Here is a 72,089-nt window from a genome sequence, read left to right on the forward strand (position 1 = left end):
GTTACTTAAATTCACTTGTGTCCTGAAACTTCCTGACAGATTAAAACCGTGTGCCAGACAGGGACTCGCGCCTAGAACCTTTGCATTTCGCGTACGATTGCTTTACCTACTGAGCCACGCAAGCATGACTCACTGCTAGTTCTCCCTTCCTACAGTACCTCATCTCCTACCTTGAAACTCAATTTGAGGGAAAAGCATTCCTGGAATTGTAAGAAAATGAAATACCTACAGCCGTCCTTACGATCTTATATATTTTGTAGTTTACAGATTCGGCGCTGATTGGTTGATGGTTGGAGTGGTGACATCACAATCACAGATAGTCTGCTTGACCACAGATGCAGCGTGTGTATGGATCGTGATAACACCTTCATCATCAACTGAGACCTGAAACTGGCGCACTGAAGCGCCGAAACTCTTAGCTACACAATAAATAAGATCATAAGGACGGCTGTAGGCGTTTTATTTTCTTACAGTAGTGAACTGCCAGGATCCCCGAGACCTCCAATCAAAAGGATGGACATCAGAAAAACTCCTGGAAGGTCGGACATGGACTTCTGGTAGGACAACAGCTGCGTGCGCAGGTAGCTCAGGTGGCAGAGCACGTGTCCGCAAAAGACGAAGGCCCCGGCTTCGAGTCCCGGTCCACTACACAGTTTTAATCTGCAAGGAAGTTCCACATCAGCGTACACTCTGCTGCAGAGTAAAAATTGATACTGGATACATGTGTCGTAGACATCACACATTTCGCCATAGTGTCCTGTTAGAACGATATTGCACACTTCCACGATTTTCTCATCCGTAATTACTGTCTTAGGACACAGTTCCGTGCCAGGAATTTCCAGGAGTAGTACTGCCACAATTGAGTTTAATCTCCTTTTCTGAACGATTTACATTTGCTACGGTGCAACAAGTACCAAAATAACGAAGTTTCATTTATCTCGACTACCCGGTATAGCTTGAGACCTTTTAAAGTATCTCTCAAATAAGGAAAATTGCATTTTAGTATGACTTACACTGAGGTGACCCAAGTCATGGCATACCTCCTAATGTTGTGTCGGACCTCCTTTTGCCTGGCGTAGTGCATCAACTCGACATGGCATGGACTCAACAAGTCATTGGAACTACCCTGGTGAAATACTGTGCCATGATACTTCTAGAGCCGTCCATAATTGCGAAACCGTTGCCGATGCAAGATTTGCTCTCGAACTGATCTCTCAATTATGTCCCATAAAAAATCGATGGGAAGCATGTCGGGCGATCTGGGTAGCCAAATCATTCGCTTGAATTGTCCAGAATGATTTTGAAATCAACTGCGAACAATTGTGACCCGGTGACAAGGTGCATTGTCATCCATAAAAATTGTTTAGTTGTTTAAGAACAAGCCCATGAATGACCGCAAATGGTCACCAAGTAGCCGAACATAATCATTTCCAGTCAATAATCTGTTCAGTTGGACCAGAGCAGCCAGTGCATTCCATGTAAACACAGCCCAGACCGTTATGAAGCCAACACCAGCTTGCACAGTGCCTCGTTGACAACTTGGGTCTATAACCTCGTAGACTTTGATTCACACTCGAATCCTATCCTCAGCTCTTAGCAACTGAAACTGGGACTAATCTGACCAGGCCACGGCTTTTCAACAGTCTTGAGTCCAACCGATGTGTCACGAGCCCAGCAGGCCATGTCGTGCTGTTAGCAAAGGCACACCTGTCGGTCATCTTCTGTCATACCCCATTAACGCCACATTTCACAGCACTGCCCTAACGGACACTTTCGTCATACGTACCACCTTAATTTCTGCGTTTTTTTTACACAACGTTGCTTGTCTGTTAGCACTGGCAACTCTACACAAACGCCGCTGCTCTCGGTCGTTATGTGAAAGCCGTCGGCACTGCATTGTCTGTCGTGAGAGGTAACACCTGAAATTTGGTGTTATCGATACAATCGTGATACTGTGGATCTCGGAATACTGAATTAACTAACGATTTCCAAAGTAGGATGTCCCATGCGTCTAGCTCCAACTACGATTCTGCGTTCGAAGTCTTTTAATTCCAATCGTCTTTCCATAATCACTTCGGAAACCTTTTCACGTGAATTACCTGTGTACGAGTGACAGCATCTCCTATGCTTGTCCTTTTATACCTTGTGTACTCGATTATACCGCCATCTGCATACGTGCACATTGCTACCTCATGACGTTTGTCACCTAAGTGTAATTTGGACTGTGTATTAAAACTGTAAAGTATGTCCCTGTGACCTGGTCTTCACAGTTAGTATTCATTTGAGAGCGTGAACTGTTTCGCGCATGCCGCAGTCAGCGAAGAGGAAGTGAACACCCTGACCGCCAGAGTAATTACACCGCTGCTGACACGTGCCGACAGCGGTTTGCACTATGCCCACCAAGACTGCTGTATGTCGAGTCCAGACATATAGTTCAAAAAATGGTTCAAATGGCTCTGAGCACTATGGGACTTAATATCTGTGGTCATCAGTCCCTTAGAACTTGAAACTACTTAAACCTAACTAACCTAAGGACATCACTCAAATCCATGCCCGAGGCAGGATTCGAACCTGCGACCGTAGCGGTCACGCGGTTCCAGACTGAAGCGCCTAGAACCGCACGGCCACACCGGCCGGCAGATATATCTCTGCGTATAGGTATCTCGCTTTTTCAGCACGGCGCTAGCTACGGTCAACCAAGCCAATCCGCTGTAATCTATTAAGCTGTTCACGTCTCTGAGTTTACTGCATGCTGTATTGACTTTGCTACTGTATTTCGAGTTCTCCTTCGATTGTTGTTTTCTACTGTTCTCGCAAGATCATGAAATCTTGACTGTTCTCAAACTTCTTTGAAATACATGAGTCATATATAGATATGTTTCTTCAAACTTCTTGCGGTGGCTACTTGGTGCAACTTCGGTGCGCTCTAACTCCGTTTGTATCTGTAGAGATGCGACTGTTAGCGACGAGAAAATACGCATGTGCAGTAGTGAACAATCAATTTTTAGCATTGTGGAGGCAGCAAATTCAGCTGGAACAAAAATAACAGCAGCAGCTTAAGCAGAAGTTTCTGTAACAGCAGGAACACTAACAGAAGCAGCAGTAGCAGCAAGTGGAACAACAAATGGTGGTATTGAAACAGCCAGTGCTACGAAATGTTACAACATATTCTCCTACACCGATGCCGTTCCACAATTCTCACGAGTCTAACGAGACTCTGGAAACGTATTTACACCGCATCAGACTCTACTGTGAGATTACTCAAGTAGTTAGTGCCGCCTCTAAGAGAGAATTGCAGTTTTCTTGTACTGAGTTGCACGACGTGGTGCAGAGACTATGGACGCTCTCTGGCCATAATAGTAATAACGTAAATGATATTTTTGATATGTTGAGTCACCATTTTGATCGGAAAACTCACCTTTTGGTAGCTCATTTGCATTTTAATCAGTGTAATGTGAAACATATCCATCATGGATTACGCACCTCTCTAATCTTGCACGGAAATGCAGTTTTGTGGGCACTGAATATAAAGTGATGTTATTATTCTTACTTTCAACCAAGAAGTTTAGTCTAAGAGTCGTCAAATATCATAACTTATACTCCACGATGTTGCAAATACACTGATGAGCCAAAACATAATGACTACTGTCCACCGAGGGATTTATAAGCCAGCCGCGGTGGCCGAGCGGTTTAGGCGCTTCATTCGAGACTGCTAAGGTCGCAGGTTCGAATCCTGCCTCCGGCATGGATGTGTGTGACGTCCTTAGGTTAGTTAGGTTTAAGTAGTTCTAAGTTCTAGGGGCTGATGACCTCCGATGTTAAGTCCCATAGTGCTCAGAGCCATTTGAACCATTTTTAGACTTAACACTGCCTGCTGTTGTTGCTGGCACGTGACGTGAGCTGAGGTGAATGAGGAAGCATTCTAACGATGATGCGGGCAGCAGGATAGACGGCGATCAGTGGCAGATCTCACGACAGAGAGGAATTCTTTACTAGACAGAAGGGTCTTGGACAACACTGTTCAGCGCACATCCTGAACATGTGGCTCCGCAGCGGGCGACTCCTACGAGCTGACCCATCGACAGTTACGATTGCAGTGGGCTTGAAATTACCGAGACTGGACCTTAGGTCAATAGAAACGACTCAGATAGTCGGATGAATAATGTTTTTGTGGAATTAGATTTTCACTCTGCAGCGGAGTGTGCGCTTATATAAAACTTCCTGGCAGATTAAAACTATGTGCCAGACCGAGACTCGAACTCGGGACCTTTGCCTTTCGCGGGCAACTGCTCTACCAGCTGAGCTACCCAAGCACGACTCACGCCCCCTCCTCACAGCTTTACTTCTGCCAGTATCTCGTCTCCTACCTTCCAAACTTTACAGAAGTTCTCCTGTGAACCTTGCAGAACTAGTACTCCTGAAAGAAAGGATATTGCGGAGACATGGCTTAGCCACAGGCTGGATGTCCCTAGTTCGTGTCTCGGTCCGGCACACAGTTTTAATCTGCCAGGAAGTTTCAAGGTTTTTGTTTCAACTGGTCATGTCGAGACACAGTCATCCAGGCGAACGTCAGCTCGAAACATGCAATGCTCCACTGAAGCATGCTCGTGGAGGCAGCATCAAGCTAAGAGCGTCAGTCGCACTGACTTACATGCGCTTCTGGTAGTAATCGAAGGCACAATGGCAGCTGTTCATTACGTGGTCATTATTACGGACGATCTGCATCCCTTCATGCCTGACGACTTTCCTGACGGCCATGGCGTCTACCAGCTGGATAATTGTCCGAGTTACATCAGAATAATGCTGCAATGGTTTGGGGAGCGTAATATGAACTCATGCTGATGTTTTAGCCACCAAATTCTCCTGACCTGAACCCGATGGAACACGTCTGGGACTCTTATCAACTGCCAACTCTGCACCCAAAAACGTCCATTCCGCAATTGACGGCAATAGTGTTACTTGCATGTATGCATCTGTCGCCACGTGTCTCCTGAAACCGACAAAGGACTTTCAGAATCAATGCCATGCAGAACCACTACTGTATTGCATTCTAAAACAGGACCTATATGCTACTAAGCAGGTGGTAATAATGTTTTGGCTTATCAGTGTATAACTCGTCTAGCAGAACATGTAAACTTACGTCCACCCACAAGAGTTGTCAGCGGCGCAGAGTTCGTGAACACCTAAGTTTGGCAAGGTTGAGAACCGAGCCAACCAGGTGGCCTTGATCGCCAGCACAGACAGCAGATTGTGTTTGGCTACCTCAGAGGACTCACTATGTATGAACAATGTTACTCAACACAGTATAAATTAATATCTCAGAAAAGCGTGAAGCGATTTTTACAAGCAAGACGTTGGACGACAGCTAAAATTTCAAGCTATTGTATGTTTGAACTTCTATATTTAGTGTATGTACTAAATTATACTATGTTTTAATTATTGTTAATAATGAAAAGGTGTCAGGGACTACGCTACACACACACTAAAGGTGAAGAATGTTATACCGTGAATCGTTGCCTATTTATCCGCTTGATGTATGAATAGTCTATAGAGTGATTTGTTGATTGAAATTTAGCGTGTGGCATATTTGCCCGGAAGTTCCCTTCTGATAGTTCAGGCGCCTGGTGAAAATCTTGTCAGGCTGACGGGGAAAAAAAATCGGAACGCCAAAAAATAATTAATATAGAACATGAAATTTCGCTACTTCATTTGTCCTGGCAGCATATTTAGGCGATTAACATTGCAATATCTCATATTAATGTAAGCGCATGATAAGCCATTGCAAATGTGCTACATTAATAACCGATGTAACCACCAGAATGTTGAATGCAAACGTGCATATTTTGTCTTACCCAGGTGCCGGAAGTGAGTTTGTGGGATGGAGTCCCATGCCTGTCGCACGTCTGCCAATACAGGGACGGTTAATGCTGGTTGTGAATAACGCTCGAGTGTCGTCCGATGAAGTCCCATACGTGCTCGATTGGAGACAGTGATCGAGAAGGTCAAGGCAACGTGTCCACACTTGTTGAATTACAACTATGGTATGTGGGAAAACTTTATCCTGTTGGAAAGCAGTCTCTCGTATGCTGTTCGTGAACGGGAGCACAACAGGTCGAATCACCAGAGTGACGTGTAATTTTGCAGTCAAGGTGCATGAGATAACCACGAGAGTGCTCCTGTTGTCATACGAAATTGTACCCGAGACGATAACTCCAGGTGTAGGTCCAGTGTGTCTAGCACGCAGACAGGATGAGTGCAGTTCTTCAACTGGCCTTTTAACCAGCACAGAGCCATCACTGGCACCGAGGCTGAAGCAGCTTTCATCAGAAAACATCCCCCAAAGAACCTTTGTCGTCTTAAAGTTCAAATGGTCCAAATGGCTCTAAGCACTATGGGAGTTAACATCTGAGGTCATCAGTCCCCTAGACTTAGAATACTTAAACCTGAGTAACCTAAGGACATCACACACATCCATGCCCGAGGCAGGATTCGAACCTGCGACCGCAGCAGCAGCGCGGTTCCGGACTGAAGTGCCTAGAGCCGCTCGGCTACATCGGCCGGCAGCCTTAAAGTCATTATTTACTAAAATCATCTCACCAAGTCCAGTGTCCAAAGTGACTAATACTCAAAACTGTTACAGGGTGTACGTCAAACAAACCTAATCTGCATTCTCGTATAGGCGCTACTAAAGGTATCATGTTTCAGATGTAGAAACACGCCTACCAGCTCTTGTTTACATCGCAAAACTCCTTCGTGTTGTTGCGATTTTTTTTCTGCCAGAGTATTTGACCCCACTTCGACGACTTGCGCGTCAGTGTGGATGAGGAAAACACACACACACACACACACACACACACACACACACACACACTCACACATAGTCCTGAGCCGAAAAAATCGCCGAACCGGCCAGGAATCGAACCCGGGGCACCGAGATCGAGAGTGATCAACATTAATCACAAGGCCACCAACTGCTGACGAATTCTTCATTAATTGCTAAAGACACAAGTAATATGAAAGTGGTACTTCGTATGTTAATTATGACACCACCATTGAATAGAATGGAAAGAGGCGCTTCTGTTGTTAACTGTTTATTTGTGACGTTTCTTTATTATTAGTGCGGAATATGAGTGTGGAAAATTCGTGTTTAAATGTTTTACTACTAAAGTATTAGAACTAGAATGATGTGTGTGATATGAGAAGAAATTGGAGAGAGGGGCACTCTTTTTAGCTGTATATTGTTTTTGTGAATTTTTTAATATTTGAAATGGTTCTTCATTTTGTTCCATAACTGTATTTGGTACGTTAATAAGGGCATGCAAGGGAGTGGAAACTTGCAAACAGTATTCCTGCTCATCCAGTTCCGAGCCTTGGAAGAGGTAATATCTATGTCGGGGGTCTGTCGGGTGGATTAGAACTTACAAAGTGGTAAGTTTTGGGCGGCAAGTGGCCATCGATACTTTAACATTCACTCGATCATTACAGTCAGGAATCTGGTAGGGACTGTAACTTTCTGTAAGTGTCTAGCGATGTGCAGCTCTGGACTTTGAACTATTTCAGCTGCATATACTGACTGCTACGGGTTAACCTGATAGTTTACCATATACGATTTTTTGGGGGTTTGAAACATGCTAATGGCAAAATTGAACTTTGAATATTTGTGAGTTGGCGATTGACTTATGATCATTTAAGTGTCGTGGGAGACTATATTTCACTCACTACAGGAGCTCTTAGCTGCATACCGAGCGAGGTGGCGCAGTGGTTAGCACGCTGGACTCGCATTCGGGAGGACGACGGTTCAATCCCGCGTCCGGCCATCCTGATTTACGTTTTCCGTGATTTCCCTAGATCACTTCAGCCAAATGCCGGGATGGTTCCTTCGAAAGGGCACGGCCGATTTCCTTCCCCACCCTTCCCTAATCCGAGCTTGTGCTCCGTCTCTAATGACCTCGTTGTCGACGGGACGTTAAACACTAATCTCTTCCTCCTCCTCTTATCTGCATTTGTTTATTATTGCTCATTTATTTTCTGTTTTATATGCATACTTTGTAGGACCATCATTTTGATTTATTGCATGATGTATCAGATGAATAAATCATCAGTTCGTTGAAAATCAATACCTTTTGTGAAGTCTACAATTATTTATCTAAAATTATATAGTAATTTATCATATATATTTCATTTATGAATTACCCGGCTTTCATTTTAATTGATTCCCAAAACTTGCTGCTGAGCGTAAAGCAGTCGGTGTACAACTCGACCTTGCGACAATAGCGAACAACTATTTAAAACTGAGTCACACACTTATTCAATAGCGAGGGCCAAATGGTTTGCTTCATCTAGCATAGACGGCTGCATATAAAACCATGAAAACTCAGAACATATGAAACCCACAACTACATTTGAAAATTTAGGCATTTATCAACTTTTTTGAGAGTCTTGTCAATGTCTATTTATAGGATATATTTGCAGCAACTGTAACTATATTCTCAAAACCTAAGATATCTAACTAAGAAAGCTTAGATTCCACGCTTAATGACCACTACCTAACAAAAATATAAACGCATAATTTAAATCACGAAATAAAAGCTCTTGGGTTTTCAGCTGTGGTAAATGTTGAAAAATAAAGGAGCTTTCGGCCAAGTACTCCTTTACCATAGTCAAGTGTTATGCGGTCTGTGGGCTGCTGGTACACCCCTATATATATGAGCTGCCAGTTGTGACGTCACTAGGGCTCGCGGCATCACCATATACGAGCACACGTTGACTCGGCGTCCATGTGCTCACTTCAACCTCGCGATTGCTGGACCCTACGCCACGTGGACTGCAGGCCTCCGTCTCTATTGTGGGTATTGTCAGTGATTTTTATTTAAATGGCTTCTTTGATTAGACAGTCCCAAAAGCCGTTAGTACGAGCCACGAGAGAAGTTTCATTAAATTTGTTCTAGTGAACGTTTTCTAAAGCATATTCGGCTAAATCAAATTTCTCGGGATAGCGTACGCTATAAAGCCTTTCATGCTCCTTCTCGCGTTGTTCTATTGCGTGCACTGTTTGTCCTACGTGATACTGGCCACACCCGCAAGGTATCTTGTATATTCCATGCATTCAGAGACCTTCTTCATCCTTAGCTGGCCTCATTAATCGCCTGATTATTGTCGGAGGTCTGAAGATCAACTTCATCTTTCAGCAGGTGACTTATCTGCCTAACACAGAGCCACAGAACAGCTAGAACGCAAGTTTCTTTTCCTGCTCCTCATCGGTTGCCCTGTAGTGATTCTTGCTTGAAACCACGTCATTTATTTGGTGATTGTTGTAGTCATTGTTCTTGAAGTCATTGCGTAGGTGGCTCATCTTATTGGGCAGGTTGTTGGCGTCTGATATCATTCTTGCATGATGCACCATGTTTGCTCTTCCGTGCCAGGTTACGATAGTAATAGGGTAAAGAGGGTATGAGCACACTATTGACATCAAATTTATATCAAATTAATTATGCAGATTAATTAATTGATCAGTTAATTATCTACAATTCCAATCACATCACAGTTTTCCCAGCTGGCACTTATCAGCTCGGTAAAATCAAATGCTAATTACATTGCAAAGGACATAATAATAATAATATGTTCTGTATTTATAGAAATTCAGTTTGCGTATCATCTTTGGAATACTAATGCAGTCTACTTATGACATCACAATACAAGATGGCTGACCCAGAATACTGGTGCAGTCTAATACCCCTCTTCATATTGTTGGGACATATCTAATCATATCGATTGCAGTGATTGGAATACTGTTCAAACAATTTCCTGGATGCTGTTTCTTTGTTTACTTGTTTATTTAAAATTTGCAGAAACCAAGACAGTGTGGAATAAACAGTTTGAGTTAAGCAGGGATAATTGCCATTGACTGAGCTCTATACAGTAGCTCCAGCCAGTGTAGAGAGGACATTTTTGTTATTAGTCTAGACTGAAGAGTATCTCCAGCCAGTCTAGCCAGTACCCCTATGTGATGAGGATAGAAAGCTTTCACTGAGATAAAGGAGGGATCCTGGTAGAAAAATAGTACTGGATCATAATATTAGAACAGCAACTCCGTGCCCCAGAGCAGATATAAATCGCTCACACTATATACAGCACATATGTAGCAACATCATTGGGGAATGAAACATACTTTTACCTATTTAAGAGTCGCAAATCGCATACTGGCTAAAAAGATGTGGGAAATACATCACACATTAATTTTTGCAAATGTGGTGCTCATTATCTTACTTGAACACAGCATATCAAGACGAAAAAAGTAACCAGTCACCTCCAGTCTACTTTTGCGCCATCCACTAAGTGTATTGGGTACCTGAAGAACTACTACTCGCGACAGCCATAAGCCCGTACTTCCGTTCGCTGACCCCTCACGACCACATCTGTCTCTAGTCGTGGCACAACGTGAGACAAGCAGCAGCGACTTGGACTAAATGTAGTTCAACTCCTGAAACAGGCTCCTCAGTTTAAAAAAACAACTTTACCTAATCTGGATCAGTTTTTGTCCATAAACCTTGAATTTCTCAAGTGAAACATATTCTTGCCTTTTATATGAGTTATTTTCAAAGACAGAAGAAATTGGACCATACACGCGTTTTCACATCACTAAAGTATCGTTACTTGTTGTGGAAATCCTGTACAACACTATGGAATAGGCAATATTTCCTCTAAGTATTCTCTCATCAGGCAGGAAACTCTGTTATTATCAGCTTAATATCTGCCATGCCCTGCGTCACAGGACTAGAATATTATGCTCTTTTTTGGCTCATAATGGAGTGTTAAGAGCTTGCTCTACTTCTGTGGCAGGATGCTTCCTCATTTCTGAACTCTCTTAAAGTAATCAAATGCCTCGTTACCTACAAAGTCCCACAAGGTAGCAGCACAGAGGAGCTGTAAGTTTCTTTTATACTACGCATCACTTTATAAATTCGAAAATATAGTTGATTTTATTATGACGATCGTCTTTCCCTGTGTAGGTATAAGACTGAAATTCCATTATAAGATCTCATGACAACAAAAAAAACGCCTGTTCACCGCTCCAACTCTCGGATCATACCTATGGTACTCTCGCCCTCAGTTCCACCCATTCACCGGCAAGTCATTGATATGAGACTGATTGACTAAGTAATTAAATTGATCATGAGAGTCCCTTTGCATGGTAATTTTTTCCTGCAGTCGGATTACACTCGCCAGATAAACCATTACAGACGCTTCTGTGACATCTCTGGAGCCTTTACAGGCAAGGTAGTCACTTCCTCCGATACCAAAATTGGAGTAACCGCTTTCAAATGGCGGAACACATCCAACGCTAACTGTGTTCTGTATCTCGGTTACCTTGTCATGCTGGTAGAAGTAAGTCACTCAGAATTATGGTATACTGCTCCCGAACAAATCCTGCTGAGACCTGTCGGTGCATGGGGGCAGTAGGATGTTTCAGTCTCTTCTCCAGCCCTGCAACATCTTCGCCACCAGGTGGCAAGTGAACAGCTGCCACCGCCGCCACTAGATCACGAATTTGTGCCCATGCATCAGGGCTGGACCGTTCGCGGCTGACAAACAACCACTCGCCGTACTGGGCAGCTGTTTCCTTATTCACAAAAGCTGTCCTGTCCTTCTCAGAAAGACTGAGCGCTTAAGTGTCGCTGGTGTAAATGCCAGGATGTTGAGCAATGTACTTCCTCTCATCCCTTCTGCAAACTGAAACGTTCTGAGTTGTGTTTACGAAACATTCCGGAAAGGCTGATACAGAGAGAAATAAGAAAATACCTGCCTAATGGCCATCACATGGCAAACGTGTATGAGTCTCTAGACCTAGGTTTCCCTCAGAATACAGCCCTATTCAAGCGTTCCCATTGATTCCCTCAAAATTAGTGGGTGGATGCTTCGAGAACTCAAACGGGAATCTTTCGAGAGACTACGATATTCTTTTCAAGGATCACTATTGAGAACCAACAATTGAGCCTCACTGCAGAAGGATTCTGCTCCTAAAAACATATATTTTGCGTATTGATCGCAAAGCTAATATACGAGAAACTGGCGCGCTACAGAGACATACAAAGTCTTTTTCCCCCACACTCTATTTCTGAGTGGAATACGAAAGGAAATGACTAGTAGTGGTACAGGGTACCCTCCGCCACGTACCACATGATGACTTGAGAGGCATACTCATTGATATAAATTTCGCGTATGTATTAAGCTGTCACTCCATCCATTGATAGGCACACAAAATTCACGGAAGAATGTTGTCTCTTACTTATCGAGAAAACAAAAGACGGAACTTTTGCTAGTGATTGTCTCTGTAGAAACCTTCGTATTAGCCCCTAATGTTCTCATTGTAGTCACTCCACGAGATGTATGTCAGACACTCTAATGTGTTTGCCCACAATAATTAGAAGAAACGGTATAGAGCTCATATCTCAAGACCCCTTTCGTTAGAGTATTGTTTACCTGTTGTATTCTCATGAATCCTCGAGCCTTTGATATATAGCATTTGAATCTACCTGATTTTGATGAATAAGATATATCCGCCGCAAATTTACAGATACCTGTTAATTATATCGAAATTCAATACATTCCGACTGCGCTTGAGTACTGCACTAGAAATACGACAGTGTAATGGGTCTGAATGTTCATTGACTACATAGTCTCTCTCTCTCTCTCTCTGTATCTCTCTCTCTCTCTCTCGCTCTCGCTCTCGCTCTCTCTCTCTCTTCCCTCATTTTTGTGACATCCAACAGAGTAAAACTACACACCATAAAAACGTGGCCAACGTCACATGGTAGAGCATTCAATAAGATTTTGGCGTGTCACTGCCTTCCGATATATCGGGAAACGAATACTGCCTGCATGTTGACGTTAACTATATGGGTATACCATTAAATATACGTGAACTGGTCCTCTGGAGCTGGCGACCATTGATTGAAGTTGCTTCCATGGACCTGCGTAAAGTTTTGCTGCCTATACTGGAGAAAGACCAAATCGACTAACAGTCATAAGGAAAGGGGACCTGTGTTGTAGTTTCAGAAGCAGTTTGATACATTGTTTTCTGCTATACCACATCAAAGCGGTGTATGACTACAGCTGTGTACACAGGCCAGCCGGTGTGGCCGAGCTGTGCTAGACGCTTCAGTCTGGAACCGTGTGACCACTACGGTCGCAGGTTCGAATCCTGCCTCGGGCATGGATGTGTGTCATGTCCTTAGGTTAGTTAGGTTTAAGTAGTTCTAAGTCCTAATGGAGTGATGACCTCAGATGTTAAGTCCCATAGTGCTGAGAGCCATGTGTACAAAGCAATACATTTTGTTTTTCTACCTCGACTCTGAAGTGTGTGTCAGGTGCTAAACCAACATTAACACGTTTAGATCTATTGAATCTCACAGAAAACTGGACATAGCATGGTGTACTCCATGGTGCTCCCACAACACACAGAATGCTTGAAATAAAAGACAGAGACAGTGCTTCTCACTGGCAAAAATGTGGAAGACATCACAACATGTGGAAACTGGCAGAGTTTACGACATTGTGGACCATTTCTTGTCCAAAGATGATGACCACTATGTTAAGTCTCTTCTTCTACTGTGATAGGGTGGCAGATGCCTGGGTGTGGCGTTTAAAAGAGACCAAGAGAATTGATTCGTCATATTGCAACCATGTACATGATCATTGTTTCGGTGCTGGCCATCCCCAGAAGGTGTTGCTTCACCAAGGCTCTCTCCATTTGAAGCAACTGGTTGTCAGTCAATCATTATGTAGTAATCAACAGCATACCGATGGATGGATGGGTTGCAAAAGTCACCACTGATGTAGGGTGATGAACTGTAATAAGCACCACAGTTGGTAGTGTGATCAGTTTTAGCGATTTTACCAACGTCAGCCAATGACATGGAAGCATGCTTCTCAATTTCTGTATCATCGCTAAACCACCCTTCCACTACTTTGCGAGTACCATATACTACGGAGCGAGGTTGCGCAGTGGTTAGCACACTGGACCCGCATTCGGGAGGACGGCGGTTCAATCCCGTCTCCGGCCATCCTAATTTAGGTTTTCCGTGATGTCCCTAAATCGTTTCAGGCAAATGCCGGGATGGTTCCTTTGCAAGGGCACGGCCGATTTCCTTCCCTAACCCGAGCTTGCGCTCCGTCTCAAATGATCTCGTTGTCGACGGGACGTTAAACACTAACCACCACCACCATATACTAGATTGTGTATGTAGACAGATGACTATGCTGTACATTTACTCATGGTTAATTCTCCAACATATAGACCATAATATACCTGACAGGGTCGTACAGCGATGTAGTTAGGTTATCTACATATTTCTAGCACTTCGATTATAGTACAGAATTTACGATTATTACTGGACATCTTTCCTTTTTGGATGGGATTCACAGAGTATCCTCGCGTTCATAGGGTAAAGTTAGAGCTTGGAAGATCTCCTGCACTGTCTTTGACCAACCCTCACTGCAACACTGTCGTCGATTTAATTTGCAACTGACGAGAAGTACGATGGTACTATACTAGCTGTATTCCATATCTCATGAAGGAACAGAGTGAGCTGAATTCCAGGTATCAATAAACTTTCATATTTTGCTTTCGCGAAGAGTATAACACTATTGTTCAGTAAAGTGTATTCTGCACCAGTCTTACTCACGGCACCCATCCAAGTGCACAAGATCTCTACAGGGGTGCTTGTCGAGGAGGTTACCATAGTGTTGTGATAATTTAACAGACACTTAAGAAGGAATGAGTTATTTGTGCATGATGGAGCTCCAGACGGAACATTATATGTAAATCAACTAAGCTATCAGTTCTGGAGTATTGTTCTAGTGCCTAGAGTCAGTACCAAAAAGTTATTGGCAAGAGAAAATGATCACAGAACGTAAGCACATGCATACATAAAGCTACGCAATTCTGCACTTAAACACGCTACAATGTTGAAGCCACGTTTTTTTCTGAAATACTAGTCATTCAGAATGCAAAGTTCTTAATGCTCTTATGCAAGACATACATATCCAACATCTGACATACATCCACCCGTCAAATTTTCTGTCCCAGACACTACAGTGACGAACGTTTAGGTGATAAAACTACTTACTTCTACACCAAAGAAAAACATGGGTTCTTTGTGGTACATACACAATACAGCTTTAACCATTCACATCTGATTATGGTCCAGAAATTATGCTATGCTTGCATCAGTGATATCAAATGACGGCCAGCAGCGGCAAATGCATGTTATGAGGAAATAGAGAAGTGCATCGGAGGGGTATTTGACATTTTAAGTAACACACCATGATGCACTAACTCCTTGAACAGGAAAACTGTCGTGCAAATGCACACTCAGGGTTTGCAGTAACTCATAAATGTATGTCATTCACTTAGAATGAAGTAGTTAGGAAACTGACTACTCGATTCATGACCAAAGTGTGAGTAGCAAATGCTGTACTTTATATGCATCTTCCTTCGTCTACAGGAGGGGGCCTAAACTGGTTTTCCGTCGGTTTGATGGACAAGAGCAGGCACACATTTGTTGGAAGTCCTCTGTTGGCTGTGATATCGAGAGATGTGCTGTTAAGGATTGCAGGTAGATAGCAATATAACTCACACCCAAAACAACTTTCTAGGAAATCCAGTTCAGCAGTCAACTTGTACGTATTCCTACCACCTCATATAGGTAAGAACTGATGGTTGCCTTTCCTTCAGTTACCTAGTTCTGGCTGCTTTTCAAGGTCATCCAACCCCCCACTTCCTTCTGCTTTGCAAGGACACCTTGCCCTGTCAAAAGTCTATAAATAGTCTTCTATCTGATAAACCACATTGGCCTTTCACATGGTTCTAGTCCAAAGCAGCAGAGAGTAGGTGGCTGGGTGACTTTGGAAAGTAGCTGAAACTATGTAGCCGAAGTCAAGGCCACCCTCGTCTCCTACCAATATGAGACAGAGAGATGGAGGGAGAGAAAGGGAGAGAGAGAGAGACAGGAGGTGAGTCTGGCATCAAGTTTTAAAGGGATGCCACAACTTGATGCTTTGTTTTTGGAGCATTAGCGCCGTTCTTCAGCTGCAGACGTGCCTCTGTGGTGTGTGTGTTGCAGTGCGACTGGCCCAGCAATCAGCGACATGATCAGGAGTGTTTCCCGCCAGATATGTTTAACTCCATCTGTGATCGTGTAATCACACGTGGTGAGTGTTTCATGACGGTATTCCATGCACAACTGTAAAAAAGTGATGTGTTTAATTATTTCTTTTCGATGTATTTTACAAGACAGGTATCTTCCAAAACAGCAGAGAATGATGAGATTTTCCTGACAAATAAAAGAGAGATCCAACCCCTGCAAATTTAATTTTATAAGTAAATAATATATCCTCTGCTATGTAATTGACACTGGTTTCAATTTTGTATAATGAGGTCCTTCCTCTCCAGCACAGAGTCTTTTTCCCACCAATTTCCAGATAGGGGAGAGGAGGGGGAGTGAGGGAGAGGAAAGAAAGGCTGGGACATTTCCTAGGAGGGGGAGGGGGTAATTAGTTGCTCAATTTAATTAATTATACAATTAATTTGATGTCAAACGTATGTTTATATGAGTGAGAGGCATTTTATTGGTGTCGGGGAGGAGGAGGGGGAGGGTATGGTGTGGGGGTGGTTTCTCAGAAGGATGGATTATCCCTAGGGGGTCATAGATCAACCCCCAGGGGTTATACAACAATTGGCATAACAACAGGTTTGGCTCTGAATGTATACCTGCCTCTGAATGTATGTAACCCACGCAAACAAATGGTGCTCGTTCCTGATTAACCTTGCTACTGATTATGGCTGATGACACGCAAGTACAGATCGGTATGAGCAGGTTTTCTGTATGCTTTGTGTCCAAGGAATCCATTTAGGATATGGTGGACAAGAACGGCGATGGAGGGCAGTGCATTGCCTTTTGCTACCTATATGGTGAACTGGATGTTGCTGTTAATGCTGCTGAAATGTTCCAAGATATCATCGAGTTCCTCACCCAGCAGAGAAGCACACTGTACTATAAACATTGATGATATCAGACGCAAATAACCTGCCCCATGGGGTGAACCATCTGTGCAACGTTTCCAGGAACAACGGCTACAACGGTCACCAAATAAATGAAGTGAATTCAAACAAGATAGCTGTAACACAACTAAAGAGGGGCAGGAAAATTAAATTATTTTCCAGCCGTTCTGTGGCTTCTCTTCGGGCAAGATAAGCCGTCTGCTGAAAAGGCATAAGATCAAATTGATCCTCACTACTGACAGCAGTTAAAGATGCAACAGTTTCCAGAACACATGGGATTAGTCTTAAATCGGAGAGATAGTACGCACCGTAGAACAATGCAGGAAGGAGCCTACGTCACCCCAAGAAATACGGTTTGGCTGAGCATGTTTCATAAAACAGTCACCAGATCAAATATGACGAAACTTCTCTCGTGTCTCGCATTAACACTTTCTGGAACTGTGTAATTAAAGAAGCCATTGAAATAAAAATCACCAATAACACTCTTAATAGAGACGACGGCCTGCAGTTCAGCGCGGCATAGAATCATGCAATCACGAGGTTGAAGCGGACACATCGGACACCGAGTTAACGTATGCTCATGTATGGTGAAGTCACGAGCACCAGTGACGTTACAGTCGGTATCTGATGAATATAAGGGCGTACCAGCAGCCGATTGGCAGTTACACAACTTGACAATGGCCAAGGAGTGCTTGGCCGAAAGCTAGTGAAGTTTTAACCACTAAGTGCCTCTGGAAACCCAAGAACTTTTATCCGGTGTCACCACCGCGAGACTCTGAATTATCACATTTTAAATTATGTCATGACGGCTTTCTGCTGTGGTCAGGATGTTAATAGACATTTGAAAATACTTAAATCCAGCCACATCTTATATCAAGGGCTTACCATAGAGAAAACTGCTACATACAAAGGCAATAGATGAAGTAAAGTGTATTCTACGTGTCCGAGGGAACAATGTTTCGCACATTAAATAGGCTGTACAGAAGGTGCAACACAAGCAGTTAGTAAAGACGCAATGAATGCTCACACTCACGGACACACACACACACACACACACACGCACGCACGCACACACACGCACACACACACACACACACACACACACACACACACACACACACACACACAATGGTGGATCTACGTTTCGTATAGTCATGTACAGTATGCTTATACAAATTTGCATTTCTCCTCTAGCTACTTTGCACTTCCTATCAAGCTACTTGATGTACTGCATTTTTGTCTTTTCTCCTTTCACCAGTGAAATTCAGTACTTTTAATGCATACACATCAAAAAAGTTTTGCATCACCTCGGTTCCGAGAATTCCTGAACCTGTACAGAAAATTGGAATAGGGATCAACATAAACACCATTTTCGCCCTTTTCATTGCTCATGAAAACCACACATTGCATGTTGCACCACCATACAGCGAAACCTTCAGAGGTGGTGGTCCAGATTGCTGTACACACCGGTACCTTTAATACCCAGTAGCACGCCCTCTTGCATTGATGCATTCGTCGTGGCATACTACCCACAAGTACATCAAGGCACTGTGGGTCTAGATTGTCCCACTCCTCTGCGGCGATTCAGCGTAGATCCCTGAGTGGTTGTTGGGTCACGTCGTCCATAAACAGCCCTTTTCAAAGTATACCAGACATGTTCGATAGGGTTCATGTCCAGAGAACATGCTGACCACTCTAGTCGAGCGACGTCGTTGTCCTGAAGGAAGTCAGTCACAAGATGTGCACGATGGAGGCGCGATCTGTCGTCCATGAAGACGAATGCCTCGCCAATATGTTGCCGAAATTGTTGCGCTATCGGTCGGAGGATGGCATTCACGTATCGTACAGCCGTTACGGCGCCTTTGATGACCACCAGCGGCGTACGTCGGCCCCACATGATGCCACCCCAAAACAGCAGGGAACCTCCACCTTGCTGCACTCGCTGGACAGTGTGTCTAAGGCGTTCAGCCTGATCGGGTCGCCTCCAAACACGTCTCCGACAATTGTCTGGTTGAAGGCATATGTGACACTCTTCGGTGAAGAGAACATGATGCCAATTCTGAGCTGTCCATACGGCTTGTTGTTGGGCCCATCTGTACCACGCTGCATGGTGTCGTGGTTGCAAAACTGAATCTCGCCATGAACGCGGGAGTGAAGTTGCGTATCATGCAGCCTATTGCGCACAGTTTGAGTCGTAACACGACTTCCTACGTCACTACTAAAAGCATTATTCAACATGGTGGCGTTGCTGTCAGGGGAGCGTTAATGCGTAGGCAGCGGTCACCCACTGCAGTAGTAGCCCTTGGCCGGTCTGAGCGTGGCATCTCATAGACAGTTCCTGTCTCTCTGTATCTCCTCCACGTCCGAACAACATCGCTTTCTTTCACTCCGAGACGCCTGGACACTTCCCTTGTTGAGAGCCCTTCCTGGCACAAATAACAATGCGGACGCGATCGAACTGCGGTATTTACCGTCTAGGCATGGTTGAACTACAGACAACATGAGCCGTGTACCTCCTTGCTGGTGGAATGACTGGAACTGATCGGCTGTGGGACCCCCTCCGTCTAATAGGTGGTGCTAATTCATGGTAGTTTACATCTTTGGGCGGGTTTAGTGACATCTCTGATGAGTCAAATTGACTGTCTCTGTGATACAATATCAACAATCAACGTCTGTTTTCAAGAGTTCTGGGAACTGGGCTGATGCAAAACTTTTTTTGATGTGTATGTTTTATATGTCACGTTCCGTAGGACAAATTGAGGAGCAAGCTTCCCTGGCCGCGAAACGAATGGGTATATGAAATTGTAACAGAAGAATGATAAAAGATAAAATGAAACGTATATGAATCCTATGCAGACGATGTGCCATGAGTTTAAATAATCAACAACCTAACAAAGGAATCCGCTTAAATTTTTAAATTTTGCGGGAGTTCCTCGACAGAATAGAAGAAGTAAGCCATTAGGAAACTCTTCAGTTTGGACTTGAAAATTCGTGGATTAGTGCAAAGGTTTTTGAATTCTTTTGGCAGCTTTCTGAAAATGGGTGCATCAGATTACTGCACACTTTTCTGCACAAGAGTGAACGAAATGTGTTCCACATGAGGATTGGATTTCTGCCTGTTGTTAACTGAGTGAAAGCTGAAAACTCTTGTGAATAGGTTGATACTGTTAACAACAAACGACATTAAAGAAAATATGTATTGAGAGGCCAGTGTCACAATTCCCAGACTACAGAACAGAGGTCGACAAGAGGCTCACGAACTTGCACCACGTATTACTCGCTCCACCCGCTTCTGCGCCAAAAATACTCTTTTTGAATCATATGAGTTACTCTCAAAATTAATACCATACGTCATAAGTGAATAAAATAACCAAAGCAGACTACTTTCCGTGCTGAACTATCACTTATTTCAGATACTGTTCTATTGGTAAACAAAAGAGCATTTAATTTTTCAACAAGATAATGAACATGGGCTTTCCACAATAGCCTGCTATTTGTCTAAACGCCTAGTAATTTGAACTGTTCAATCTCGGATCTATGTAATCTATGTAATCAAAATGTCAGTTTTTGTCTAATCGAATGATAGAAATTGAGTCATACGTGATTGAGCGACAATTTATTTTCTAAGGCCATGAACGTATGTCTTGAACTGCATTATTTGGTACTGTGTCATGTTGCACTACCAAGCTAGTGTCATCAGCAAACATAAATATTCTAGAATCAGCTGTCATACTAGAAGGATTATCACTGATATAGACAAGAAACAATTCCTGCCCCAGCACTGACTCCTGCGGCAACCTCACTTAATTGTGCCCCCTAGGGCATGACTCCATGTCATAGCCATTCCCAATACTGCAGATAGTGACCTTCTGCTGTCTGTTCTTAAAGTAAGAGGTGAACCAATTGTGGGCTACTCCCCTTATTTACTTCTGCAAAAATGTTTTGTGATCACCAGAGTCAGACACCTTTGTTAACTCCAAGAAGACTACTACCGTTCGCAACCTTTTATTTAATCTGCCCAGAGCCTCACAACGAAAAGAGATTATAGCATTTTCAGTTGTTAAACCACTTCTAGGACCAACTGACAGCGAATTATTCGAATGGAAATAATCAAGTACCGTTGTATACAAAACTTTTTCAATAACTTTAGCAAATACCAGTGGCATAGAAAAGGGTCTAAAATTGTCTGTGTTATCAATTGCTCATTTTTTATAAAGCGGCTTAACAACTGACTACTTTAAAGGAAAAGTTACAGGTATGGCTATGTACTGGGTTAAAATATGCAGAACAGTACTTTAGTATTCTGCTAGGTACTCCATCATACCCATAAGTGTCCTAAATCTTTAGTGATTTAATTACTGATTCAATCTCTCCTTTGTCAGTATCATGGAGGAGAATTTCAGATAACAGTCTCGGAAAGCTGTTGTCTAAAATGAGAATTAGCTATTCTATTTGCGTGCCACATACTGCTTGCCTTCCTAATAACATTTTAAACACCTTACATTACTGTTTGCAGTGGTCTGCTGCAGCTCCATTGTGACTACTTGTAACATTTTGATATGATTCCCACTTTGTTCTACATGACATTCTCCTCACCCTGGTCAGCCGTGTCAATAAATTACTCATCCTCGTGTTTAGTGAGGCGTTCATGTTACCTAATTCATCTGAATTCTCATTCCGTTCAGGTGCTATTTGTGAACAGTCGTTTTATAGTGAGCAAATTGTATTCGTCTGCTGGCCTGTAAATGAACTTCCTTTCGTCGGTAGGTATGCTTTTTTTATGAAAACATGTACAAACGAAGGCTATAAATTCGTGGGAAAAATGTAGGCGCTTCGTGCTACGTTTCGCATACTGTTCGGAGACAATGAAACACATGGAATTGGATTCGCAGCCGAATATTTCTTATCCTCAGCTGTCAGGAAACGAAAAATCTTAGGTGAAGGCGTGAGGGTGGTGTGCCGCATTCTTAAACGTGCCTTGAATATGTTAGCGAGGCAGAGCCATTTCTAGCCTCGTGAGCAGCGAGCGAGTGAAGTGCCCCCAGCTGTCAGCACTTCTCATCTCATCTCTCCCACACTGGACAGTAAGAGCCTTTCCGAGACAGGCTGCAGAGACCGCAGGCATACGAAGCACAGTCTTATATTGTCAAGAAGCAACTCAGCTTTAATTTACAATTTAGGTTGCGCTCCTGACTGCTTTATAGATTGCTCGCATATTTCATAAAATGTTACAGTAAAAGCAATTTCAGATGTAGCATCGACTAGTGATAAAATTTCGTTTTAAAATGGCACACCCTCCAGAATGGTACACTACTTGAAACTGAGTGGTGTGTACCTTGCTATAACTGGACATCTGAACTGAGGACTCGGGAAACACAGCCAATGTCCCTCGTTTTAACCTTCTGCCTTCTTGAAAAGAATCTGGACCCAAACTCAAGATGCTACAGAAACCAAAGTAGTGCAAAACTCGAAAATAAGTTGTAATAATTTTGGCAGCCTTAGTACGGTCGGTAACATTTTTTATTGAGTCACTGTCTTACGTATCTTTGCCAAGGTGATTAGCGTTTCACGATTTTCAGAAATCAAATATATAAGTAGTGTCGCTTACTCGAATGAAATACAATTGAAGACGGAATCAAAGTTGTAGAACGGTAAGTTAACACATTGTTTTGGTTACGTATCGTCTGGTGGTTCTGGTTGGAGAACTGCCTTACGTACAAAAGAGGGAAAACATTTGTTGACGTTATATCTGAGGGAAAAAGTATATTTCTTGAGAGTATTTTTGCCCTGTCGTTGCAACTACAAAAATGCCTGATTTTGGTTTCAGCACAGACGTTTCGCTTTATTGAGGTAAAGTATCATCAGTATTCTGTAATTAAGTTATTTACATTTTGATTTGCTTTTATTTCGAGAAACAATTCGTTAAGAACAGCCTGATTTCTACTTACGATGATTTGTCGGCTGATTTCTCGCTTATGTCGGGAAATGCGTCTGCTAGCACATCATGGTTGTATACATGGAAGAACCCTGGAGATACTAAAAGGTATCAGGTAGATTATATAATGGTAAGACAAAGATTTAGGAACCAGGTTTTAAATTGTAAGACATTCCCAGGGGCAGATGTGGACTCTGATCACAATCTATTGGTTATGACTTGTAGATTAAAACTGAAGAAACTGCAAAAAGGTGGAAATTTAAGGAGATGGCACCTGGATAAACTGAAAGAACCAGAGGTTGTACAGAGTTTCAGGGAGAGCATAAGGGAAAAATTGACAGGAATGGGGGAGAGAAATACAGTAGAAGAAGAATGGATAGCTTTGAGAGATGAAGTAGTGAAGGCAGCAGAGGATAAAGTAGGTAAAAAGACGAGGACTAGTAGAAATCCTTGGGTAACAGAAGAAATATTGAATTTAATTGATGAAAGGAGAAAGTATAAAAATGCAGTAAATGAAGCAGCCAAAAAGGAATACAAACGTCTCAAAAATGAGATCGACAGGAAGTGCAAAATGGCTAAGCAGGGATGGCTAGAGGACAAATGTAAGGATGTAGAGGCTTATCTCACTAGGGGTAAGATAGATACTGCCTACAGGAAAATTAAAGAGACCTTTGGAGATAAGAGAAACAATTGTATGAACATCAAGAGCTCAGATGGAAACCCAATTATATGCAAAGAGGGGAAAGCAGAAAGGTGGAAGGAGTATATAGAGGGTCTACACAAGGGCGATGTACTTGAGGACAATATAATGGAAATGGAAGAGGATGTAGATGAAGATGAAATGGGAGATACGATACTGCGTGAAGAGTTTGACAGAGCACTGAAAGACCTGAGTCGAAACAAGGCCCCCGGAGTAGACAACATACCATTGGAACTACTGACGGCCTTGGGAGAGCCAGTCCTGACAAAACTCTACCATCTGGTGAACAAGATGTATGAAGCAGGCGAAATACCCGCAGACTTCAAGAAGAATATAATAATTCCAATTCCAAAGAAAGCAGGTGTTGACAGATGTGAAAATTACCGAACAATCAATTTAATAAGCCACAGCTGCAAAATACTAACACGAATTCCATACAGACGAATGGAAAAACTAGTAGAAGCCGACCTCGGGGAATATCAGTTTGGATTCCGTAGAAACACTGGAACACGTGAGGCAACACTGACCTTACGACTTATCTTAGAAGAAAGATTAAGGAAAGGCAAACCTACATTTCTAGCATTCGTAGACTTAGAGAAAGCTTTTGACAATGTTGACTGGAATACTCTCTTTCAAATTCTAAAGGTGGCAGGGGTGCAATACAGGGAGCGAAAGGCTATTTACAATTTGTACAGAAACCAGGTGGCAGTTATAAGAGTCGAGGGACATGAAAGGGAAGCAGTGGCGGGGAAGGGAGTGAGACAGGGTTGTAGCCTATCCCCGATGTTATTCAATCTGTATATTGAGCAAGCAGTAAAGGAAACAAAAGAAAAATTCGGAGTAGGTATTAAAATCCATGGAGAAGAAATAAAAACTTTGAGCTTCGCCGATGACATCGTAATTCTGTCAGAGACAGCAAAGGACTTGGAAGAGCAGTTGAACGGAATGGATAGTGTCTTGAAAGGAGGATATAAGATGACCATCAACAAAAGCAAAACGAGAATAAATCGAATGTAGTGGAATGAAATCTGGTGACGCTGCGGGAATTAGATTAGAAAGTGAGACACTTAAAGTAGTAAAGAAGTTTTGCTATTTGGGGAGCAAAATAACTGATGATGGTCGAAGTAGAGAGGATATAAAATGTAGACTGGCAAGAAAAGCGTTTCTGAAGAAGAGAAGTTTGTTAACATCGAGTATAGATTTAAGTGTCAGGAAGTCATTTCTGAAAGTATTTGTATGGAGTGTGGCCATGTATGGAAGTGAATCATGGACGATAAATAGTTTGGACAAGAAGAGAATAGAAGCTTTCGAAATGTGGTGCTACAGAAGAATCCTGAAGATTAGATGGGTAGATCACATAACTAATGAGGAAGTATTGAATCGGATTGGGGAGAAGAGAAGTTTGTGGCACAACTTGACCAGAAGAAGGGATCGGTTGGTAGGACATGTTCTGAGGCATCAAGGGATCACCAATTTAGTATTGGAGGGCAGCGTGGAGGGTAAAAATCGTAGAGGGAGGCCAAGAGATGAATGACTACACTAAGCAGATTCAGAAGGACGTAGGTTGCAGTAGGTACTGGGAGATGAAGAAGCTTGCACAGGATAGGGTAGCATGGAGAGCTGCATCAAACCAGTCTCAGGACTGAAGACCACAACAACAACAACAACAACAACAACAACAGCACATCATGGTTTTCCTAATTTTTAGATGTTCTGCAGCACTATACACTTCTTATGTTTTTCACAACACACTTCTATGCACACAACTGTATTCTGTTTTTTTTTTTTTTTTTGTACTTCAAGTATGAGTTGTTGTTTGGATTTTGTAGTGTTGCCAACATAACCTTTCCACTACTTTTTATTTGACCTATAACATTTTCTAATTAGATTATTGTATGTGTGTAGTTCTATTTAATTGTGTATTTATGTTCTGTGGAAGAGTAGAGAAGAAACAGCAATGACGATGTTTATTTTCTTTTGGGAGGGAAAAAGGATGAAAGTGGACATAAGTATATAGCAGTGTGATGGAGTGTGAGGTAGAGGAGAAGGTGAGGAGTGAGAAGTGAAATGAAACTGTGAGTGGGGGGAGGGTGGGGGAGGTTGTGGGAGAGTGGGAGGGGGGTGAAGGATGGAAAATGCTCTTTTCTTTTTCATGTAATTTCATCAATTATTTTATATAGGGTCTGGTTTCCAATATTTATCTGGCCATTGAGCAACTGTTTATTTTGTATTAATGCTTTTGTATTTGGAAATTTCCTTCGAAAGGGAGGAGGTGTCTGTCTTGACTGATTTTTGTGATATTCATATCGTTTCCGATATTGCTTGGTCTGTTTCCCTTCTCGCTCCTCACCTTCTCCTCTAACTCACACTCCATCACATTGCTATATACTTATGTCCACACATCATGGTTTCCCCCGCCCCTCAGAAAAAAATCTCCATCGCTGTTCTTTCTATACTTTTCCACAATACATAAATACACTGAAACAAAATTAAATAGAAGTACACATATACAGTAATCTAATTTTTTTTAAATGTTGTAAGTTATTCAAAAAGTAGTGGAAAGCTTATGTTGGCAACATTACAAAAAACAATCAACAACACAAACCTGAAGTATAATAACAAACACAATACAGTAGCGTGCATAAATGTGTGTGTTTTGAAAAACATAAGAAATGCATAGTGCTTCAGGACATCTAAAAATTCGACCAACATTATCAGTGTCTAACACAGAAAAACAACAATGTTCTAGCAGACGGCATTTCCCGATGTAAGCGAGAAATCAGCCGAAAAATCACCGTGAGTACGAATCAACCTATTCTTGACGAACTGTTTTTCGGTTTAAAAGCAAATCAAAATGTAAATAAATTACAGACCACCGATGATGCTTCACCTCAATGCAGCGAAACGCTTCTGGTGAAAAAAAAAATCATGCAATTTTGCAGTTGCAACGACAGAACAAAGATACTCCAATAATTATAAAGCAACTACGGAAACTATGGCCACACAAATGAAGAAAAAGTATATTTATTTATTATAAAACACGCAATAAAGTTAAACGTTGTATTAAGAAGAGTACGAATACTTATATGTGTGAATGTATCTGCAATATTGTTTCACTCTGCAATGCTTTCCTTGTGTGTACACCTCGTAGTAAGAAGTGAGAAGAGAAGTAGATATTTTGCTTAACTAGAAGATGTAATAGTTTCATACTGTAGCAGATGACTGTACACAATAATGACAACGACCAAATTCTTTTCTTTTCTTAAATACAGGCTGAAGTACTAAACAAAAAGTAGCGCAAAGAAAAATTTGCGGTGGTGGGAGAAACGTAACTCACTGACTTGCAAGTCAATTTCTACGTTGTTTTCTTTTTCTAAATTTGACAGACAAATTCGTTAATGACTTTTTACGTATACTGCAACGATACGAGAAATATAGCAAATAACGGTCGTGTAATTAGAATGAATAACCAAAACTGAATAAACTATTTTTTGATTAATAAGTGCTTTAGTTATAGAATCATATACATTTAATTCTGTAAGTTGATACTGAGGGCACAGCTGGAACTCTCTTTGGTTGTTCATTGTCTAATTTATTGACTAGCATCTATTGAAATTATATTAATTGTTTTCCGAATCAACTACCACATTTAATGATTTTGTCAACGAAACTTACCCTCCCTCTGTCACAAAATTTATCTACATCACATCCCGCAAACCACCTAACGGTGAGTGTCGGAGGTACTTCTGGTACCACTAACTGATTCTCGCTTCCCTGTTCCACTCGCGAACGGAGCGTAGGAGGAATGATTGCCGGTAACTCTCTGTATTAGCTCTAATTTCTCGAATTTTCTCGTCGTGGTCATATTGCGAGAAGTATGTGGGAGGATGTAATACGCTGTCCGACTCTTCCCGGAAAGTGCTCTCTCGAAATGCCAATAGCAAACCTCTCCCTGTTGCACATCGCCTCTCTTGTAACGTCTACCACTGAAGTCTGTTGATCATCTCTGTTGTGCTCTCGCGCCTACTAAGCGTTCCCGTTAGGAAAAGTGCCGCTCTTTGTTGGATCTTCCCTATCTCTTCTATCAGTCCTGCCCGAAAGGTACCACAATGACGAAAATAATCAGGAATAGGTCGAAGTAACGCCTTGTAAGCCACTACCTTAATGGTTGAGTTACATTTCTTTAAGGTTCTTCCTGTGAACCACAGTATGACATCTGCTTTTCGTACTATTTATTTTATGGGGTAATTCCACTTAAGCTCGCTCTGGTTAACTAATCCCAGTTAGTTTGTGGTAGGCTCTGATTCCAGCAATTTGTCACCAATAGTGTAGTTGTACATTAGTAAATTTCTTTTCCAATGTATGCGCGATATTTTACTTCTATTTACCTTTAGGGTCAACAGCCAGAGCCTCCACCATTCGCCAATCCTCTGTATGTCATTCTGCAAATCGATACTGTCTTCTCGCTTTGCTTCATTCTTATACACAACCGCATCATCTGTGAACAGTCTTAAAGAGCTTACAGGGCTTTCTGCTTGACCTATCATATTTAGTAGAAATAAGCAGTTGAGACGCTTTCCTCTAAATCATATATATCTAGTAGATACAAGCAGTTGATCTTCCAGAGCGGTTCCTACTCCATGTTACCGTCTCCAACAACCATCATTGGGTAACTGGTCTGAAGACGATCTCAGACAGATCAAAACTGGTTAACCTTTCAAATGAAAATAAATTATTTAACACGGCCAACACTGTTTTTCTTTTTTTTTTAAATTTCAGTAGTATTGTTCGACCGCTGTCATTTCCATGAACAATGTTTCAAAAACTTCCGTTGATTTTCATTTTCTATAGAGACTGCACCTCTGCATCTGCATCCATACTCTGTAAGCCACTGCGAAGTGCGTGGTAGAAGGTACTTCCCAATGTAGCACGTATTAGTGTTTGTTCTCGTTTCATTCGTGTTGGCGCCCAGGAAGCCTGACAGCCTAAATCCTCCTGTGCACGAAGTAGTTAGTCTGCGGAAGCGAAACGTAGCGGGTGCTGTTAGGTTATACCCAATATCCGATATTACTGTGCATGAATGTCCGAAGGAACAGGCATTGAGGCGACTAAAGCTGTTATGAAATACATGAAATGTACTCGCAGTTCAAATATGGGCGACCTTCAGTTGTACAATGGAACGACCCCATTGAAAATTTGTTCTTGACCGGAACGAGAAGTTGTTAAGGCGACTGTCTGTTCTGGGTTCGAGTCCCGGTCTGGCACAAATTTTCAATGTTGTCGTTCCATTATATAGCTGTAGGTTTCCATATCCACCACTGCTAACACATTTCATTTATGTTCCTAGTTCCGGTAGTTAATGTTGATTCTGGAAACTTTGGCAGCATTCTTTATCAGAATAGTGGGCATATTTAATCAAGTTAACAAGCCAATCAAAATCTGTGACATTCGTGCTGCCATTCGTCTCGAACGTTCAGTACACCTCATAGTCTTATCTCGTGCGGGTCCCACATACTTGAGCAACATCATAAGCATGGTTTGCAGGAATTTGTTGTAACCAGTCTCCTTTGTACACTGTATCCTATCGACAAAAAGAAGTATTTCAACCGCTTTATCCACGTTTAAGCCTATGTATTTCATCCATTTCATGTAACTACAGATTATTGCATCCCGGTATTTGTATGAATTGAATTATTGCAGCTGTGATTCGTTAATAATGCGGTAATAGGATGCTACGTTTTTTTGCTCTTTCTGCAGTTACGACTACATTATAGATAACGGAGTCATCAGCAAAACATTTTGAGGTTATTTAACAGTAATATTGTGCGGCACTTCATTAACATACAATATGAACAGTAAGCGTCCCCGCATATTTCCCTGGGGATAGCCTGAATTTATTTCTACATTTGCCGACGAGTCTCCATCGAAGATGACATACTGCGACTCCCCCCCCCCCCCCCCCTTACGTATAAACCCTCAGTCAAGTAAAAAATTTGATTAGATGGCCAGAATGATCTAACCTCGAAGAACTGTCTATTGATACCCAGTCAGCATGGGTGTAGAAAACATCGTTCCTCTGAAACACAACTATCTCTTTATTCACATCAAGTGTTGAGTACTATTTACAAGGGAGTTCAGATAAATTCCGTATTTTTGGATTTCTGGAAGGCCTTTGACACTGTGCTTCACAAGCGGCTTGTAGAGAAATTGCGTGCTTATGGAATATTGTCTCTGTTATGTGACTGGATTTGTGATTTCCTGTCAGAGAGTTCACAGTTCGTAGTAATTGATGGAAAGCCATCGAGTAAAACAAAAATGATTTCTGGCGTTCCCCATGGTAGTGTTATAGGCACTTTGCTGTTCTTTATCTATATAAACGATTTGGGAGACAATCTGAGCAGCCATGTTAGGTTGTTTGCAGATGACGCTGTCGTTTATCGACTAATAAAGTCATCAGAAGATCAAAAAGAATTGCAAAACAATTTAGAAAAGATATCTGAATGGTGCGAAAATTGGTAACTGATCCTAAATAACGAAAAGTGTGAGTACATCTACATGAGTGTTAAAAGGAATCCGTTAAACTTCGGTTACACGGTAAATCAGTCTAAAAGCCGTAAATTCAACTAAATACCTAGGTATTACAATTACAAACAACTTAAATTGGTAGGAACACATAGAAAATGTTGTGGGGAAGGCTAACCAAAGACTGAGTTTTATTGGCAGAACACTTAGAAAATGTAACAGATCTACTATGGAGACTGCCTACACTACGCTTGTCCGTCCTCTTTTAGAATACTGCTGCGCGGTGTGGGATCCTTACCAGATAGGACTGACGGAGTACATAGAAAAAGTTCAAACAAGGGCAGCACGTTTTGTATTATCGCGAAATATGGGAGAGAGTGTCATAGAAATGATACAGGATTTGGGCTGGACATCACTAACAGAAAGGCAGTCTGAGATACCCATTGCTCTATCGAGTGCCTGTTGGATGCGATGTCTGTACTGTCTTCCACAAATGAAATCAGCAATAAATTTTGCTAACAATTCTATGTGGTTTCTGCCGTACCTCATGACTGATATTCGATAATCCAGTTATAATAAAAGGACCGCTCTGCAATAGTTCTACAATCCTTAGTTTTCAGATAGTTTAATGATACAGGGAGCAGTGAAAAGAATGTCCATCGTTGCACATATCACCTTTGTAAATGGGTGGAGCGTAAAAGCATCAACTTTCGCACGGCGTCCACTATCAGCGTTCTAAATCTTTTTCTGTTTTAACTTAAAAATTATAATTGCTTTCTCCATCAATAAGTAGCTAACCTGTTTGCCGAAAAAGTACGCAAAAAGCGCGTGACATTAGGTTAACGCTTCTATAACACGTATAACTTTGTCTTACGCATAATCTATGACGTTACCATAGCATCAGGCAATAAGAGCGTTTTCGATCACATGACCAGATCTTGATACTTAATGATTTTTAAAGTGTTAATTACATAAAAACAAAATATTTTGGGAGAAAATTGATCGTAAATGCTATTTAAATGTTACAATTAATCAGAACAATCCTAACAATATTTTTAACATAGGAAAATTGCCTATTACGCAGTCAGGCAGTTTGCGCTTATTTAGTTTCTGAAAAGGCTTTTCGTGCTGTTAATCTCCAGTTCCTAGTACTCATTTTCCTTAATTAATAATTGTAGTTTTAATAAGTTCATTATTCTAATGACACCAAAGAATGCCAAGCACACAGGACTTTAACTGTTCCAAAATCGCCAGTCTCCATCCTGCTGCCTGGCCACCATTGGGGTGTCACGTACACAGGCGACAAGAACATTTGGGATCTGTGTGGGCAGAGCCTTGAAGTTCTCCAGGTTAATGGAATTAACGTCCAAAGCCAGGGGTGCAGTAGGGGATCTCCGTGGCTACTACAGGGGCCCTCGTTAATTACAAATATTGTAAGGTTTCTAAATCATTTTTGGTATTCAATGAAAGTGATGCGAGCTCTCCTTTTATTCGATGTGCACTGGATATTTTTCAAAAAGAAGTCTTTAGTAATCGATATGTGACGCCACATAGGTTCTGAGTGGTAGTCAGTAGCATTTCAGTTGCCAGAGTAGCTTTCAGTGAGAATTGAGAGATTCTGGTGTTGGTCACGAGCGATCTGGAAATAAGTAGCAGAACACAGAGATGTAAACGCAGATTATGTTGCTTTTTGGAAATATGATTTTGTAAAGACTGACTTGAGTGTGAAGATATTCAGGTAATGTTGTCACTGCATTTCTTATTCGCGCGCAATTTATCCTAAGTTGAAGTGGAGCAACAACATAAAATTAAACGAATCGCTATTAAAGCATACGCTAGACTAAGTGGCAGACTTGTGGGAGAGAGGTAAGTTGAAATTAACTTCACAGTGCAACACATTTTTAATTAAGTTAGTGAACTTGTGCTTTAATGTGGTGGCAATTTGCCGATACAGTGCAACCACATTTTACACATCTTCTCATTCTCTGGAACACCGCTCCTTTAACATTCTGTTAACTAATTCCATGGCAGTTACATTTTTTGTAACAAGTGAATTTTTTATAGCTGGTTCTATTTAAGGAATAGGATTCATAAAAGTTTTGAATTATGACCTATTTTTAGTCATTTCGTAAGAAGAGCTTCTTTTACCGTCGGATCAGGAAAGTTTAATTTTGTAATTGTGTCGCTGAATTGCACTTAGCGGAACATATAGCTCAAAACATAAAGCATGATGTGCATGGCATAGTTTCTTTTCCTTGTATTGACCTTGGCAAGATTTTTTTTCTGGTTTGCCGATACGGTGCATTATTGCACTTAGCAGAACATGTAGCTCAAAACATAAAGCATGATGTGCATGGCATAGTTCCTTTTCCTTGTATTGACCTTGGCAAGATTTTTTTTTCTCGTTTGCCGATACGGTGCATTTTAATTTTAACCACTTCTGAGCTGTACCGCTTTTCCGTTACCACAAGGGAAGTCAAGAAAATTTGTTAGTGAGCTAGTTCCTTTGTTGATGGATTACATTTCTTGAGGAATCTTCAAATGAATCTGTCTAGCGGCGAGTCTATAAATCTAAGTTAATAGAATGGTTGTGTGTGAACAGCGACTGCAAATGTAAGCATATGTAAATAGCAAGGAAAACACAATAATTTTCTTTTCTGATCGGTGTGAAATGTTGTAATTATGATTTAGTTTTCAAATGAGAGAACTGTTGAAATATTTTTTTGGTCAGCTTCGAACCAGCTATCTATGGAGATCATCTCATAAAAATCGTCGGTCCACCGCTCGACCAGCTGAGCTACGGAGCAATAGAAGTGTATGTGAGCAAAACAATTTTCGTGAAGAGTTTAACTTCATTGAATGACTCTATCCTTGACTGTAACACTAAAAACAACTTTTCAGGAGTTTTCATAGTTGTATTTGTACACTATGGTACTACACACCATTTGTAACCAATTGTGCCGGCCGGTGTGACCGTGCGGTTCTAAGCGCTTCAGTCTGGAACTTCGCGACCGCTACGGTCGCGGGTTCGAATCCTGCCTCGGGCATGGATGTGTGTGATGTACTTAGGTTAGTTAGGTTTAAGTAGTTCTAAGTTCTAGGGGACTGATGACCTCAGCTGTTAAGTCCCATAGCTCTCAGAGCCATTTGAACGATTTTGAACCCATTTCCCGAAACGTAAACTCTAAAACAAGACATCACTTGTGGGGCGGCGAAGAAGTCGTCGAATGAGTTGTTTGAATGTTCATTTCACGTAACAGACTATTGCCGATGCAACATATGTGGGACGGCGAAGAAGTCGTTGTTTAATGATGAATGAAGGTTGAACATTGCCACCTTAAATCACGCGAGCCTGGCAACTAATTTGGTGGCCAGTCAGAAAGCGAAGGGAAACTTACTGACCTTAGTTCCCTTACTTTAGTATACCTCTTTCAACTTAAGTAAATGTAATTGCAACTGATCAGAATTACTTTAGCTGGAAGAACATAGAACGAGATTTATTAGACGAGGTGTGTGAGCAACCTGTTCAATGTAAAATAACTCACCCTGTTATCAAAGTAAACATATCAGGAGTCACTGTGCGTTGTCTGCTTGACAGTGAAGCAAAGCAAGCGCTGTATCATGTATAAGATACAGAGGCGAGCGAGTGCACGGGACTTACCCTAGTTCACTGCTAGTAGCGTCACGTCATCGTAACGCGCCTGCATATAGTATTGCACCACATTTAACATAAAAGTAAAAATTAAGATTTGTGTGTAAAACTTTGTTAAAGTATAGTTCTATGTAATAATGTTTCAGGTAACAAATCTTAATGTTATAAAATTAGTAGTTTACGTAAAATTCACGTTTTGAAAGAAAAATAGGAGGCGCTAAATAATGACGCTAGGAAGCCAAAATTTGGTGAGAAGGTGCAGTAAGAAGTCATTAATGAGTGGTGCTGGTTTCCAAAACCATAAAACTAAAATTGACTCCAGAATCCGCGTTTTTCGGAAAAATCAGAGGCGCGAAATAATAGAGCTACAATATTGAAAATTGGTAGGATGCTTCAGTTCACCCTAATAATAATAATGGAAATACCACAATCAGTTACCTCTTCTAGTTTTTTAGTAATTTAGTAAAAACTACTTTTGTGAGTAAAATGTACATAAGCATTATAGATTAAGTACTTTAAATTTTAATGATAAAACAAATTCTTTAAGACCAATGATCAGATAGGACAATTAACAAAGCTACACCAAGTTTTAGTCTTGTAGCATAATTAACAGCTGATACAAGTCTTGATAAAGCTATGGTTCAGAGGTAACAATCTACCGTTAGTTCCATTGTAAAAATTCTAGAGAGTAAAGTTTTAATTTTAGCGGGCTGAGATTTTCTACGTGCTTCTGTACTGCTCAGATGTATGTATACAAAAATTGAGAAGTTTGCAAAGCTATTATTAAATGTGATATTTAAGATTATGTGCCTGAGATAGCGATCATTTGGAGGTTGCAGGCATCTGCATACAACGGAAAGAACAGATGCTCTCTTGGCGGTACGCGCCGGAGCTATATAAAAAGAGCGGCAGAGGCAGTAGTAAGCTCACTCCGCATTAGACCAACGCCTAGTCCACGCGAGCTTAACGTCCGATCGCGCCTCGCCTCGGGTGACGTCATAGCGGGCTGCGACATGCGCGTACTTAGCAATGTAAACGGACATTGGAAATCGCGAGGACTGTACACCGTCCTGGATCGTTTAGACTTCGGTAACAAACTGTTATTGTGCCGTCCGTGTGAAGTATAATTCCGCGTGGCAAGTGGTGACTAACTCCACTTTTAAGGCGAGCATTAATTTTTTTTTAACATTATTGCGAACTATTAATAGAGCACCGTTAGTTAGAGTAATGAACTATTCGGGAGGAACTTGCTGTAGAAGTCGCCTCTGAACTATTAAACGATTGGCTGAATTAACAATATTTAATGTCTTTAGCATTTTCAGAAGTTTCGAGTAATTTGTGTGAGCCTTTAAGATAATAAAATCTTGTTTGGAACGTTAAATTTTATTGAAGCAGCCCTAATCCCGTGAAGAACTATGGATATTTTTCGTTTAGCTGGGCTGTACAGGAATGTGGCCGTGCAGACTGGGAACTAAGGTCAGTAAGTTTCCCTTCGCTTTCTGACTGGCCACCAAATTAGTTGCCAGGCTCGCGTGATTTAAGGTGGCAATGTTCAACTTTCATTCAACATTAAACAACGACTTCTTCGCCGTCCCACATATGTTGCATCGGCAATAGTCTGTTACGTGAAATGAACATTCAAACAACTCATTCGTCCACATCTTCGCCGCCCCACACACTGTGTCAACAGTATGACAGTAGGAGCTGCGAGCTAGCCAGTGAAGTCACAGGCATCACATGACTCCAATAGAGCGTTTTACCGGGATTTCAAATTATTTGAATTTCATTTCTGTTTTTATAAAAGAATACTGAAATCCAAGAGGACAAAAAGCATAAAACGACGTAATCAATCATTTAAGAGAATTTTCAGAAAAATGAAATACGCTATTACGAGAAACACCAACAACGATACTACTGCCCCCATTCGAAGTTTAAGTAAAAACAAAGCACACAGTTCAAAATACCATTTTCGCAAGATCACTGTCAGATATTCCTAAACTAAGAAGCTCACATAGCAGCTGTTTGTCTGTTAGTTCGTCGGAAAACCTTCCGTAGCTAATTAATTTTAAAACAAACTATTTTTTCAGATATATGAATTGATTCTCCTGACCTCATTCATTAACCTGCGCATAATGCTTTAAGATGCAGACCATTGTTTTTCTTAGGACACAACAAACTTCTTAGCTGCATCCCTTACGATGACAAGAATGAAATTGTTACTTACAAGGACGTAGCATTAGAAACGTCTTGACTTTTTGCACTCTAGACACACATGATGAAAAGACTGATAGCAGTGAACGTCATTAATTATAACCCTAAGACTGAAGTACTATAAGAAATTATTCATTACAAGAGATGATAATCAAAAATATATTTTCCGAAACATTTACACGAAACTCAGCATCACTGATATTATTACAGACAACAAAATGTGCTACTCAAATAAGTAGAAAATACTTTCCATTGGTCAACACTCGACTGTATTAACAAGAATCGTCTCCAACGAAGTGATTAATATTTAAACGTGACAGATGTTCGCCATAATTTACTGGTTGTAGGGGTGTCTCTATGCACGTAGTTAAGTGATGTTCAAATGCCAAGTCTTCTGTGTGACGTGGGGGCAGTGTTAAATCTTACAACAGTTCCTGGAGCACCGGCTCTTGGTGCATAACTGCTGCACTAACCTGCTCCAAAATGAACCTTAGTCGTTCTATGGAAATTCTTCTTTCACTTGAGCGTTGGTTGTGCTGAATGGTGCCCGGCGACGAGCTAGAGATTTGGTGGCTTTCGCCTTCAATTTCCTGTGTGCTAAAATTGACATGTAATGAACTCCATGCAAAATTCTGTGTCATACCACACTAGCTGTCTGAGACTAGCACTAGCGGGACTAGAGAAATATCGTCCCAAGCGTAGTATGCCGTTATTAGTGGCTTCAGGTCACCGTTGTTAGTGATCGAGGAAACTCTGACGGCAAAGTGGTATGTCAGACATCCGACGCCCTCATTTGTTCCTATCATGTGACAGTATCGTAATGCCACTTTCCAGCAGCGCACTTCTCGTCCACACGTCTCTAAGAACTGTCTACCTGCTGTTGAGGTACTCCCATGGCCAGCAAGATCTCCAGATCTGCCCCGGTACAACATGTGTGAGACTAGCATGGATGCCAACCCCATCCCACTGCTAGTACCTAGGATATCAAGGATCACTTAGAGCAGTTGTGGGACAGCTTACCAGAGGAGCGGATACAACGGCTTTATTGCATCCTTCCCAACCGCAACAGTGCATCTAGGCCAGGGAGGGGGACGTGTTACTTCATACTGATAAGTGGGCTCACACTGACACATTCTTTGTAAATTTCACTCCTTTTTCGAATCTCTGCAGTTACAGCTCAATTCCTCTCAACCTGTAAAGTTCCATTTCATTTCATTTCGTTTCCTCCTCTCCTCCTCCTAGGATATTCACTTTTTGTCAGGTTTTGAATTTTTATATTTAATTTAGATATATTCCCAAGAACATCGATAATGTGTATAACTCTAAGAGGAAATTACAGAATTAACAGCGCTACAATCCATGGTGGACAGACTGTCGTTTTAAAGTGTGTGATGTGCAGTAAATCGTAACAAAAGCCTAAGCTGAGTTCTGTGGAACGAAACAAATCTAATTGCATTTCACCATTCATTTCAGAATGTATTGTTGAACGGCTCAAAATTCCTCAGGAGCTTTACTGCGCGTACAGCTGTTCGACGGAAGAAAAAGACTAGGAAATCAATAGTGCCTAACATACGTGGCGTGAAAAGGACCATTTTCTTTGAAAGGAACCCGATTTATCTGATCCCTGCAGGAAGAAGTGCGCCTGTTGGAGCGCAGATCTGTATAATTAATCTGAAACCTCGTCTTTCACAGATTACTTTCTCCTCAGACAATGAGGATGCACAAAAGCACGCAAGGGCGACGTTCAGTTAGTCTCAAGTCTAACGTCTCTAAAATGCGATTATGGAAATTTTACTGTTTTACTTTGTAATAATGGACGTATTAACGTTAAAAAAGTTCCATAACAAGTTTACTTGGGCAGCGCAAGCATTATACCTACAGAAATAGAATTTCTGATTCAGAGAGCTGGTTTTGTTTTCTAGTCTGTGACTGCTAATTACAACTCCTCGAAACATTTACATAAGACTATTGAGTTCTCCAGTGCTACAGAGAACGGACGAGTATTTTATCCCGTTTTTCTAACTCTTTGTGACTCGTCAGATTTCGCTCCTCCAATTCATGCAAAATTTTCGTCAATGAAGGTACTTTATCTTACTTTATTATTACAGCTACTGTATGTGTAACGGCAATAATGCTACAAAACATCTCATTTTATTCACGTAAAATTTCACTCATTAATAAAATTTCATTAACTTTAAAGTTTAGTTCTGTTGTAAATCCCATAATTAAATGTTTATAAAATTAAGTGGCATTCATCTTCGCCTGTTTCTTGTAAACTTATAACCATTTTATCTGTCTGATGATTTCAAAATAATTTCTTCATCTCCATGTACATCACTACTCTGCGGTTTGCACTGGCAGACGGTTCAGTCACTTTGTTTATTTATCGTTCGTTCTGCTCTCTAATAGTAGGTGGCAAAGGTGAACATCTAGATTTTTCAGTGTGCACTCTGACTTCTCTTACTTTATTACCTTGGTATTTCTCCCTGTGTAAGTTAGTCAACAAGATCCTTTCGCATTCGAAGGAGAAAAGTTGTTTAAAATTTCGTGAAAAGATGACGCCACAACGAAAAACATCTTTCCTTAATGACTGCACATCCAGATTCGCATATCATATCCATGACTCTCTCCCTTACTTAGCTATAATACATCAAGAGCTGCTCCTCTTTGAATTTTTTCGATGTTCTCGGCCAATCTTGTCAGGTAAAGACAGCGCAGCAATACTACACAAGAGGATGGACAAATGTAGTGTAGGCAGTCTCTTTAGTATATTCGATGCATCTTCTAAGTATTCTTCGTATAAAACGCAGTCTTAGGTTCGCATGCCCACCACATGTTCCTTTTGGTGGTTCCAATTTAAATTATTCGTAACTGTAGCTCCTAGGTATTTGCTTTATTCGACAACTTTTAATTTGGTATCCTTTATAGTGCAACTGAAATTTATCGGAATTTTTTGGTACTCGTAAAGGACAACAAAATTTGTTCGGTGCCACCTTTCACGCCACAGACACCATGTATACATGATTTTCGAATTCGCTGCTATCTTCTAATGATTTTACTAGACAGTTAACTACAGTATTATGCAACACAACGAAATAAAAATTATGGTGCTAGAGTTTGTGGCTATCATGTTGATTCCATAAAATAATTGTTCAGTAACTTCCCAGCTGGTGAGCCCTACGTGCATCTGCACCAATAATAAACTATCAAATAGAAAGTCGTCGTTTCTAGGGCCTCCGAATGCTTGAATTTTTGCTGTTAGCTACGATAGTCTAGAGGCGATCCAACGCACGTGTTACGTTATCCCTAAGAAAATCGTCACAAAGTGCAAATTAATACAGGCAGAAACTTGCGATGGAAGTAGTGTTCACTACCTACAGCTTTTTAAAGTTTAACAAAACCAAGTTTTTAGATCAGTGTAACGATTACCACAAGTTAATAATGGTTTAACATCGAATTCATTAATATCTGAGCGAGGGCTTCCAGGGAACTGAACAGTATCTCACGTTCATGTAAACTTTCGGAAAACAAACACTGTTCTCTTAGCGCAAGTTTAAAGTTATAGTTCCACGATTGACGGTTGACATGAGTAAAAAGCAAACACTTCTGACTTCCGAAACATACTTAAAAACTATAGATTAAATGTTATATGCATGTTTTTCTCTAGCGTAAATGTGTTGACAGTGATTTCATTCAGGTAAAATCTACTTTAAATTGTTCTGTTACTTATAAATATAAACTGTTAAAACCAAATACGTTCATAGTTCCATATCTGTGTCTAGTTCGTAATGTTGTTGCTATGTTTAGTGTTTTGTTCATTAGTGTAAAAATACATGTTTTTATACACGAAATGTACATTCAGCTTGTTATTCAAAATAGGTTGTTTATAAAAAATGTGCGATAACAGTCCAATAGTTCTCAAGAGACGTATCCGTAGTTTGTGAAAATCGCTTAAGACTTTATCGAGATATTAACTTTTAAATTCATTTTCTAAGTTTTATTATTTATTTTATGGCCTTCATTGGACCACTCTAGTCAAAAATACAAAGTTGTAAACAAGTTGTTACTATGGGATACAATTTGGCTCAACAACAACTTAATATGATGTTTAGGTAATACAATTATTAGAGTCTGTTCTTATATGAAAGGTGTTTTGCTCTTCTGTCTGCCCAACATTTCTTCATTCTTTCACATATTTTCTTTCTTTCTTCATCTGAGGCCACTCTTCATGTACTCCTTTTATTGATTTTCATTTCTAGTCTGGTTTGCGGCTCGTGAAATATTCTGGTTTTCTCTGTCTTGTTTTTCAGGTCATCTACTGTAATTTGGAGTTCTTTTATATCTTCCTTAATTTCTGTGATCCATTTAATGTCGCTCTTGCTATTCCACAATTTTTGTATTATTTTTTTAGTAATTCTGTTTCCTGGAGTTCTCATCAGATGTCCAAAGAATGAGATGCGTTTCTTCCTGATCGTGCTCATGACTGGTTCTATTTTCTCATATACTGTTTCGTTTGATGCGATACTCCAATGTCCATTTATTTTATACTGTTTATTTATACATGTCCTAATTATTATTCTTTCTATTTTTAGTATTCTGTCAATTTCTGCTGTATTAGTTGTTTTGAAAATAGTTTCAGCTGCATACGTTATTTCTGGTTGTGTTTTAATTTTGCATCTATAGATAGGCTTCTTTTGTTGTATGTAGTTTTGGTAATGTAATTTCCGTAGTACAGTTTTTTTTTTATTCTATTCTGCCATGATGGCTTCTCTTTTAGATTGTATATTATTATTTCGCCTAAATATTTAAATTTATCAACAATTTTGATTTCCTGTTCTCCTATTGTAATTGTGTTTGTAAGTGGTGGATCAATTAGCATAATCTCCGTTTTTTTTAAATGATATTCTAAGGCCTACTTTCTCTGGTATTTCTTGTAGTGATTTCACTTGTTGCCTGGCTTCTTGAACGGTGTTGGCTAGGAGAGCAAGATAATCAACGTATCCCAAGCACTTTAGGCTAATATCATCTTTTGCACTTCCAACTCTTATCGTCTTTGGATTGTCCTTGTACCATTCTCTCATTATGTATTCCAGTGCACAGTTGAACAGTAATGGTGATAGGCAGTCAGCTTGTCGTAATCCTGTTTTTATGAGGAATGGTTCCGAGATTTCTCCTCTAAACTTCACTTTTGATCTAGTGTTGGTTAGAGTGAAATGTATTATTTTAATTAGTTTTGGATGGAGTCCTAGATTTCTTAAAATTTTTAATACTGAAGGTCTGTGGAGACAGTCATATGCCTTCTTAAAATCTACAAATGTTATTGCCAGAGGTTTGTTCTGTTTCTTGTAGTATGCCATAGTCAATTTTAAACTAATTATCTGCTGTGCACAGCTTCTCCATGGTCTGAAACCTCACTGATACTCCCCTAACTCTTGTTCTAATTGCTCTTTGATTCTTTCATATAGGAGAGATTCCATTGTAGTTGTCTGGGTTGTTCTTATCTCCCTTTTTGTGTAGTGGGTGGATGATACCTGTGGTCCACTGTTTGGGGAATCGTTCTGTTACCCAAATTTTCGTTAGAGCCATGTGTAACGAGGTCTTGACTGTGTCACTTGCATATTTCCACATTTCAACAAAAACCTGATCTTCTCCACATGCCTTATAATTTTTTGTTCTTTAAGAATTTTTTCTACTTCTTGGAAAGTTGGAGGGTCTAGTTTGTTAGGTTTGGTTTTTATTGGGGTACTTATGTTGATTTGTAAGTTTTCTTCGGGTTCCTCGGAATTCAGATGTTTGTTCAATGCTTTTGCCATTATTTCCGCATTTTCCTTGTTACTGTGTGTCATTCTTCCATCTTCATCTTTCAGTATTAGTGTAGGGGCCTTATATCGTTGTAGTTTCCCAAAGATTTTATAGTAGTTCCTGGAGTTGGTTTTATGATACTTACCTTATATAGAGTTTATAATATTTTTATGGAATCCTCTCTTGATTCTTCTATTATTTTGTGTATTTGTTTTTCTTTCATTTTTTAGGTTGATGGCATTTTCTTCAGTTTTATGTGTTTGAAACTTTAACAATGCTTGGTGTCTATCTTCGTGGAATTTGTCACATTCTGATGTCGACCATGCATGTTCCCTTCGTGGGTTCAAGGGAGCTAGATTCTCTGCTTCTTTTTTAAGATTAGACACTAGTTGTTCTAGATCATCTGTTAATCTGATGGTTTGTGTAATTTTTTGGTATTTATTATTTTTGATTAGCTGATGTGGGTCAAACCTCCTTTCTATTTTATTAGTTTTTCCGGTCCTCTTCTTTAACGGAGTGAATTTGATTTTAATTTCAACTTTATCATGTCTGAGCCTGTGTCTACTCCTCTCAGTACTTAAACATTGTGGATCTCCTTATGAAAATTTTTGTCCATACAGACATGGTCTAGCTGCCACTCCCCCTTCCTCTAGTCTGGATGTTTCCATGTTTTAAGCTTACTTGGCTTCCTCGTAAAGTATGCTGACTTAGATATAAGGTTGTGTTCTCTGCAGAGTTCTACAAGTCTTTGACCGTTTTTGTTCGTAAATTTATGTGGACTCCATATTCCAATTATATATTTATATTTCCTTTATTTTTCCTACTGAGCATTGAAATCTCCCAATACGATTTTTACATTCTTTTTATTTAGTCTGTTCACAGATTGCTCTAGAAGGTCCCAAAATTTATCTACCTCTTCCTTTGTTTCTGTTAGACCATTTTTTTCATTTGTTGGGGCATGAGCATTTATTATTGTATAGGTTTTATTCGTTGTTTTAAAGCTTAGAGTCGCAATTCTTGATGATACTTGGAAATCCGTTACTGAATCTATTATTTTTATGTTTACTAAAAACCCTGTTCCAAACTGGGGACATTGTTTCATTGCCCTCGGTCCTGGTTCCCCATTATAAATTCTGTATCCTTGTGATTCGAATGGGTCCCCTGTGGTGTTTCTCATTTCTTGGATTCCTGTTATTAATTTTTTTTGTTTATTTAGTTCATCTGTGAGCTCCGTGAGTTTTCCAGTCTGAAGTAGTGAGTTTATGTTTTGTGTTGCTATATAATTTATTTGCTCATGTTTAATCTTGTTTTTGTGTTTTAGTGTGCATTTTGATCGTTGCAAACGCTCCGATTTGTTGCCGACTTCTAGTTGACTACCCACCGAATCCGATGTAGCCTTTTCCTGCCTTTTTGAGCAGGACGGTGGATTTTTTTTCCTAAAAGACCTTTCCATTTTTGACTTTCGAGGGGGTCTACCTTAGTTGGAGCAAGCTCCGATTTACAACTGCGGTTGTTAACCGCAGAGGATGTGTTTGGTCCGCGAGAGCTATTTTATTTCACTCAAGTCCGCCGGTAAACCGATGAGGACTTCCCTATCCGCCACCTGGGATGCGCCACGTAGGATTATCACCTCTCCTCGTACTATGACAGCATAGTAGGTTTGTGGTCATTTTGTAAGTAATACATTTCACAGGAAATTACTTGAAAACTACGTTATCTATGGATGGCACGTTTTCCCGCAAGTACTCGATTTAATTTTGTCTTTGTAATCATGTTACTGGTTACTCGGTATGCATTTGGATTTAGTCTTATTCGATATTGATTTTGGCTGCTCAAGTTAACCATGGCGACTGTCATTCCATGTTTGACACCAACGGTCGGGCACGAGATTTTCCAACCACGCAGCCAAAGCATGCGCTTACCGTTGTCCCGGCATTCTCATATTCAACGTGCCTGTCAGTCACTAAGGTTCAAAGAGTGCGGCCGTCTATTGATGACACTGCAAGACCCTAACACCTACTGAGCTCTGCCTGGTTTCTTTTTCACTCCTCCTCAGATGTCAAAATACTCGTTCTGGCTCAGTCGCGTCATAGACCTTACGCTCACGGCCGCTTCTGTGTATAAAACTTGTAGTCAATCACTGAGGTGCATCATTTCAATCAGCAAGCAATTTATGAAGACTGCTCAGATTTTCTGTTAAATCATTTATATCGAATAAGGCACTAAGGCTCCTTAGGAACCCGACATATCAATTTTGTTTCGCTCGATAACTTCCCATCAGTTACTACAAAGTGTGACATTGTTCACAAAGTGTGACATTGTTCACTGGAACTCTCGAATCCAATCGTACTGTTGAGGCGATACTCCATAGGCTCGAAATTTGGTTAGACAGCGTTCATGAGGGTCTCTGCTAAAAGCGTTCTGTCAATCAAGTAATATGGAATCTACATCATATACCATGTTGACAGCACTCACTACTTTGTGTTAATAAAGAGCTAGTTGTTCCAATAGAACGATACATTCTGAACCTGTGCCACCTGCGCCAAATGTGTCAGTAGATAATTACGTCCAAAATAATTTTTAATGTTACAGTATATACTCCCAAATACGAGTTAATTGGATTACTGCTATTTCCTTCCATGTGCATTGGTATGAACTGTGCATACTCCCAGTCTTATGTATGGATCATTCCTCGAGCTAGCGGTTATATATTATTGCTAAAGAATGAGTAATTATATACTTCCGAGAGTATATACTTTGGGGATATATGCATCGGCGAGTATATGCATCGGGGAGTATATGCATCAGGGATACACTTATGTTGGCAGCTGTTCTTGATTCAAATTGTGGAATAATCACTGCATTGCATTGGTGACCTTTTTTTCAGTTGGAGTCGTTCAACAAACGGTATGGTGGTGTGTGTGAGGGCACAATGGGCATCAGAAGAAAAAGTGCCAGTAGTGTATGTGGTATTCGACAGACAGAATAAATTTGAACAGGAGAGTTAAGAGACTGAAGTAGGAGAGAAAGTAAGAGTTGAAAAAAAGAGGCTATAACGAGAGGGAGATGTCTCTTGTTGAGTTTCTCTCACACATGTATGCAGTGAAGGATGGGAATAGGCGGAAGAGGCTAGATCGTACTGGAGAAGTGACAAAATTCGACTTGTAATACTTGCACAGGCAGTACCAGTATTAGTTAAGCAGTTTCAGAACCGTTACAGATGCAATGACTGACCAAAGGCAGAGCGTATACCCTGTTTTTGTGTGGTAGAATCAATATCTCACCTTATTTCCTGTTCAGTAGCTGTGGTCGTTCGATGCAGCTTCGTTGTGAAACTACTCTTCTTACCTCAATAACCGCCGAGCTCGAAGATTTACCAAATCTATAGCAAGTAACCATATAATTCGAATAAAGTAGCTATGTACGAGCACTCTGCCTCGGTAACAACACGGACCAATATCAATATCTAGCAAATAAACTTGAAAATTGAAAGGAGACGTCAGTGTGGAGTGAAACACCAAATGGCTTTACTGGAGATGGTGCGGCCTCAGCTTCCCCAGTCTTCAGCAACCTCGGGTACTTGACACCAAACAATCACAATCTCTTATTTCTAACCAGGCATTCCATAAACCCTGTATCTCCGTGCATTCCACTTCATACAATTTTGAAGCACTGCTGAAACCAAGAACAACACTACGAAATCTTCTTGTTGTAAATCCTCAAATTATTGCTCATGAGCGTTTTCTTGAACATTTGCCCCTTTCGAAGATCTATTCCAGTTCGGGAGCATGCTAAAGTATAACGAGTAGAGCTAAAAATTTCTTGTATTGTTCAACGCTACACTGCGACGTCACTTATACGCCATTTCTACGCTTGAAGAACTGCCTTGTCCATTCATATCCACGGAGTTTTTCATTACAAAGCAGGCCCTGCGAAATTAAACTGTGCCAATTTTTCTCAATTCTCCTCCGTATTTTGATTAGTTTCGCTTGTTTCAAGATTTTGGCTGTTCCTTTCCTTTCTCCTCTAGCAAAATTTTATTTCCCTTTCTTCTCACCAACTGTTCCTGCAGCTCTTCTTGCCACGAAGCAATGAAAGTAAAGTCAACGCTGTCGTCGTCCACGGCGGTCCAGTTAAAGAAGATACCCGCAAATTCGTTTAGCGGCGTAGTTACGATAAAGGATACATTTACGGCCGATAAAGGAAACATTTAGCGGAGGACTTGGTCTCCCATTACTTTGACCATTGTAACATGATCTAAGTTTCTGTACAGTGTGTTGCCTATTATGGGTTTCAGTCGTAAGTTCATTCCGGCATTACAAGGTGCCTATTGTTACAACATCTTACGGGTATCTCATATTTTAATATTTTGTGTCAATGACAAAGATTTATATCTGAATAAAAGTTAATGTAATGAATAAAAACACACACTCCTGTACTAGCGGTATTGTTTAAAAAAGTTCTCGCAGGGGACAATGTTTAATTGCTACCACCAATTTGAATCCTGTAGCAATGTGAACATATTGATGCAAATTCTTAATTCGTGCTACTGGGACAGAAATACTACGTATCTCCACTCTAGCCTAAAACTTCCACCTTGAGAAATTTCAGCAGTTTCTCACGAATGAGGCCTCTAAACAACTGTTCAAAATTGTAAAAGTTAAGCTGTAACAAAAAATCTTAATCCCGAGAGAAATGTTACTGTTTTTTCTTTCCAGTTAACCGCACCAAATTCGTTCCTTCTGCGAACAGCTCTTCCAGCTCATTGATAGTTCTGTAGTCTAACACAGGCAGTCCTCGAAAAATTGATGAGGAACGTTTTCCTTTTCTGCCGGACGCATCAAGGAAAAATATACCGCCATTACCATTGGTCACCGAATTTGTAATTGTTTCGTGTGTCAACTTTTGATCTGCAAGTAAGAATTCTTCGTCTGTTACGGTAAATGCACGCAAATCATCAGCACTGAATTGTTCTTTCAGTAAAACTCTATTGTAATGGTTATACGCAGAATGTTGTGTTGCAACAAAGCTTGCTTAGTTGTTGACGGGTAAGCGGATGTCTCCGATTTCCATGAGATCTTCGGTGTAAATGGTGTATCCGTACGTAGCATGGCGTTGCAGTTCTTAACAGTACGAATACGCTGAAAAATATCTTCCTTTAAGTCCTATCTGAATTGCCTCATATCGTTTGGTTTGAATGGCGAACATGTGGTCAAAATGATAGCGAATAATGTTCGTAATTATGGCGGATGACAGCTGACAGGGGCGTATAGAAATCTAGTTTCCCAATGTTCGTTCCATTCGAGTAAACATAGTTTTTGACAAGCTTCTCTGTATGTCCGGCAGTGTCGAAAGTTCTCATTTTTGCAACGAAGCTGGACCTTTCACATTAATCAGCCGCATTCTCAAATAGTAGCAGTCGGTAATATTTAGATAAACTGTACATAAACATCCTAATGCACCAGAGCAATATAGATTACGATAGGCTTCAACTCATGTCTTGTTTGTTCGTGCATTTATCTGCCAAGCATGGTGATTGTGGGTTCATAACGCTACGTGGGTAGTAGGTCTAGGAGTTTCGGCACCGGCCTTTGATCTATTAAGTAGACAAACTGCCTGGTTGCCCTAGACTAATTTAATGACCTTTACGTAGCCAAACCACTTGGCCATATGTTTCCTTTATTTAAGACGTAATTAATGGACAATAACGGTCATGACAATGAATCGTCAGGATAATTACAATTTATGGGCAAGATGGAGGGTGTGTGGTAGGCTTGAGCTATGTTCGCCAAGTGCTTTTAACGTACAGTGATGATTGTCATTTTTAATACTTGTAATTTATGACCCAAAAAATGATATCTTCGCTCCCCCACCACTACTGTGCTGTTATTGGCCAAGACCCCATCGCTGCCTCACACCCCTGCTTACAATCCTCCCAGAACCCTGAGACTGTCATTCTTATTCTTTACCAGTAAATTCAGGTGATATTACAAATTCCAGCCGAGCTGTCTCTGGCGTCTTGTCACGGTTCGCACGGCTCCCTCCGGCGGAGGTCCGAGTTCTCCTTCGGGCATGGGTGTGCGTGTTGTCCATAACGTACGTTAGTTTAAGTTAGATTAAGTAGTGTGTATGCTTACGGACAGATGACCTAAGAAGCTTCGTCCCATAAGATCTTACCACAAATTTACAATTTTTTTTAAATTCCATCATAGTACAGCACCTAGTGATATGGGCCTGGTTTTCGTGAATCTTCGGCACCCACGTTATTTTCTGCAATATACCACATTATATACAGTTTTGTCACTAATTTTACAGATTTTTAAGAAGATGCACATTTCATCGCTGTTTTATCAATTTTTACTGCGATAGACGTAAACATGGATTTAACCACCAGGTTAGCTGAGAACACTAATGTGCTGCTTCATGGACTCAGGTAGGCGTGCCAGCCTTTGATCGAATCTGACCGGCGGATTAAGGATGAGGGCCAGTATGCCAGTCAGTCTGGATGTGGTTTTCGGCGGTTTTCCACATCCCAATATGTGAATACGGGGCTGGTCCCACGTCCCGCCTCGGTTACATGACTCGCAGACATTTGAAACACGTTCGCACTATTTCGTGATTCACACTAGACGAGAATGCTGGGGTACACTGATTCCATCCTGGAGGGGGGGAGGGGGGGTACGGGGTGGCTGCAGGAAGGGCATGTGGCCACCCCTTCGAATTAACCACGCCAAATCCGACTGCAACAGTGCCAACCCTGTGAGAACTGCGACAGAGGCTCAAGCAAAAAGAAAAAAAAGACGTAAACATGGATTTCATGACTAATTTTACCGATTTTTTTAAGATTACACACACAAATGTCTTTCGCTGCTATTTTATACATTTTCAGGAAACACACCTAAAATACCTGGATTATTAATAGGTACCACCACATTTACAACTTACCGGCAATTCATTAAAATTTAATCGTTTTTCACCCCATTATTCCATAGATACTTCCCGAAGAAGATGGGCGTGTGTGTAGGAAGTAATACCACAGCACACACACTGCAAGCAATCAAACATATGTCACTATGTACTGTTATTAGCTGATTCATCAACATTTTGTTGATTTTCTCTGAGTATTTTGCAAACAGCTACTTTTTCAGGAAGACACACAACAAGAACAAGAAATACACAGTAGTCCTACATTTCACTTAAAACAAAGTTATTCCTCACACTTTAAGTCTGTGGTGTAGCTGTATCTGATTATACTGGACTTGCAAAAAATAACAATCTACATTTCTACAGAAAAATGGTATATCTATCATTAATATGCCCCACACTTGCGCCGCTACTACCATGAAGGCCATGCAAAGAAGGTGAAAATTACCTTCTTATTTAAAACTGAACAAAATGTGGCAGGATCTTTATTAGTCCATCCACATCACTACATAGGCACTGACTGGACTTTCCGTCACTGCATTTCTTGTCGAAGCCCTCGTGCTAATGGTATTAGCACACACGGATAGACAAAACGGAAAGAATACAAAGCCTGAGTTGGCTTGAGCGGTGACTGGGCTTTTCATCCCATCTCCCCCCATCCTACTCACCTGCCCAGCCCACAGGAGGCAAAGAAGCGATGTGTCTACCAATGCAGCCAGCCGCTATGAGCGTATCTCGATTTAAAAAACCAGTAATGCATATCCGTTTTATTAGCTCTAGGTATTCGATCAGGCGATATGTGGGTGAATTTGCATCACACACACACACACACACACAAGAATTTGTCATAAGGGGCCCTCTGAGCCTATCCCAGACCTACTGCTGGTGGGTCCACCTTCAGACACCGCCCCAGATGTATTGTTGATCGATTCACCTTCAGATACTGTCACAAATGTACTGCTGGTGGATCCACCTTTCTACACTGCACCAGATATATCACAGGTGGAACTAGCTTTTAATTATACCTCGGACCTGCCCTGGACCAAGGGAGCCCCTCAATGACACACTGATTCACACACGTACAGAAAAGTAGTGTAGCTGCGCTTAGAGTTTACAATAGTACTGCACTTACAAGAATACGTATAACACATGACTAAAGATGACGTTATAATCACGTGAGTGGAAGTGTCAGCATCTTGGACCTTCAGAGTAGCTTTGAACGCAGTTTTCTACATAACGAAGTGGTTGTCTGATAGTGTTGGGAGGTATATCTGTGACAGTGTATCTGTGGTGGGTCGAACTGTTTCTTTAGCGTGATACTTGTAAGCTGTGTAAGATGGAGATACTCCCACATTCATCTCCTGAATCACCATCGTTATGCGTTTCAACATGTGATGTGTGCAAGATTAGGTTAGCTCACCCTAAATATAGAACTTACTGACGTGAGAGTATCATCTTTTGAACATTGCTCTTTAGCTATTACGTAGCGTCCTGACAAAGTGAAGCTGGATTGGTTTATGCTGGTGGTGGAAATGAAACTATGTGCTCCCATTGTAGTGGAGGACTGAAATATTGGGACGAAACGAACATCCTATAGGCTGAACATGTCATGTGGTTTTACAAGTGCTTGTCTGTGCTTGGAGGGTAAGAATTTTGTGGATAATATGTCAGAATATAGATGCAAAAATTTTTGCGAGGTATACAGCTAATATTAAACCTTGATCAAAACTTGTGAAAGCAGTAACAGAAAGTCATGTGATTGTGAGAGCTTCTGGCAGTGCTCACCTGTATAAAATTTGCTTCCAGGAAGAATTGCGAATATTATTCTTTACCTGCAGATATATTGCTGCTTGCGTTAAGTATAGACCTGCCCTTTCCCTGTATGCTGTATATCAGATACATGTTTTTAGATATAGTAAGATCATTTTTGACGAAAATACCGATGTCATAAGACACATTGTGAAAAATAAAGCATTATCCTTAAAACTGATTTTCTTGTTTTTTCCTACATCAAGCAAAAAAAGGTTCAAATGGCTCTGAGCAATATGGGACTTAACATCTTTGGTCCTACATCAAGCATACATACGTTTGCTCTTAATTGACACCTATGATTACACTGAGATCTTAACTCCTCCTGACCTATATTGAAGAATCATGATTTTTTAGCATCTAATACAATACCAACGTTTTATCAACGTATGCAGTCTTATATGGGGTTAAAAGAACGTCATATCATCCCTGTGCGAAGAACTACTGTTAAAACTACACAGATCCATACGATACATTAACAAGTGTTCTGTGACGTGTACACAACACTAAGCTAGTAGTGTACCGAGCGAGGTGGCGCAGTGGTTAAACACTGGACTCGCATTCGGGAGGACGACAGTTCAATCCCGCGTCCGGCCATCCTGATTTAGGTTTTCCGTGATTTCCCTAAATCGCTCCAGGCAAATGCCAGGACGGTTCCTTTCAAAGGACACGGCCGACTTCCTTCCCCGTCCTTCCCTAATCCGATGAGACCGATGACCTCGCTGTCTGGTCTCCTTCCCCAAACAAAACCAACAACAACAACTAAGCTAGTAGCGACTAAATTCTGTATTGGGGTGTACTGCACGGAGAGAAAAATGTGAGTGCTGCCTATGGCCTACTTCAGTAAAGAAAATTACACAGCAAATGTAATTAGAATTGGTGGTAGGTTCTTGGTTTCCTAATGTATACACTATATGTAGGACAGAGGAATGATGTCGCATATCAGCACTTTAATAGCGGAAAGTCTACATTCTAGGGGCACTACTATTTCCGTTAATCAGGAGCAAGAGTCATATTAGGAGAAATTGGTATAGTTAGTGGGAATGTAAGAAATCTATCTACAATAGAACTGGTTGACGTTGAAATGAATTATCAGCCTACAATATTGCAATGGCATTCTGCAGATGGCTATTAGCTTGTGAATTCGCATAAAACACGAGATTTCTTAACACAGTGGATCTAGCATCTGACAATGTTTACACATCAGCTACAAACAACATAGTTTTTAAGCTCTCATTTATAACTATGGAAATAAACTTTTTAAGTCTGATTCTGTCTAAATGTGTTCAATACTATCGATATGGAAGTATACGAGGGTTATTTGCAAATTAAAGTCGGCCGGAGTGGCCGATCGGTTCTACGCGCCACAGTCTGGAACCACGCGACCGCTACGGCCGCAGATACGAATCCTGCCTCGGGTATGGATGTGTGTGATGTCCTTAGGTTTCCCGTGGCTTGGATTTGTCATTTCCGAGGTTCAACGCCCGACATTACAGGGGATAGTCAAATGAAAACGATACAGATGGAATAAAAGTTTTTATATTGTTAATTATTTCAAAAGACATAGTCATAACTGTTAATACATTACTTCCACTGAGAGAAAAACGATCAACGGCTTCGCGGAAAAATTTTCTTTCCTACGGAACCATGATTTCACCTAAGCGTACACCTCTGCTTCCGGAGCAAACCGACGGCCAAGAATGTTTTTCTTCAACACCAAAATCGTATGGGGAGAGATCGGAGCTGTAACAGGGATGTGTATGGGCTTCCCAGCGAAGTGTCTGCTGCAAGTCGCAGTCGGACAAGGAAATGTTCCAACTCATGTTTTTTGTTAGAAGCGTTAGTGATATTCCGAAGCGGCTGTGTGCGTTGTCCTTAGGTTAGTTAGGTTTAAGTAGTTCTAAGTTCTAGGGGACTGATGACCTCAGAAGTTAAGTCCCATAGTGCTCAGAGCCATTTGAACCATTTTGCAAATTAAATTCCGATCCGTCGTGAAATGGAAACCACTGTCAAAATCAAATGAAGTTTTGCATAGATGTGTTGGTCTAGTACGCCCATCGATCGCATCACGTCGCTCGTTTGATTAGTACGTTAAGATGCTTAGGAAAGTGTGTGTCCCGCCAAGTATGAGGGTCCAGTGAGAAATTTCTCCGGATGGCATGCAGCCCACGTAACAGTGACGCCGTTCCTTCATGACAATTCTCAGTTTCTCCCTTCACGAACATTTTGTTAATGGAGGCAGGGAGTGCTCTACACGGCTTCAATAGGCTGACATAGATAGCCCTTACAGATGTTTGGAAACTTTTACACATATCTGATGTCATTGCTCCAGTGGATGAGTGTGTATTTTCTTTGTAAGCAAATCGCATTTCGAAATTGGGGGGGGGGGGGGGGGGGAGTTTATATGCGTGTGTTTGTCACTGAAGACTAGTTGTAATGGAACATTTGTTAATGGTGGGTGGGAGTACCACATGCATCACTCTACTTAAATAGCACTGACAGACCTTTGGAAACTCTTAGATACACATCTGTTACCATTGCTCTTCTGAACGACTGAATATTTCTTCATAAGGAAATTACATTTCAAAATAATGTGGGAGTCCATATGCCATAGGTTGTAGGAGTGAGCGGGTAACTTGCTATTCGTCATAAGCAAATAAAATTTCAAAAGAAATTGTGAAAACTTGTATTTATTGCATCCAACACTTGTTGGTGTCCGATCTGTAATTGAACTTTAGTTGGTTTTTAGAATAACTCGGTAACAGAGAACACAAACAGCACATTTCCTCTCAATGCTTCCACTATCTTAAGCAAGACAACACCACAGAGCTGTTCTCCCTCCACTTCAGCACATGCCGCTTCCTGCAAATCCCTTGCATTCAGAATGCTTTCATGCTTTAGTAATACGCTCTGCGGTGACTCTCGAGCTGCTAACTTTATCTTAGCAATATCAACGACAATGAGTATTGATGCACAGACACTGCAGTTGTCGAAGACAGAATGTGCTGTACTTAGCCATCAATTGCCCCTCAATAAATGTCAGTTTGCCTCATATCTTCTCCCACTCTATTAGAACGAGCCCCACCTCGTAACTCGACATACACCCTCAGTTTCCACAATAGCCTTGAGGTCATTGTCGCTGCTATCCCGATATTAATACGCATAGCCTCGTTGGTAGTTGAATGATATGTACTGGTGAGCAGTAGCATGGATTCGACAGCTCATTACAACGTAGTCGCTGTCTACCAATCACGCTGAAAGATTCCCTCTACTACTTAACACTACACGCAACGGATTTATTTGCGAGACCTTTGCATAAATGCCCTAACTTAAAAGCCATATCAATTCCGCTTGGCCCAATGATTGACAATCAAACATGTAGTAAAATCATTAAATAAAATTATCTTTATTCAAGGGATAATAAAATAAAGGTTTTTCTAGTCTTATAGAAAGTATGTTCTGACTCGAATTTGAATTTTATATAAGAAATGGTTTACTCGTTAAACATTTCAGATAATTATAAGAACAAGAAAATTCACTTATTTAAACAAATCTTATCGCATCTGATCTTTACACAGGATGACATTGGCATCAGATTCCACAATGTGAATTAAACGCATCTGATTTTCTTATTAACAATGTAAAATTTCACACATCTGTCTTTGTTTTTAAATTTATCGTTAACGCATCTGATGTTTTTACTAAAACTATGGTCTCCTACAGAATGATATCTCTTTTTACCACAAATGCCCATTTTGGATCGGAAGAAAAGGATATTCCACAACTGTATACAATAATCAACATGCACACACAATTACTGCACCAACGTATGCACAGGAGAAACGTGAGGATCGAGCCTTTAGCAGTTCCGATATTTACCATTAAATAACTATGTGTACTCAAAATTATCTCACCGAAAACAAAAATTTTCACATATAAATTCCGCGCCTATTTGATCATTCACTTTACTAGCCACTATTTTACTGCTGCCTACTCCCGACACAACTTCACCCACTGAAATATGAAATCCCTTCCAAAATTACACATACGAAATACACACACTCAAGTTGAACTATTTACTTTGTTGCAGCCAAAGTTCATGGCTACGTTATCACTTTACTAATCTTCTTCCCCGCTTTACAGTATTAATTATTCAGAAAATTTCTCCACGTGACTCTACATTCCAATAAACATGAATAAGCAAGCATTATCTTCACTTGGTTTGCTAAAATTCGACACACGCTTTCACACGAGATACCACGTGTCCTTAACAAAGGATTCACGTTACTAAATCTTTCAAGATTGCAGATATGTAAGAAAATTGAAAAATTATAACAGTACTTAATTCCACACACACATTTCATGTAATAGCACACTTCCTACTTACATGCTATAGGTCCCCAGCACTCGTGCCTCCACTAGTTAAAAGATTCTTGATCAGCCCCACGTCGTGAGTGTCAGGTGTAAAACTAAGTAAATTGCTACACGCACTTAAATATTTCATTTTTTTCCAAATGAACTTGCTTGCGCAACAAATTAAGGTTAAATTAGTCTCCGCGAAATTGTTATAAAACCTCAAAATTGCGAATTACTATCACAAATCAAAGCAACATTTCTAATCACCTACTATTGCACATTACCTACCTAAATAAATTTCGTTCGCACAAAATATTTGTTACTTTACGTCTAGCTGCAAAAAGAGGGTTGTTCACCTAATGTGAAACCATTAATCATAAATAAAGCACATTTCCCACACTCAAATCTAACATCGCTCGACCTGTCTCAGAAAAGCGTACTCTCTCGTCGAAGTCTTCAACAGCAGTTCTCGACTCTGGCCCACGCTACTTTTCTGCTAGCGTGACCGCTCCTGGTGGGGCGGCTCCCAACCAATCACAGCTCAGAATTTCCCCGGTTTTAAGTTGTCGGTCAAACCTCCCTTCTACGCAATGGGAAAGAACCCGCGCTTTGCCTCCCAAAGACCGAAACATAAGTTTTGCGGATTATCCAACCTTCCAATACCTCGCTACAGCCAAGGGCTGAAGTTTCAGAGCTTCCATAATCGCTGTCTATAAACTAGTTGTTCTCTATCGTACACCCATAGCCGCTAAATGTCGTTCGATCCTTATTCTCTCCCCAAACCTTCTTCCTGCAATTCTTTTCATACATTCAATTCTTTCTCCCTCCTGCTGTGGACTCAACAGGATAAGAAAATATAGGAAACAGCGGGAATTCTTAACTTATTAAATCAATAAAAAAAAATTGATTCCTCTGCTCATGCTTTTTTAACTTTGTGTTGGTTTGCAGACACCGACAGTAAGTCTGTGCTAAGTAAATTAAATGATATTATTACGATCAAAAAATATTATCACGATCAGGCTCGTGTTCTCAGAAGAACGCGACGATCAACTGCATGAAAAATTGTTACATTATTAGAAATTTAAGAGAGAGCAGCCAGTGCCGAAGACAATGGTCACCTCGCAATGTGACTCCCCATCTGGTCGTGTTATGTGGCCGATCTGTGAAGCAAACGCGTCATGTAGATGCTCCTAAGATCGTGTAGGTTGGCATTCAAATATGTAACGGGAATATCTTTCTGGGAAAGAGGACGTATTTCCCTAGAAACATAAGGGTGGATTAGAGTATGTATGGAGGTATATAGACAATCGCCTTTTACTCGTTCAGTGCGTGAGAGTGGGGTGCAAGGATAATAACTGATAACACCGGTCCGATGTACTCTCTACCATGTAGTGTACAGCGGATTGCTGTATATTTGCTTTAGTTATAGGATGATCACAGGTGATGGAGCTGTTTACAAGGAGGCAGGAAGACCTGTGATGGTGCTGGTATTTGACATGAACGTAAATACACTCCTGGAAATTGAAATACGAACACCGTGAGTTCATTGTCCCAGGAAGGGGAAACTTTATTGACACATTCCTGGGGTCAGATACATCACATGATCACACTGACAGAACCACAGGCACATAGACACAGGCAACAGAGCATGCACAATGTCGGCACTAGTACAGCGTATATCCACCTTTCGCAGCAATGCAGGCTGCTATTCTCCCATGGAGACGATCGTAGAGATGCTGGATGTAGTCCTGTGGAACGGCTTGCCATGCCATTTCCACCTGGCGCCTCAGTTGGAACAGCGGTCGTGCTGGACGTGGAGACCGCGTGAGACGACGCTTCATCCAGTCCCAAACATGCTCAGTGGGGGACAGATCCGGAGATCTTGCTGGCCAGGGTAGTTGACTTACACCTTCTAGAGCACGTTGGGTGGCACGGGATACATGCGGACGTGCATTGTCCTGTTGGAACAGCAAATTCCCTTGCCGGTCTAGGAATGGTAGAGCGATGGGTTCGATAACGGTTTGGATGTACCGTGCACTATTCAGTGTCCCCTCGACGATCACCAGAGGCGTACGGCCAGTGTAGGAGATCGCTCCCCACACCATGATGCCGGGTGTTGGCCCTGTGTGCCTCGGTCGTATGTAGTCCTGATTGTGGCGCTCACCTGCACGGCGCCATACACGCATACGACCATCATTGGCACCAAGGCAGAAGCGACTCTCATCGCTGAAGACGACACGTCTCCATTCGTCCCTCCATTCACGACTGTCGCGACACCACTGGAGGCGGGCTGCACGATGTTGGGGCGTGAGCGGAAGACGGCCTAACGGTGTGCGGGACCGTAGCCCAGCTTCATGGAGACGGTTGCGAATAGTCCTCGCCGATACCCCAGGAGGAACAGTGTCCATAATTTGCTGGGAAGTGGCGGTGCGGTTCCCTACGGCACTGCGTAGCATCCTACGGTCTTGGTGTGCATCCGTGCGTCACTGCGGTCCAGTCCCAGGTCGACGGGCACGTGCACCTTCCGCCGACCACTGGCGACAACATCGATGTACTGTGGAGACCTCACGCCCCACGTGTTGAGCAATTCGGCGGTACGTCCACCCGGCCTCCCGCATGCCCACTATACGCCCTCGCTCAAAGTCCGTCAACTGCACATACGGTTCACGTCCACGCTGTCGCGGCATGCTACCAGTGTTAAAGACTGCGATGGAGCTCCGTGTGCCACGGCAAACTGGCTGACACTGACGGCGGCGGTGCACAAATGCTGCGCAGCTAGCGCCATTCGACGGCCAACACCGCGGTTCCTGGTGTGTCCGCTGTGCCGTGTGTGTGATCATTGCTTGTACAGCCCTCTCGCAGTGTCCGGAGCAAGTATGGTGGGTCTGACACACCGGTGTCAATGTGTTCTTTTTTCCATTTCCAGGATTGTAAATCTATTGTTCTGTTGTGCTCTTCAGTCTGAAGACTGGTTTGCTGGTGCTCTCCATGCTAATCTATCCTTACAAGCCCGTTCGTCTCCGAGTAATTACTGCAACCTATATCCATTTGAATCTGCTTTCTGTATTCATCTCTCGATTTCCCTCTACAATTTTACACCCCCCTCCCCCCACACACATACTTCCATCCAGTTCTAAATTGGTGATCCCTTGATGTCTCGCAGTGTGTCCATTCAGCCGATTCCTTCTTTAGTCAAGCTGTGAAACAGATTTCTTGTCTCCCCAACTCTATTCAGTACCTCATCATTAGTTACGTGGTCAACCGATCTAATCTTCTGCAGTCTTCTGTAGCACCACATTCCAAAAGTTTCTATTCTCTTCTTACCTAAACTGTTCATCGTCCATCTCTCACTTCCATACATGGCTACACTCAAGAAAAATACCTTGAGAAAGGTTTCCTAACACTTAAGTCTATATTTGATGTTTACAAATTTCTCTTCTTCGGAAACGTTTTTCTTGCAGTTAGCAAATTAAATTTTATAGTCATCCAACTTTGACCATTGTCTTTTTGATGCCCAAATAGCAAAATATACCTACTACTATACATGTACCGGTTGACAACATAATTTCTTCAGCATCCTCTGACTTAATTAGGGTTCACTCCGTTATCCTTGTTTCGCTTTAGTTGGTGTTCATATTACATTCTGCTTTCAAGACACTGTCTGACAAAATTACAGTGTCATCGTCTAACCTCAAGGTTTTTATTTTCTCTCTCTCTGAACTTCAATTCCTACTCCAAATTTTTCTTTGGTTTCCTTTACTGCTTGCTCAGTGTAAAGATTGAAAAACATCGGGGATACGTTACAAACATCTCTCACTCCCTTCTCAAATAGTGCTTCCCTTTCATGCCCCTGCCGTCTGGTTTCTGTACAAGTTTTTAAACAGACTTTCGCTCCCTGTATTCTACCCCTGCAGTCTTCTGAATATCAGAGAGAGTATTCCAGTCGGCATTGTCCAATGGTTTTACTAAGTCTGCAAGTGCTATAAATGTAGGTTTGACTTTTCTTAACCTATTTTCTAAGGTATATCGTAGGGTAAGTACTGTCTCGCGTATTGCTACATTTTTCCACAATCCAAACTGATCTTCATCGTGGTTGGCTTTTACCAGTTTTTCCATTCTTCTGTAAATAATGCGTGTTGGTAATTTTCAGCTGTTACTTATTAAACTGATTTTTCAGTAATTTTCACGCCTGTCAGCACCTGCTTTCTTTGGAACAAGTAATTTTCTATTCCTCTTGAAGTCTAAAGGTATTACGCCTGTCTCATACATCTTGCTCATCAGATGGAAGTTTTGTCATGACTGGCTCTACCAAGGTTCTCAGTAGTTCTAACGGAATGTTGTCTACTTTCGGGGCCTTGTTTCGACTTAGGTATTTCAGTACTCTGTCAGATTCTTCTCGCAGTGTCATATCTCCCATCTTATTTTCATCTATGTTCTCTTCCATTTCCATAATACTGTCCTCAAGTACATCTGTTGTATGGACCCTCTATACGAGGTATCATTGGAAAGTTTTAAGAATGGGCTTGTAATGGCACAATGGTGGCACTTACATACTACAGTGATACATCTCCTTCAAAATAGTCCTCCTCTGTCCGAACACACCGACTCCAACGGCGTTTCCACATTTGTAAACATTCTTGGAATTTTTTTTCCTGAAGTGTGTTAAAGACGCTCTCCGTATTTGCCTGGATGTCTTCAATCGAGTCAAATCGCTTCCGTTTCAGTGAAAATTTCATTTTAGGAGACAGGTAGAAGTCCGCAGGGGCCAAATCAGGGGAATATGGCCGTTGTGGAAGCACAGACATTTTGAATTTGGTCAAAAATTCAATGATGGAAAAGGCACAATGAGCCGGAGCATTGTCATGTTGTAACACCCAACTCCTGTCCTTCCACAGAGCAGGCCTTTTCTTCCACACCTTTTCGCGCAAACGCTCAAGAAAACAATTGTAGTGTTCCTGATTAATTTTCTGCCCTCAAGGGGTAAATTCATGATGCACAGCTGGCCGGAGTGGCCGTGCGGTTCTAGACGCTTCAGTCTGGAACCGCGTGACCGCTGCGGTCGCAGGTTCGAATCCTGCCTCGGGCATGGATGTGTGTGATGTCCTTAGGTTAGTTAGGCTTAAGTAGTTCTAAGTTCTAGGGGACTGATGACCATAGATGTTAAGTCCCATAGTGCTCAGAGCCATTTGAACCATGATGGACATTACCGATGGACTAGAAAAAAATCACCAACGTTGTCTTCACCTTTGATCGACTCTGCCGTGCTTTTTCCGCTCGTGGTGAACCTGGAGTCTTCCGCTGTGTAGATTGCACTTTGGTTTCAGGATCATATCGATATACCCACGATTCGTCACCTGTAGTTACCCTATTTAACAAGTCTGGATCATTTTTAATGCGATTAATCAGTTCTTGGCTCACTACAAGTCGGTGTTGTCTCTGCTCACTTCACAACACTTTTGGAATGAATTTTGCGGACACTCGACGCATGTTCAGATCTTTAGCTAAAATTGACTGAACTGTATAGAAAGTTAAGTTAATAAGCTATCTCCCTAACTGTATGTCTACGATCAGAGCGCACTAAGTCACGAACTTTCACGACATTTTCATTCGTTTTTGAGGTGGAAGGACCGCTGGACCGTGTTTCATCTTCAAAATGATTCGCAGCCATTTTTAAATTTGTTGAACCAGACAAAAACATTTTACTGGCTCATACAGTCATCTCCAAAATCTGTTTTTAATAGTTAGTAAGTCACATAAGCTGATTTCCGGGTTTTAAAACAAGGTACCACAAAAATTCGTTGCTCCGTTTTTACGTCCATTGTCATGCAGACAGAATCCGGCAACAAGCCCTAACAGACTGCAATCAGCCAGTTGCCACAACAAACTGAATAAAGGAAACGCAGTTTCCTGGCAGAGGGCGTTAAAGGTTTCTTAAAGTGACTGCTCTGAGAAAATTAGGGGCTAATACAAAGGCTTTTACCCAGAGTTATTCAGTATTTACCTGCCCGCCATACCAGTGAGCAGTAGCATTCCATTCTTAAAACTTTCCAATCACACCTCGTTTACTCTTTCTACCTTTTTTGCTTTCCCTTCTTTGCTTAGGACTGGTTCTCCATCTGAATTATGCATATTCTTTTTTCTCCATAGGCCTCTTCGATTTTCCTGTAGGTAACACTGCACATTGTCACACCAATAGGACTAGAAATCACCTACACTCTCACTGGAAGCATTAACTGTAGTAAAAATGTCAAGCAGTAAGCATCTGGGGTGAGATGAAACAGAATACATGCGTTGGTCACCGATTCATTTGCAGGGGTCTTAGGAAAAGTAACCCAAACACTAAAAACTGATAGGTCGACTTATGTGTGGCAGACGGGCAGCCGCAATTCCCGTCCGCTTGTCACGTACTGACTCCAACACTGTAACTTGGGCCGAGGTAAAAGTACTGGTGGGTCTCTTCCTTAAAAATGGTTCAAATGGCTCTGAGCACTATGGGACTTAACTTCTGAGGTCATCAGTCCCCGAGAACTTAGAACTACTTAAACCTAACTAACCCAAGGACATCCCACACATCCATGACCGAAGCAGGATTCGAACCTGCGACCGTAGCGGTCGCGCGGTTCCAGACTGTAGCACCTAGAACCGCTCGGCCACACCGGCCGGCTCTCTTCCTTAAAGAAAATAAGTATGCGTACTGCTCACTGCTGCAGCCGGCATTCGACATCATGATCAGTCCACTCTCGAACATCGCCTGTGGGGAAAGACGTACAATACTGTGATGATACCCTAAATTTTTCGCCACTCTTACAGCAGCTCTGAATTGTTGGAAGCTCTGTGACACTGTTAGAATAGCATTACGTCAGTGTATCCCATTTTAAGACGATGTATTTCTCGTAAAGCGCTATGCTGTCAACTAGGACTGTTAACACCATAATACCATCAACATCGTATATTTAGCGAAGTGGTCGTAGGAATACAATAAAGGTGATTAGGACACATACAGATATATGTTTAAAGGCCGTCATTTCATGAATGGTGGGTGTTAAGCATCAGATTTTTTGGTTCAGTCCTCGTATACTAAAAATGCAGCAGTAAGGCTTCATTGGTCATTGCAATGTAAATGTCATATATCCAAAGACTGAAAGATTCGTGAGTGGCGTGACTGAGGGTTAAGCTATAGTCTGACAAAAGGGGGAGTGAGAGGTGATCTCTGTACCGCTTCTTCTAAGTGTTATGAGCAAACATATTACTCCCTCGCACATAGTTTCTTAAAGTGACTGCACTGAGAAAATTAGGAGCTAATACAAAGTCATTCAGTAGCATAAGTTCCGTCCTCTGTTTTCTCGATAAATAAGAGATAACTTTCTTCAGTGAGTTCGGCGTGTTTATCAATAGATGTAATGACGTCTTAACAGGTAGATTAATTTTACAATGTTGACTTGTAGATGAAGTCGATTGAATAAAGTTATGGCCTTGCTCTGCAGCTTAAAAATTTTTGATCGACAGACAGACAGACAGACATTCTGACATTCTTTCCACCCCCTAAAAAAGAGCAAATGACTGTACAACCGTGGAACGAAAGAGGTCCTAACGTATTGTCTGTATATTTAAAGTCCGTTAAATGACTATTACGTAATACATGACGCTGCACAAATAGCCTGAAGCGGCATGTGACGTCAAGCTAAATAGTCAAATGCTTCCAAAGTTTTTGATGACTTATGGAAGAAAATATTACACATCACCAATACAGATTTGGCTAGGAATTTAGCTCCTTTTCTCAACTGCCCATTTGTGGAATATAATTAAGTCACTTCGACAATTATCATCAATTTAACGATAAGTTGCTATAGGGTAAGTAAAGTGCTAGGGACTCCGTCAGTGACTGAGAACACTGGCTGCATAGTTCTCCTTTTTCCTTGACTTTAGTCTGTCTATAAGAGGGTGGACTGACATGGTAACAGCTAGACTAAACTTACGTTGTTGACTCGGAGATAAAATACGGCGAATAAATTTTTGGAACTGCGCTGCAGCACAAAAATGCTGACCGGCAGACAGACATTCTTTCTGTATGCAATTTACGAGTGGTTTTAGTTAGACGAAAAACAAATACCCCTCACGACTCCTAGGAGTGACACAGTGTATATGTGATTGCTACGATAGTGGAACTGAAATGAACGGACAGCATTCTAACGTAACTGGAACGTAACTGAAACACATTCTGTCGGAATACGAAAAAATAAATATTAGAATTGTCAAACCATAATTGAACGTGAATTTTGTAAAACATGTGGACTCACACACCTCTAAAAACGTATAAATACTTTGTGTGATACAGGTCTGATGTTGTATTCAGCGTATGCGCTTTTAAGATGTACGTTGTTCGCTACCGCAATGACATCAACACTCGTTTACAAATTACAGTGCAGACTATATAACAAGCTTACTGTACATGTCTTGTTGCGGCGAAAATTGTGCCGAGGTGATGTGATATTAATAACATTTCATTTCGGGAACTAAGAGCCAAGTTACCCAGAAAATTCTTTGTGCGTGTGCGTAAGCGCGCACGCGCGCTTACGCAAACGCTGGACCTGCAGTTTCACGGCAAAAGTGTCCGGATCGGATGTTCTAATCACACTACAGGCGACTACGAGGCACGCAAATTCACAACCATGCAGTCTGCTCGAATACGTAGGTCTAGTGGAAAGAAAGTGCATTACTGGTTTTTTAATAGAGATACGGTCATCGCTCATAGAGGCTGTCTACAAAGCAGGAACCTCGCTCCTCTGCCCCCTGTGCACTGGGCGCGTGAGTAGAATGGGGGAATTGTGGGTAGAGAGCCGAGCCGCCGCTCAAGGCAACTCTAGCTCTGTACTCTGTTCTGTTTATCAACGTGCGATAATACAGGCGGCAGGCGGGCTTCGATAAGCACTGAAGTGACGGAGGGTCCAATTGGTAGCTTGCGGACGTACCAGTAAGGGTCCTGTTGAAATTTTTCCGTTTTAGATAAAGAAGTAACTGTCACCCTCTTTCCACAGCCTTTGTGATATCTGGTAACGGGGAAGTAAGGAGCGTATTAGGGAAGTAGACATGTTCATATCATATTTTTTTTCAAGCCAGTATAATCATTTAATGTTAGGTGATCTGCTAATTGTCGCATTCTAAAAGCGTGGGTGATTAAGTTCATTTTAAGCAAAACATAGGCCTCCTGCGTATCTTGTTGTGATGTGCCTTCCTGGAAAAAGTGACTATCTGTGGAACACTCAGAGAAAATCGACACAATTTTAACGAATCCCCTGAAAGCAGTAAACAATGTTATATACTGATGTGCTTGCAGGGTATGGCTGATGGTGTTAGTTGCTACATGTTTAAAGTTTCGTATGTAAGTGCATCTTCTTCGAAAAGTAGAACCTGTGGAATATAAGGATGACAAATGGATAAAATTTTAATGAATTGCCAAAAAGTAGTAAATAGCGTTATATGGTGGCATTTATTAGTCTTCAAAGCCATTTATTTTACATGTGTTTCCTGAAAGTAACAGCGTAACCTATACTTATGTGCATCGCCTTAAGATATTAGTAAAGTTAGTCATGAAGTCCTTACAAGTACTTTCTTAAAAGTTTAGGGGGGGGGGGGAATCGGTAAAATAGCAGTGAAATGTGCGTCTTCTTAACAGTTCTGTAAAATGAGCCATGAAACCGTAAATAGCGTCGTATGTTGCAGAACATAGTGTGGGTGCCGAAGATTCACTAAAACTAGACCACAAGTGAGGAGCGTTTCCTTCTTTCGATCTCTTCAGACAAGTACAAGTATCAGTAAAAGGTAAAGAAGTACTAATATTGTGTAAGGGATGGGTGTAATGGGGGAAGCAATGTGAGGCGCACACTATTCATGAATAGGGACACATGTTCTCTTGCTATTCAGTCGACAGTAAAAAGACCTTATATACATACTCCCAATTGTACCTTTTATGTTCTACGAAATTTAATCAATGATGAAGACATCAAGGTAAGATCAAAATTTTGTAGCTTAAGTGTAGGAATAAATACTGAATAATCTACAGTTATCTTCTTTTTCCAAAACGTTGTTTAAACGATTAAAATGAGCGCTTCTTTGGTTTACAAACACTCTTATCTTTGACCTTAATTCGATAACGATACATTATTAGCTACGTCAACCTATAAAACGTAGCTATTTACTTTAATTATGATCGTTTTAACCTTGAATAAAGATGCACTGTTAGTTCATTGTCCACAGGATGATCTAGGTCGCTGGAGGATGTGAAAATTGAATCAGTGTTTTTATCAAACTATCATCCAGTATTAAATCTCACTCAGTATCCCCTATCCATTCTTCTGTGTCCTTTTTTTAAACAGTTGTATCATTTTTTTAACCTATGTATGTACTCAAACAGCATTCGCTTAAGAGTAAACAGTATTCTTCAGCGAATCTACTGATCGTCCACCATTAACATCTGAACGCTCTTGTTGACCTACAGACGGAGTGGGCGTGAAGACACGATGCGAAAGGGGACCGCAACACTTGACACCAACGCGCCTGGCTACGTGAGTCGGGCTGAAGCGACGGGGCGACGGCCAATTAGCACGCAAATGACAGGCACTTTGTCGCAGCGTATCTCGGCCAACAGGTAGTTCGGATCCGATAGCTTGGTTGGTTGGTAGGAGGCGTCTCCGCCAGCTGCCACTGCCACCAGTGTGACCTTGTGCGGCTCAGTATGGTTTCCGGCATGGAGCATAATTCACTGCAGTAAGACGATCTCATACAATTTCGAGGCAGTTGTATCGCAATTCACTGTCGGGGAACCTTCCTGACCATCTGAGACCACTTCATGTTCGGCAGTGCGACAGAGACACAAGCGCACATATAGTATCATATTTTTTTGTGGGGTTTCAAATCCATTTTAGCCACCACTTTTGTGTAGATGACGTGGATTAAACCCCCTTCAATAATATCGCTTCCTACAGAAGTAAGAAGTAGTGCGTGCGAGCTGACACTGGGGCAAGGCAGTGACCAGCTACATCGCCACGAGGAGGTATGGCCAGCAGTGGGCTTATTATCAGGAAATGCGGTTCATGTCTCTATCAAACGGGTAGTGGGGCAAGGGTGGTGTCATGTCACATTATATTAAACTGATCATCATCATTTATTGCATTTACGGGACTTTAAGGCCTACAGCACAATAAAAAAGAATAAAACTACAACAAAAGACACCAGTCAGTCAAAATCCCAGTATACGAGACATTTATTGTAGATGACAGCCCATCGCTGTCGGTCCCCAGCCTCATCTAGCGCTGTAGACTCCACTTGTTTATTTCCAGTACCCGATACTTCCATAGCGTCCTCGGTCGTCCCTTTGGGCGCCTCCCAGCAGGTTGGTAATGCAGAACATGGTTAGGGAAGGATCCACTGGCTCAGAAGATGTGGCCAAATCACTGTAGCCTTTTCTACCTCAACATTCGGGTGCTGTGTGGCTTTCCATACCACTGGTAAAGGTCTTCTTTTGTTCTTCGTTCCCATTTGCTTTCCAGGGTATTGTAGACAGGTCCATATATATTTCGAAGTAACTTTCTCTCGAACGCACTAATTCCTTCTTCAGTTGTTGCTGAAGTTGCCCAGGTTTCACAACCATATAAAAGTACTAATGTGATGTACAGTCGAATCTTGTTTCTTTGCGTTGTCAGTTGAATAGATTGTTTAGACTGAAGAACACGCGAGTAGCGTTTCTTATTCGTTGCTGCACCTCTTTCGTCACTTCACTGTTGTTGGTCATTAGGGATCCCAGGTAGTTGAATTTACTTACTTGTTCGAAGGGATGCCCGTCACCAATGACGGAGGGGAGACGGTCTTGAGACAACAAGATAATTTCTTTTAATCTCGTTCACAGCCAGCCCTATTTGTTTTACGTTGCGGAGGGATTGTGAAGTGTCACAGCACTTGCTTGATCCTCACATCATCGTCAGCAAATTCCATGATTTTGTCTGTTCCCATCATCTCCATTTCTCTGTTTCGACCAGTGTCGCAGATTACTTATTCCAAGGCCAAGCTGAATAGTATTGGCGCAAATGTATCTCTTCGTCGTAATCCAATTTGAATACCGAATGGTGATGGCAGTTGGCTGCCGAACATTACTTGGCAAGTTGATTTGGGAGTGGCAAGTTGCTATTACTCTGATGTATTTAGGTGGAAATAGAGTTCCTCTAACGTTTTCCATGGCATGGCATGGAGTAGTTACTGCTCTCATACTTGTCTAAAATCAGTGAATATTAGGTGTAGTTCCCGGTCAAACCTGTAAACTTTTTGTCAGCTGACTGAAGGTAAATATGCGATCAAGAGTCGACCATCCAGAGATGAAACCACATTGACAAGGGCCTTTAATTTCTTCAGCCAATGGTTTCAAGAGGTTTACGAGCAGCATTGTAAATATTTTGTACCCAATCTCAAGTAGTGAAATCCTGCGGTGGCATCTCCCTGCGGTGGCCTGGTCGTTCTTGAGGGCATTTCTTCCTATTATGGTTCAGGGATTTCCTCTCTATCAAATTGGACCTGTATCTGAGTTAGAAACACCGTTGGGCTGTCATGGATATCAAACTGATGTCCAATTAATTATGCAAATTAATTATTTGATCAATTAATTGCCCCCACCCCAGACGACGACATGGGTTTTCTCCAGCTGACAAATGTCCCTGTTCTCCACCACTCCTCTGAAAAATCCTTGGCTTGCCCTCCTCTCCCCTCACGTCCCCAACCAGAAGAAAAGGTGGGAAATTCAAATATGGCGAGAAATTCAAAATTTCGTAGTAAAATCGAATTTTGACCTGTTGCAGAGGACATAATAACATCTTCTTTGTAATACTGATTAAGTATAATTCTGACATCAGTATCCAAAAGGGCAAATCCAGAAGAATGCTGGTGCAGTCTAACTCTCCTGTTCTCGTTGGCAGGAAATTCAAAAATTGGTGTGCAAATCCAAATTTCTTTCCTCTTGTAATAAAACTGTTTATAGTGAGAGAAATATACCACCTGATCTTGGATGATATGAAGTATTCAGGTTTGGAAACAACCTCATAAGTTCATGGACCCTTAAAGTCAACAGGGAACTGTTCAAGCTGGTGGAGGGTCTGTAATGGTGTGATGGTGTTTATAGAACAACTGAATTGTTAATTTATTCTATTTAATTCTAATGAGAAAAAGTTTAATATGTATGATGTTATCAGTAGAATACATAAAAATACATTAAAGCGAGTAAAAATGAATAAATAACAATAAGCGTACCCAATTTGGTTCTCCTAATAAAATTCAACATTTTAATAAAAATAAGGTAGTTATTTCGTTGTCCTCACAAAAATTCAGCTTTCTAACAAAAAAAGTAGGAGGGGTCCTATTGAGTCCCTCCACCAAAATTCAACCTTTAATAAAAATTTGTCAACACAAATGGACAATAATATAGGTGAATTAGCAGATAGTTACAACTACTTCTCCACAACATATAAACAACATGATGTACAGAATAAACAACTTTTAAAGGAAGAATATTTAGAATTACATGAAATAGCAACAGATTTAACATAAGCGATTATTCTTGCAAACGTAAAAGAAATTTAGCAGAATGTGTCAAAGTACAAAGTAATCACATCGATTTGAAGAAACTGGTACATCCTAAAGATTCAGAAATGGAATGATTTAATGTAAAACAACTACTGGATGTTGCAAAGATCTTAAAGATACTATAATATTATAACTATCATAGAGAATAAGTAACACATTTACTAAACAATATAATGTATTAGAAAGACCATTTCCAAAAGATTTAGAGAAGAAGAAAGTTATTGAAATACAACAAATTGAACAAGAATATAAAGTTTGTGGATATTAACATGTTAATGGTAATTACAGTATTCGAAAAACAGATTTAACAAAATTAATACTGCAAGAAGAGGAATGGATGAAAACACTACAGGAATTTAACTTCGCTGTAATATTCTTCTAGGCGTAATTGAGTTTATATTTCCTATATATAACTGTCAGAGGTATGACTATATCACCCTTAAATTTTATGCTATATTTATGAAAATTTCCAAGTTGTCATAAATGTGACTGCTTTTAAAAATACAAATTTCCATGTAAATTTACAGGGTAGGCAGAGGATCTTAATCATACAATATTTTAATTGTATATAAATGAAGATAGCTCCGCTATTGTTGATTGTGAAAACAGTAGTTTCAGTAGTGCCAGCTGTAGGCCTGCAACCAAATAAGTATATAGCAATTAAATATTTGAATGATTTTGGTTACTTAAATATTCAAGGTGAAACAATACTTAAGTGAGTGATGATTTATTCAGAGAATCAATAATGTTATTCTTACTAACACACAATCTTGATGTAACAGGTGAGTTAGGTGAAGATACTTTATTAACAGACCTATTTGTGGTGAAAAAGATTTTTATGGTAGATGTAGAACCAGTACATATAAAGGGAGTAAGAAAAATATAAAACAGAATTATAAGGAGCAAATTTTAAATAAAAATTAGGAGAACAGGGGCAGCATTTCGTTTATGTGAAAGATATATTAATATTCTTACTGAAATTTTAATTACAAGTAAATGATGAATAAATACACATGAAATATCTGATCATCGACGTTCAAAGAAGAAACTAGAAGGAAAAGGAAATATGTTAGGATATACATTTTTTTCCATGTAAGGAAAATGATCCTATAGAAATATATTTGGATGGAGATGAGAATAGGTATATGGAAATTGATAAAAACACCTCAAAATATCAAAGAAATCTGACATTTTAGTTCACAAAATTGAACATTCATTAGAGTTATACCATTCAGATGTTTATGAATCAGTAATGTATCCGCTATATAATGGTTCACATTTAGAATTATTTCAAGATGATATTGATGGTATTCAAAGTTTATATGGTAAAAAAATATCAACACAAATGAGTGTACCGAAATCTACGTCTGTTGTACCAACAATTAATTTAAATAAATCAATTAAAGCAATATGTGAAATTAATAAATTAGATCATTTATTAATTATAAGGTAAGTTCTGTATATTTTTTATCTTAAGATGATATGGATGGTGATGATATGAATTCAGTTAATAACTAATTGGTTAAATTTTTTACCTCAAGATTTAAAAAAATGGATGGAGTATATCAAAGACAAAGTGGTGAAGTAGTTTATTTGTTGACAGTATGATATTTAAGACAAACTTACAAACATTACAATTAAGTCTTGAATATCCAAAGTCAATATCTAGTGCAGTACTGGGTAAAAATGTTTTATTAAATGTTGTAGTCAACATTTACTCATGTAGAAAATTGTGTTAGTTAATGAATTTTTCTGTGTGGAATTATGAGTGTAATTTTACATATAAATCACGAAGAGCTATAACTAGAGGATTTACAGGGTTACCTACCACCATGAATTCTGCATTCAAATGCATTAGTGGATTGTTGTATTTTTTCAAAGATGATACTTTTTACAAAGAAAATGAATTTAGAAAAAAGTTAGAACTGGTAGAGTTGATTTATCTTTATCTGGTATTAAATGTGTGACATTATTAGATAATTAAATAAAAATATTAGAAGGTACAATACAAAAAGTAGAGAATTTAACTTTTTGTATAACTAATAAATATTTTTTATATAAATCGAGCAGTTTCAACAACAGTGCAGTCTTGTGGTGTGAATCGAAATTTTGTAAATATTGTAATAATGAGAAGTCAACTGACAAACTCACTTCACAGAAATGTACAAAAATGCCTATGGAACGATCTGTATACAATGTGTACATGGATATCATGTAAAAACTTACAAAAATAATGAGATTCCTTGTGTATGAGGAAAAACAACTCTAAATATTATTATAAAAATAATTTACAACTAATTCTAAGTTAAGAACATTCGAAAATATTGTTGTGAATGAAAGGTGAAGAAAAAAATAAACTGATACAGTGCCAAAGAAACGAGAAGCTTATTTAGAGATGAAAAGTTTAAATTGTTTTTACAAAGATCCCTCTCATAAAGATCACCATACCAATAAATGTAAAAAATGTTTCAGAATATATGAAAAATAAGAAAGGACAATCTCATATTTAATTTTAAATATATATCAAATAAAAAGTATCGCTGACCGAATTTTTAGAAATTAAATTTTACAAATATAATGAATTTTATTTTCTGTATATAGAAGGCCAAATGGAGCAATTCACACTTGTTTAACTTCATGATTATTATAAAAGAAATAATGTAAGAGGATATAGAAAATTAAATAAATCTCATGTAATAAGATTTATTAAAAGACATCAAGTCACAAATTTAAATCTGGAATGAGGAAGTCATTGGTAAAAATTACCTTATCATGAAATTAAAAGTAATGTTTTCAAAACAAAAGAAGGTAAAGAATAGAAAAACTATTTCCATTTTCCAATGACATCTTTGAGAAACAAACAACCAGAATCAATAATCATAAACAACTGAAAAATAGTTCCATTTTCTACCCATGTGTTCGCAAAACGAAAAACCAAAACCAATGAAGATAAACTGTTGAAAAATATTTCCATTTTCTACCAATGACGTTGCAAAACAGAAGACTAGAATTAGCAAGGGAATATTTATTTTTTATGCTAATTTATATGAGACACAGAGACAGAAGAACAGTTAGAGATTATCTAGTTGATACTGCATTTGAAAACAGATTACAAGCTATAAAGTTTAAAAGTATTATAAACTCAGTTGAACCTACTCATTTCTTAACTGTGTTAAAATCGAAAATTATGAAAATTGTAAAAGATAACCAAAGATTACATTGAGCAATGAAAAAAAAATGTAAGGCATTTTTGTGAGTACCAAATGCAGACAAGCAGATATATTATGGAATTACAGTTCCAGATAGACAACTACAGGATTGCAAATGAAAGAGATAATTTAATGATTTATGATTGGTAAACAAAACATTTTTATCAAGAATGGGTTATTTGTAAGCATATGGATCAGGATGGACATTACACAGAATCATTGATATTTCACTATGAATTAACAGATACATTCCATTGAGATCATCTTACATAGAATTACCAGAT

The sequence above is a fragment of the Schistocerca gregaria genome, chromosome X, assembly GCF_023897955.1.
Source record: "Schistocerca gregaria isolate iqSchGreg1 chromosome X, iqSchGreg1.2, whole genome shotgun sequence".
NCBI classification, from domain to species: Eukaryota; Metazoa; Arthropoda; class Insecta; order Orthoptera; family Acrididae; genus Schistocerca; species Schistocerca gregaria.